The 72089-nt window shown below is 31.3% G+C and overlaps 4 protein-coding genes, 1 long non-coding RNA gene and 2 other non-coding genes across 11 annotated transcripts; 1 reads left to right on the plus strand and 6 right to left on the minus strand.

Annotated features, from left to right (window-relative positions):
• Positions 1 to 19963: 19963 nt before the first annotated feature.
• On the minus strand, positions 19964 to 23363 carry LOC114192530 (protein CNGC15a-like). Its single transcript, XM_028082278.1, has 7 exons — positions 23022 to 23363; positions 22295 to 22823; positions 21997 to 22209; positions 21601 to 21893; positions 21379 to 21490; positions 21021 to 21257; positions 19964 to 20865 (listed from the first exon to the last, which is right to left on the minus strand). The coding sequence occupies exons 1-7, from the start codon at positions 23048 to 23050 to the stop codon at positions 20161 to 20163; spliced, it is 2118 nt and encodes a 705-aa protein (XP_027938079.1). The 5' UTR covers positions 23051 to 23363; the 3' UTR covers positions 19964 to 20160.
• A 7263-nt stretch (positions 23364 to 30626) lies between these two features.
• Positions 30627 to 34018, minus strand: LOC114190507. The gene is made up of 4 exons (XM_028079420.1): positions 33846 to 34018; positions 33691 to 33768; positions 33479 to 33574; positions 30627 to 30924 (listed from the first exon to the last, which is right to left on the minus strand). Exons 1-4 carry the CDS (start codon positions 33846 to 33848, stop codon positions 30853 to 30855), a joined length of 249 nt encoding a protein of 82 aa, XP_027935221.1. The 5' UTR covers positions 33849 to 34018; the 3' UTR covers positions 30627 to 30852.
• Positions 34019 to 35656: 1638 nt separating this feature from the next.
• LOC114192648 lies at positions 35657 to 37848 on the minus strand. 2 transcript variants are annotated; one of them, XR_003606135.1, is made up of 6 exons: positions 37615 to 37848; positions 36320 to 37533; positions 36143 to 36234; positions 35994 to 36069; positions 35814 to 35908; positions 35657 to 35735 (listed from the first exon to the last, which is right to left on the minus strand). It is a non-coding gene; the product is annotated as an uncharacterized LOC114192648 (long non-coding RNA). The 2 variants fall into 2 exon arrangements; XR_003606134.1 differs by having other exon boundaries at positions 36143 to 36247.
• Positions 37849 to 41665: 3817 nt separating this feature from the next.
• TRNAY-GUA lies at positions 41666 to 41756 on the minus strand. The gene is given in 2 exon segments: positions 41666 to 41701; positions 41720 to 41756. It is a non-coding gene; the product is annotated as a tRNA-Tyr (tRNA).
• A 71-nt stretch (positions 41757 to 41827) lies between these two features.
• On the minus strand, positions 41828 to 41918 carry TRNAY-GUA. The gene is given in 2 exon segments: positions 41828 to 41863; positions 41882 to 41918. It is a non-coding gene; the product is annotated as a tRNA-Tyr (tRNA).
• A 1900-nt stretch (positions 41919 to 43818) lies between these two features.
• LOC114190706 (probable xyloglucan endotransglucosylase/hydrolase protein 32) lies at positions 43819 to 45874 on the minus strand. Its single transcript, XM_028079687.1, has 4 exons — positions 45467 to 45874; positions 45275 to 45375; positions 44939 to 45156; positions 43819 to 44438 (listed from the first exon to the last, which is right to left on the minus strand). The coding sequence occupies exons 1-4, from the start codon at positions 45663 to 45665 to the stop codon at positions 44072 to 44074; spliced, it is 885 nt and encodes a 294-aa protein (XP_027935488.1). The 5' UTR covers positions 45666 to 45874; the 3' UTR covers positions 43819 to 44071.
• Positions 45875 to 61019: 15145 nt separating this feature from the next.
• Positions 61020 to 64885, plus strand: LOC114190468. 4 transcript variants are annotated; one of them, XM_028079363.1, is made up of 5 exons: positions 61020 to 61131; positions 62031 to 62170; positions 62821 to 62908; positions 64492 to 64558; positions 64647 to 64885. In XM_028079363.1, the coding sequence occupies exons 2-5, from the start codon at positions 62065 to 62067 to the stop codon at positions 64698 to 64700; spliced, it is 315 nt and encodes a 104-aa protein (XP_027935164.1). In that variant the 5' UTR covers positions 61020 to 61131; positions 62031 to 62064; the 3' UTR covers positions 64701 to 64885. The 4 variants fall into 4 exon arrangements, with proteins under 4 accessions (XP_027935164.1, XP_027935165.1, XP_027935166.1 ...); XM_028079364.1 differs by having other exon boundaries at positions 62034 to 62170; XM_028079365.1 differs by having other exon boundaries at positions 61030 to 61127.
• The last annotated feature ends 7204 nt before the right edge of the window (positions 64886 to 72089 follow it).

A 72089-nucleotide genomic window follows, 5' to 3' on the forward strand; every position in this document is an offset into this window, starting at 1 on the left:
AAATATCATCTTGTATTCGTTATAAAAATGGGATTGACTCATTTCTAATTTTTTTATGATGGTCTTATTATCAACTTTCCTTTGGGAATGTGGAGTACATGATAAATCATTGGACTCAAGAAGTTTTTGACTCTTAAGTAGGTGTCCACATGAGTTTTTCAACTATTTTTCACACCATAATAGATCCAAGATGACTCAACTGATCATGCCAAACAAGGAACTCATTTTTATTCGTAAGCTTTTGGCTTACAATGACATGTATTTCGAATTGTGTAATACAAGCCAAAAGGCTGGTACTTTCTCCAATACACATTTTTTATTCAACTCAATTCTCTCATACACATTTTTTAACTTAATTCTAGTAATATAAAGATATTTCATATCCTTCATAATATTTTTAAGGGTTAAATATGTTTTTGGTCCCTCAAGATTCAGCGAAATTTAGAATTAGTCCATCATCAAAACTTTTAACCAATTTAGTCCTTCATCTTTAAAAATGCGTGAATTTAGTCATTTTTACCAAATTTTGTTAAGTTTATCTGACGTTTCAAGCGCATTTCATGATAGTATTTGAAAATAATTAACTAAATCACTTAAATTTTAATATTTTGTAAAATAATTTATTTTAGTATTTTATTATAGATTTTATTTATGTATTATCATTTATAATAATTTTTTATATTAATATTGCTATTATAAAATATAATTTTTTTACTTACTAAAATTTGGGGTAATCTTTTAAATTTCAGAACTAAATTACTTTTTGTTTAAAGTTTAATTTTATTTTATAACAAAATTTAATCAAAAAATTTCCACAAATTAATTTTTTAAAATTATTTCTTATTTATATGCTAATTTTAATTTATAATTTTTTATTTTATTATTCAATTACTTTAATTTTTTATTTTATCAAAACATATTAACAGCAATTCTGTCAATCACTTCTCTTTTATTTTTATTTTTTAATATCAACAACCACACTTTTCAAAAGTAGCATCGACTCTTTGGGACATAATCATGTTTACCATTGTTAACTTTCTCAAAATCATTTAAAAATACTACATGAACATTTTTATATATATATATATATATATATATATATATATATATATATATATATATATATATATATATATATATATATATATATATATATATATATATATATATAAAAGTATATATAAAGTGTATATTACTTTGTATAATTATTTTTGAATTCCACATTTTTTATATAATGTGACGTTTATTAATGCTTCTTTAATTATTTTTTTAATAATATTATTTTAGAATTAAATATGTTTCTTTGTTTTAAATTTTGATATATTTTAATTTTAAAATAAAATAAATATAATTTTTTAATTATATTAAATTTTTTTAGATCTTAAATATGTTTTATATTAATATTTAAATTATTTATATCGTTTAACGTATTTTATTGCAATGTTTATTGAATAATGTATTTGACATATAAAAATATTAAAAAAGTTAAATTAAAAAAGTTATATCTATTTATTTTTTAAATTTAAAATTAAAATATATTAAAAATTTAAAAATTTATTGATATTAATTTAAAGTAAAATTTGAGAGAATAAAAAATATTTTAATTTTTTTTATTAAATCTTTTTATACTTCTTGCCAATCAAAATTTTATAAACATTAAAAAAGTTTGGGAGAAAGCTAGTGGTGATTTGACTCAACTGTTCATCTCGACATAATATCATTGGGTTTGGGTGTGACACATGTGGAATGACCTCTGAGTAGAATGCTTGACATTGCAAAGCCTAATTTCAAGGACATCGCTTGTAACACCCCCGGATCCTCTTGGGCTTACCAGGCATCCCACCTGTCACCCTCAAACCGGTTGTGTTAGGTCTGCAGCCCAATACACCCCAACCCATCACCCTTCTCCGTCCATTCATACTGGGTAGGTTGTTGCCAGTGGGAATCGAACCCCCAACCTGACCTTTAACACCTCTGGCTCACTGGTTGGGGGTTAAAGGTCAGGTTGGGGGTTCGATTCCCACTGACAACAACCTACCCAGTATGAATGGACGGAGAAGGGTGATGGGTTGGGGTGTATTGGGCTGCAGACCTAACACAACCGGTTTGAGGGTGGCAGGTGGGATGCCTGGTAAGCCCAAGAGGATCCGGGGGTGTTACATCGCTTCTCTTCATTTTTGGTCAATTTTGTCTTCATCTTCAATTTTATCATTTTTAAATCACAAAAAACAATGACTTTTACTACATAATTTTCATGTCAACCAAAAGCATTGCAATGTATTTGCAATGCCTTTAAGGGCAGTTTTTTTTCCCAAACTCTCTATCCTTCTTTTGGAAAAAAAGAGTAACTAATGTTATAATTCTCATTTTGAATGATATGGAACAATCACTTTTTTGACTGTGTTTTTGGGAAATTAACATAGTTACACAAGACAATTAGAAAGCTTCTTTAAATCGTGGAAAGTTTAAGTGGGGACAAACGCTTTTTTACCCTATTCAACATATTAACCATTTTATTTAAGAAAAGATGATTGTAAAAAGGGTTCATAAATTTTCTTATAAGAAGGTGCCAGATTGTGAAGTGTGGTCAAAAAACTGAATTGGGCAGCATGTGCTGTGGATTGCTTTGTGAAGAGAACATTTGAACATATAGAATATTCCATACACACTCACATTTTTGGATTGAAGTATGTATGACCCACGAAAACTAAGTTTAAGGCTACGGTTCCATATTCCATAACCATTGTGTCCTTCGCTTCTTTTATTTGTAAGCTTTCAATAAACATGAAACATTCGAAGTTTAGGACTAAATAAAATCTTTTCTTCAAGATTTGGAGTACCTTTATATCTTCACCATTTTAATGCAATCCAGATTTGGACTACCATTAGAAGTTGCAATATGGTTCTATTCAAAGGAGACATGCAGATTTTACAAAGCTATAACATATGTTGGCAGAAGAATTTCCAGACATTTGTTAAATCATAAAACAAACAATAATCAGAACTAAACTAAAACATCCATTCATATTTTTGGATATGGTTCACCATAATTATAAAGGTTCATAAATTTTGATTGTGCTGTAGGAAAATATTATTTTAATAATTAAACTTTTACAAATTTTTTGATATGGTATTTTTTAAATGATTTTGAAATATAACGAAATTCAAAAATTAAAAAAATATAAAATTATTTAGAATATGTCATCTAAGATTATAAGAAAAAATTGTTAAAATTTAATTATTAAAATATAATTTTCCTTGTACTGTATTATCATTTGATCTACAACTTTTGTTATATAGTAAATGGTCTTACTAAATGAGTTATAAATGAGTGAGAGTTTGACAGTGAAAGAAATTATAAAGAAGTATTATCACATTATAGCAAATTTATATATATATATATATATCGAAATTTCTTAATATTATTGAACCCATTTAGTTTTGTGTGTGATTATTTTTTGTTTCTCCTCATTATATTATTGAAAATTTAATATAATTACAGAAACCAGAGCATAGAATTACAGTTATTTCATGGACAAAAATGGAAAATATCCTTTCAAGAAAGAAGACATTGATATTTTTCGTAAACGTAGATAATAAAAGGGGAGTTACGATTGTAATTGTTCTTAAATCAGACACAAAACTCATATATTGTTCTTTATGGGATATTTTTCTTCTATTGATACTGAAGCGAGATGGAGTAAACATAAAGACATTTTAACATTCTAAGTTTAAAAAAAGGTGTTTTAGAGGAAATATATACATATAAAATTTCAAGTAAATAATGACTTTAATATTTGTTGATCAAATATTTTATTCTTTATATAATAAGAAAAAAATATTAATCCTATATATTTAAACTTTACTAATATTTTAGTTAAACAAGTGTATGTTTAATATAATTGATGATTTTCTAAGGTTTTACACAACATTTTTTTTATCTATTTTAATAAATATATCTAACAATTAATAAATTAAATACGTCTTTAGTTACTTTAAAATTATTATACTAAAGTGGTTTTTTTTTTTTATCTTATTTTACTAAAAACGAAATATATGAATATGTTACTTAACTTTGACCTTTTTGTATACCGATTGAAACAAAATTTATTTCATTATGATAATACTATGTTTTCTATGTTAGTCATTTGCATTTAAAACCAAACCAATAGATATTAAGTTTCAGATTTCTCTCATAACAATGTTATGTAACCTTTTTTATAATATATAAATATGTTCTTAATTTAGATTTGCAGAATTTCAATATTGTTTATATTAATAAACTACCTACATACTTCGTGTATTATATTATGTAGTACTTATTATATTTACATAGCATTATATTGAATACTTATTATATTGACATATCGTAACTATACTTCATATCATTTATATTTTGACTTACCCACTTGCTTGTAAGGAAAGAAAAGTGTGAAGATATCACCACTAAAAACACACTCATTTTTTGTCAATTTTTTTTGAAATTTTTTTCTTAAATAACGCTTATAAATTTTGTTATGAATAATAATTTATAAAAATTTATTACCACTTTTTTTTTAAAAAATTATTACCAATTTTTTGTAAAAATATTTTACACAAACTAATTTTTAGAGTAAATTTTGTAAAAAATACTTATGAATTTTATAATTTTGTAAAAAATAATTATTTATCAATTAAAATTCCTAAGAAAAATATAAAAAAAAGTATTTTTTTCACAAAATTTTATAATAAATTTACAAGAAAAATTCAATGAAATATAAGAGGCTTTAGTAGTGTATCACGTGTATATATATGCATGAAAAAAAAAAAGTTCATTCCCCGAAGAAAGGACAAAAGGCAAAGGGTAATTAGCATTTGTCACATTTTTTTGAAACAACGTGAGACATTCTCTGCCTGTTTTCGGGAACTTTCATTCATTTTTGTTGTCTCTACCTTTCGTATACATTTTGATGTTTCTTGCAAATGATTTTTCTCCATTTTTCTTGTTTGATATAGTAGTATCAATCATAGCATTGTATTGAATATTAGTATTGAACTATTGACCATGATGCATGAGTTTTATTTTATAATGTGAATAGATACATATAGTAATTAGGGTAAGCATGCAAGCATTATGACATCAAAGTGTAAGCATCGATTTGGGTGTTTAGAATTATTTTTCATATTTCAATTTTGGGTTGGCTTGCAAAACAAAATTCCAAAGGTGTATGAGATAGAATGTACCTTGTCTCTAACATGCACTCTCTAATCATTACCTTTAATCTATTTATTCAAAACTTACGGCTATGGCCACTTTGATTACCACAACAGAAAAAAATTGCATGATAAGCACTCATGGGAACTTGGAATTAGGTATTACTTCAATCAAGATAATACTTAAACTAATCAAAATTGAATTATTGATTATATGCTAAACATGCTTATTGGTTTTTCTACAACTAGTGCTTTTCACTTTTGAGCTTTCATTCACAAAAACCAAACTTCCTAGTTATGGCAATGACATTAGATAGTTGAAAAGTGTAATTAAAAAGAAAATAAAATAAAATAAAAAGGAGTGGTGAGCAGAAAAACAGCATGCCAAGTGGACATGTTGACTCTTAACTTGGACATAAAGATGAAAAGGACTTTTTCATGTTTTTTTCTTCTTTGAAAATACGTGTTTCGTAACATGTTTCTGAGTTACTTTATTTTAAAGAAATTAAAATGTTTTTTTTTTGTTTTGTTTTAAATTCTGCGAAGATGTTGGTGAGAACTGACAAGATTATTTGTTCAAAAGAAAGTGAGCCAATAGTTTTTGATTTGGTAAATGAGTTTTGGAATATTCTGTGTCGTCCATTAAACTTTGAGTAATGTTGGTCAAAAAATATGCTGATTTCCATGAATTGGTGATTTCAGTGTTTGTGGCTTGTCGAACTTCTTGTCTCAAATATTCTTTGGGACCCTTTGCCTCTTTCTCAAAATTTTCATCATATGTCACAGTTTTAAGACCATGCACTTGAATATGCCCAAACACTGGGCTTTTATCCCATCAAAAAAACTGAGAAATATCTCAGGTTCTCTTCTTCATAACTTATGCATACAATAATCAATACAAAAAAAGTTTTTTTTTTAATAAATAGTAAATAGCTCTCTTAATATAGTGACAAATTTTGAATTTAACCCTGGCATGTTAATTATAATTTAAGGTGCATATCAGTTCCTTATTGAGAATAAGTGAATAGTCCAAATTCTCTACTAGTTGTTTTGGTGTTGTCTTCTATTGAATATTAAAAATACACTATATAGACATTTTAAATATTTTTTTAATATATTTTAAAATATTGAAATTAGTGATAATCAGTGTATTATGAAAGCAGAATAAAGAAACATCACATAAAAAACAACAGAAAATCCAAATTCGACAAGTGACACTCAAATGTAGATGTAGAATGACTCAAGCAATAGCCATATATTTTGCTATACTCTTCCGAAATTAAAAATAATTTAAATATATGTTTTTTTTAATCTTTGAAATATTTTTTAAAAACAAAACTGTAACTAGAATTTTAGTGATTAATTCTAATAATATTATCTTAATGAACTCGAATATTGATGACTAATCTTAAGAATGTTGTTTTAATAAATTTGATAAGAGAAAATTGAATTTTTTTTATTTCTTGAAAAATTATTTATTGGCTACATGGACAAAAATTAAATTAACTAAGTCATGTTATTCGACAACTAAAACATCATCTTCAATTTGCCATCATATAATATATAAAGTTGGTTAAACTCAAAACAAAGAGTTTGCTTGTAATGTTAGTCAAGGCTGAACGAGTTTTAGATGAAGGGTAATTGCTAACTCTGATGGGCTTATGAAGAAAGGCGGAACATTGGAACAACAAACGATCTGTGCACCCTGAATATTTCTTTCTGCACCTAATCATATTTTTAGCTAATTAGAAAGTCACTAATTAAAAAAAATTGCACCTAATCACTTTTTTAAGCTAATCAGAATCACAATAATTCTTGAATGCAATTAAATTTACATGGATTGTCAATCCAAAACCTAAAAATGGAGCAGAAAGAAATTGGTAAGGTTTACGAAGTAACTGCCCATTGGAGGATCATGCAACTGATTGGGAGTCCCCTTAATTACATGCTCAAGTGCCCAAATTTCCACACATTATGGGATATTTCTTCCTACACCATAATAATTTCATTCTGCACCCAAATATTTTTAAAATTTCAAATTTGCTCTTCAATTTACAATTTTTAGATTAATTTAGGTTGTATAATCTGAAATATTTTAGGATTATATCATCCAAAACATCAAAAAATTATTAATTATATTTTAAAATATATAATTCAAAATACAAATATTATATTTTGAAAAATTTAATCTAAAATATAAAATTTTATATATCAAAACGTGTAATTCAAAATATAAAATTTTATAAACATGTTTGAATAGAAATTTTGTCTTCAAGTTAATGATTGTGCGGTCTCTATATATTTAGTATAATACATATTTTCGTCCTTATACTGAACTTAAACCTTTGTACGTGATACAATCAAAGTGATCACACAATTATATCATCTAAAACCCTTTAAGAAAACAAATTGTGACACCACTATGTACTTTTTTTTTCTTTTTTCATGGTTACACCATATGTTATGGAGCCACATCCATATTGTATTTCACATTCAATTGCTCTCTTCTTTGTTTCTCAATGGAAAATGTTTGGTAGCTTTTCCTCTCCCTTTCTCTACTAACAGAGGGTTTGACCATCGTGTTCAAGACTCAAGTAGTAAAGTTAGGGATGTCAAATCAGGTCTGGTCCCACGGTCTAGTCCGTAAGCTTGACTTCAAAATAGTGGGTCGGGTTAGGTCATTCAACACACAAACTCGTTGTAGCCCAGCCTAACAGAACTAACAATCTGATAAGTCGATGGGTTGCACAGCGGGTTTGTATGAGCCAACCCACAACCTGTTTCTACTTAAGCATAACCAGAACCCTTTCCTTTTCTCTCGTTCATTTACTTCATCTCATTCATCGGCAACACTTCATCTCCCTTATCCACTCTCAGCACTTCATCTTTCTCTCCCACTCTCAACACTTCAACATTCTCATCACCCATCCATTAAAGATAAATTCACCCACAAACAACGCAAAGAGACGAAATACTTGCCCTACCACCACCACGACTTGTGAGCCACCACTACCATACACAAAATATTGTTAATGACCACCACCACACAAGCCCTCACTACCACGTGAGCCCCCACCACCACGTGAGCCACTTTCACGCGAGCCACCTTCACGCAAGCCACCACCACTTGAGCCTCCACACTCACATCACATATTTAAGGCAAGCTACAACAATGTCGTGATGTCACACTCACATCCCTTGATTTTGTCCCAATTTCTATAATTTTCGTTGTGATTGTTCTAATTATGTTTAGGATTGTACCCATTTTGGTTTAATTTCCTAGATCTTGTCTTGATTTACTTTGATTTCCATATATCTTGCCTTGATTGCTTTGATTTCCCCAAATCTTGCTTTGATTTCCCCATATTAGGCTTTGATTTTCTTGACTTTGCCCTTTTCAAATTAGGATTTTTGGTAGTTTCTTTGAAGATGGCGAGTCAGCCCGTTAACTCGCAAACCCGTCCAATTGCGGGTTAGATTTGGTTTTCTACCCGTTTTTATTACACGGGTTAACCCGACTTGACCTGTTTTTTTTTGGGCCACTAACGGGTCAGGCTGAAGCAAGCCATGTTAGCTTGTTTTTACATCCCTTAGTAAAGTCATTGCTTTAAGTTTAGAAAGAAAAATCTTAGAAAGTTTTATTTAGTACTGATTGTTTTAGACTTTCAAGAAAAAAAGTTTATAAAGTTTTATTTAGTATTAACTCTTTTAGGTCTCTAAGAAAAAAATGTCTAATTTTGTATAGTAATAATTATTTAGGTCTCCAAGAAGAAAAACCTCAAAAAAATTCAAAATTTAAATTTTAAATAAAATTATAATACATTTTAACATAAATTTTTTATTAATAAATAAAAAGATATTATTATTAAGTTTGTTTTAAGTTTTCTAAAAAGTCGCTTTTGGATGTGACCTTGTTGAATTCCAACAATACCATGTCAAGTTCACTCTCCTTGATATATCTCATCCCCTCCAAAGAGTGAACCATTCTTTGAATCGGTTCGCAAGTTATAGTCACCAGAGAGACTCAAACAACTCTATAAGGCATCCATGGGCACTTCCAGAATGTACAATTCATAATAAGTTGTGATTGTGCAATCATTTTTTTGCTTTAGGATTGAGCAATCTAGAAAAGTTATTTTTTATTTTGGTGTATAATTCGAAAGTACTTTGGTTTTCAAATTGTAAAATTTGGAAGTCCTTCCAAATTATGCAATTTAGTAATATTTTCAAGGTTGCTTTTAGTTTCAGATTGTACAATTCGAAAGCTTTTTTTTTTTTAAATTTTCAAATTGTATAATCATGTTGAGTTGATGAAATAATACATCTTGGAAAGTCTCATATCACCTAGCATAAGCTATGGAGTGAGTGTTAGTGACAATATAATGAATTCTAAGTTCACGGATTTAGATGCCTCAGTCAAAAACCCTTTAAGCTTGTATTTGACTATTCTTGTAGTAGAGTGTTGTGAGGTTTGGGTTAAATTCTTGCTTTGGAGAGTGTGAGTGTACTTGGGGTCAAAGGACATGGGACATTTGTCTATGTGTTGTAAAAGTTCAAAAACTAATCCAAAAAAAATTAAAAAAAAACACAAATTGACACATGACACTAACTTTAACACCATTTGTGAAAAAACTAATGGCAATGACCAAATTGAATCACTTTTAAAAAACCAGGACCAAATTGAGAGAAAAAAAAACTAGAGGACCAACTTGACACTTCTTGACAAAAGCAAGGATCAAAAGAGTAATTTAGCCAATATTTTATTTACCAACAAACAATATGGGTTTAACCAATATAATTTTGTCTTAATTTAAAAAAAAAAATATTTACTACTTACTTAATCAATGTAACATATGACATAAATCTTTTTACTTATTTAAATAAAATTGTCAAAAGTATTTTGTGTCCATATAGAATTAGTTTAAATTAACACTAATTCTTTTTTTAGTATTGGGACAACTAATAATCGTATTATCATAGTGACATAAAAATTAAGTGATAAAATTTTATGTATATAAAAGAGTATTGATTCACATTTAGAATTAGAGTAAAGTTATTTTAACAAATATAGTCTCTTACTCCAATCTAACAAACTTTATGTGGCTTTTCTCATTGTAGCGGCTATTCTCATTGTAGCGGCTAAAGGTTTTACTGTAACAAAAATGACATGGTGACAAGTGTTCTTTTATAAAATGGCATCTAGCATATACATTTTACTCATAATGGTCAATTGTGGCACCTGGTGAAACCCACACACAAAATACCACGTCAACTACACTTTATCCAACCACAACTTTGTACTAGGTTTATGTATGTGATAACTACCTTTTGACTAAGTTGAATAGGTGGTTAGTTGGGCACAAATATTCGATCACCAATGCTATTTTGTTGCAATGGGTAAATGTTTCTCCACAATAAAGAATGAAAGAACACTTGCTACTATGTCATTTTCGTTACAACGAAATATTTAGTCGTTGAAGCAAGAAAAGCCACATGAAGTTTTTCAAATGGGAGTAAGAGACTATGTTTGTTAAAATATTAACACCATTACAATTATTATTCAATTTTATATGACATTTGATTTAAGTGTATGTTAGGAACCCAAAATATGTATGAGAAAATAAGACAAAAAAGAACTAGAGATAAACTCCCAAGAATATTATATGTAAAAGCCAAAGATTACAAAGGAAAAATATCCTTTCATTTAGGGCATTCCCTATCACAACAGGAAAAGACTATCAATACAAAAACATATCCCCTAACTCTCCCTGACATGACAATATATAAAATTTTTCAAAAAGTCTTTGCCTCATATTAGATAACAACTAACTGTTAACCAGTTAACTACGTATGCTTTTATTTTTATCCTTATAGTATACTTTCTGTTAATGTATATAAATTTCTTTAATTAGGAATCCTGATAATTACTCCCAAAATATCTCCTATAATCCTTCTCTTTATTGTATATCTCCTTCAATCTCTCATATTTATATAAAAGATGTGCTATGTTGCCTATTTAAGAAAGGGAGGTTGAAGAATGCAAAATCAAGCTTTAAGCTCTTCTAAACACAAAACGTGTGTCATATAGTATGCTCTATTTTGTCTTAATATTCTAACATGGTAACAGAGCTTGGTCTCTGAATCGTTTTCTTCTCATAGGTTATAGTCTTGTATTCTTGTGGTTGTCTTTAATAGTCTTGTATTCTTGTGGGTGTCTTAGAGTGATTGACATTTTGTACGTTATCTTCTTCGTGAGTTTCGTCTTATTCAAAAAGTTTTGTGAGTTCGCTAACCCGTCCTCCTTCTCCTTGGTGTTGTCTTGGTTCTCTCTAAGATGCTATAGAAGGTGTGATGACCTCCACACACAAAATGTGTGGCATCATCTTCTTCGTGAGTTCGCTACGTAGAAGATTGCAAGTACTGGAACCCGCCCTCCTTCTCCTTGGTGCTACCTTGGTTCTTTCTTTGAAGTCGTCATAGAAGGTGCGATGACCACAACACAAAGCGTATGAGTCTTGTTTTGAAACTCCTTGTTTTTTTTTCTCCATCCTAGCAGCAATTGAAAAGCCCTAATTGGAGGTTTTTTCTTCATCATGTCTTATGATTAATCTGAATTGTATCTTGCTCGGTTTAATGGCGAATATTATTCTGTTTGGAAATTCCAATTTAAACTATTTGCCAAAGGCAAAGAATTATGGGGTCATATTGAAGGAAAACTTCTAACACCTACCAGTGCAGTAGATTTGGCAAAATGGGAAACCAAAGATGCCCAAATCATGACCTGGATACTTAGCTTTGTTAAGCGTTATTTTATTATTAATATGTGGCCTTATAAGACTACTAAGGACATGTGAGATTATTTGAAAAATATTTATCATCTTGAAGGTCTCAATTGGAGTATGAGATGGCTAATTTCACAAAAGGGAGTTTATCAATTTAGGAATATTTTTTTGGTTTTCAAAATCTTTGGGATGAATATTTCAATGTTATTTATGATGGTATTTTTGGTGCAACCCTTTTTGTTATTCAAATTGTGCACAAGACTAGCAAAAGAGATCAATTTTTAATGAAGTTGCGATTTGACTTTGAAGCCACTAGCTGTAATTTTATGAATCGCAACCCAGTGCCAACTTTGGATGCTTGCTTGAGTGAACTTCTTTGCGAGAAACAACGTATAGCAACTCACGTAGCCATGGAACATAACACTAGTTCTACTGCTCGTACAATGTGGCCTATGTAGCACAAGGAAAGAATAAAACCAGATATATGTGTTTTGTCCAATGCTATAGTTGTAAAGGATTTGGTCATATTGCAAAGGCTTTCACACAAAAGTTTTGTAACTACTGCAAGTAGCGAAGGCATACTATTACAGAAGCAAGGAACTACTCATCATGCCTTTGTTGGTGCTTCAAGTGTTGCTATATTGCCTGCTTTTGCTTTTGTTCCTACACCTCCTACAAACACATTTACCCTTGAAATGGTACAACAGATGATTATGTATGCATTTTCAACTTTTGGCCTCTCAAGTAATTCACAATTTTCCTCAAAACCTTGGTACTTTGATTTTGCGGCATCTAACCGTATGACAAATTCTTCGGTGTCTCTATCTAATGTGAAAAATTATGATGGTCATCAGAAAATTCATACAGTAGATGACACTTTTTTATATATTAATGTTATTGGTGATAATTCCCCTTCTTTGCCTAATGTTTTTTTGTCACCCGGTCTTCCCACAAATCTTATTTCTATTGGTCAATTAGTTGATCATGGTTATAATGTTCAATTTTCTCGTTTTGGTTGCATTGTACAGGATCAATTGTCAGAGAAGATCATCCTGAAGGGACCTAAAGTGGGACGACTCTTTCTGATATGTTTATCTTCCTTCCTAAATTATCCTAATTTTCCTTTGCTTCCCCTATTTTTAATTGATGATAGAAAGGTCAGTAAAATGTGGCATAATCGTTTTAGTTATCCAAATTTTCAGGTACTGAGTACCTTGTTCAAATCTAGTTCTTTGGGTAATAAAGTTTCTTCATTTTCTTTTGATTGTACTACATGCAAACTTGACAAAAGTAAAATTTTACGTTTTCCACATAATGCAGTTTGTGCCCATCATTGTTTTGACATTATTTATAGTGATGTTTGGGGGATTTCACATGTTGTTTCTCATGCAATTTATAAGTATTTTGTTACTTTCATAAATGACTATAGTAGATTTACTTGGGTATATTTTCTTCGAGCTAAACCAAAGCTTTTTCTGCTTTTCAATGTTTTGTCTAATTTCTTAAGACCCAATTCTCTACTCACATAAAAATCTTAAGATCGAATTCTAGAGATGAATATATGTGTAATGACTTTCATAGTTTTCTTCAAAATGAGGGAATTATATCACAATGTTCTTGTCCTTCCACACCACAACAAAATGGTGTTGTCGAAAGAAAGAACCGTCACTTTCTTGATGTTGTTCATATTCTTATTATTGAATCCTATGTTCCTCCTCGTTTTTTGTGCGAAGCACTTTCTATGATTGTTCATTTGATAAATATGTTACTTTTTCCTACTCTACATAATGTTTCTCCTTTCTTTAAGTTGTTTAGGCATTTTCCTTCCTACTCTGATATTCATACTTTTTGCTAGTGTTAGTTTTGCACATCTTCCTACTCATGACATAACAAACTAACTATCCAACCTATTAAGTGTGCTTTTCTTGGCTATGCTCTTACTAAAAAAGGGTATGTTTGTTATGATCCTTAGTCTTGTCCATTGGAGTTTCAAGGAATGTAATTTTCTTTGAAACACATTACTTCTTTCCTTCATATCTTGTCCCCTCATCTTCTTCTTTATCTCTCATGCTCCATTTTTTCAGATTCTTCCAAAAACTATAGGGTAATTCAAGCCTGGATTTGTATATGAAAGACATTGTTACCAACCTACTGATGCCCTTCATGATTTTGCCTTGACACTTGATCTTGTCACTACTCCTACATTAGATCTTGTCTTGTCTATCTGACCTCTTCGTAGGTCCACTCGTTGCTTTAACCTCTTAATTGATATGGTTTCTTTACACATGTCCCTTTATCCACTACCTTGTCTTTTATTTCTATTCCTTCTAGTTATACACAAGCTATGGAACATGAATGTTGGAAAAAGATAATGCAAGAAGAACTACAAGCAATTCAAGAAAATCACACTTGAGACATTGTGTCTTATCCTCCCATGGTCAAACCTATTGGAAGTAAATGGGTGTTCCCAATCAAGCTTTGTTCTGATAGCTCTTTGGATCACAAAAAAGCTCGATCAGTGGCTCTTGGTAATAGAAAGGAGTATGAGATTGGTTATGATAGGACATTTGCTCATGTTGCTAAGATGACTATAATTCAGACCATTCTCGCTATTATTGTTTCTCAATCTTGGCCACTGCATCAAATGGATGCTAAGAATTCTTTTCTTCATGATGATCTAAAAGAAGAAATTTACATGAGACTTCCTTCTGGTCCTTCTGCTTCTATTGATGTTTGTAAACTACGACAATCTTTGTATGGCCTTAAACAGTCCCCTCAAGCTTGGTTTGAGAAGTTTTGTACTACATTACTCAAGTTATGCTTCACATTGAGTCAATATGATTATTCTCTCATTTTTCACAAGTCTCCTATGGGTATCGTTCTCATTTTGTTTTATGTGGATTATCTCATCATTACGAGTACTGATCATGGGTTAATTACTAAGTTGCAAGTTGAGCTCCATGTAACATTTCACATTGAAAGATCTTGTTCAACTCGCATACTTTTTAGGATTGGAGGTACATCATCGATCCAATAGCATTTTTTAAAATCAACAAAAATACATTTAAGATTTGATCAATTTGGTGGATCTAGATGGAAAGACTTCAGTTCATACTCCTATGGAAGTAAATGTTAAATACATGAAGGATGAAGGAGATTTTTTTCCTAATCCCACTCTCTATCAGTGTTTGGTAGGAAGCCTTATCTACCTAACAACTATTAGACCTGAAATTTTGTATGTTGTTCATCAAGTTAGCTAGTTTATGTCGGCTCCTTGACATCTTGTTTTTTCTGTTGTTCGACACATTATTCGTTATCTTATAAGATCACTTACATGTGAGTTATTCTTTCCCAAAGACTCCACTTTACAACTTATGGCGTAAAGCGATGTTGATTGGGTAGGATGCCCATATACTCGTAGGTCTACTAAAAGTTAGTGTATGTTTCTTGGCGGTGCCTTAATTTCTTGGAAATGTAAGAAACAAGATCGTGTTTCTAAATCTTCTACTAAGGCGGAATATCGTTCAATGTCGTTTGTTGTTGCTGATGTTGTGTAGTTATGTCGTCTTTTGGAGTAGCTTGGTTTTTCATAATCTATTCCTATAACTCTCCATACTAATAATACAAGTACTATTCAAATTGCTACAAATCATGTGTTCCATAAACGTACAAAGCATATTGAAGTGGATTGTCATTATATCGTGAAGCCTTGAACAACAATGTCATCTCTTTACATACAAACAAAACATCGTGGTCATAAAGAGTATCCTTTGATGCTTTTGAAATAGTGTCTGGCCTTAAGATCAACTTTAACAAAAGTAAACTAGGAAGCATGGGCGTTCAGGATAACATGGTTTAAAGATTCTCAAACATTTTGAATTGTAGTGTTATGAAGGTGCCTTTTAAATATTTGGGCATACCCATAGGGGCAAACCATAGGGGAAAAGATTTTTGGCAAGATATGATCACAAAAAGAAGAAAACGACTAACTATTTGGAAAGGAAAGTATATATCTTATACTGGTAGAGTAATACTCATAAATTTGGTATTATCTTCTATAACTCTATATTACTTATCATTGTTTAAAATTCCTGTTAGTTTGGAGAAAACAATTAAAGAAATACAAATTGACTTCCTATGAGGGTGGGGGTCAGGAAGGAAGGAAGATTACATGGGTAAAGAGGAATTCCATTAGTAAATCTAAAGAAGAGGGTGTTCTTGGAGTAAAGGATTTAAAATGTTTTAACATGGCTTTATTGGGAAAATGGAAGTGGATACTTAGAAAGGATCATACAAGGATATGGAAAGACATTTTAGAATCTAAGTATGGATCATGGAGAACTTTAGATGATGGTAAGGATTCAAATCACGAGTCTTAATGGTGGAGAGATATTAGGAGAATAACTGGTGGTAGACAAAGAGATAATGGTTCACCATAAACATAAAATGGAGCATAGGTGAAGGTAATAAAATAAAGTTTTGGTAGAATATTTGGATTGGGAAGAAACCGCTAAAGGAAATGTATCCAAGACTATATACAAATACAATCTTGAAGCAAGGCACTTTAGGGGATTTTGGTTTTTGGGATGATACTCAAACTGCTAAAACAAATGACTCAATGTCTCATTAGTAACATCACACAAAACACATGTATTGCTTCCTAACCGTACTCCCCTATTATTCAGATTATCACATGTCGACACTTTATTAATAAGCACTCTCCATGCAAAAAATTAAGTTGATGGCAAACCTTTAGTTTTCCAGAACACATCATATCTAAATCCTGGGTGAGCATTATTTTTGAACATTAACATTCTATAAGCTAATTTGACTGTGTATTCTTGTGTTTCGTGGTCCCTCATCATCCTTTGATTTATATAGATTTGTCCCTTCTATTTGTTTGGCCAAGTCAGAAATCATAGTTTTCTCCCACTAAAACCAATTTTAGCAGTTTGAGCTTATTGGACTTAGCAATAAACGTAATCAGGTGTGTCGATGCTTGTGGTTGGCTATTGTCTGAGACATTTGGATCATAGAAATAATGTCATTTTTAGAAATGCAAAAGTAGATGATGAGGAAGTTTTTATATTAACACAAACTAGAGTTTAGGCATGGATCACGAATAAGTATTCAATGACTACTTTCTCTTATTTTGATTGGTATTTATGCCCAATCACATGCCTATTCATTCTTTAAATGTATACTCCTCCTTTAATTAAGCAGAACAACAACAAGGTGAATGATGATTTGAGTTTCATGGTTTGTTTAACACATAAGGGTTGATACAAAACAACACCCTTTTTCCTGTGTTTTCGGGTTTTCTAATGCAGATTCATTAGTAAAATTGGAAGGAAGGATGTTATGCTACCTATTGAAGGAATATGCTCAGGATTAGGATGTATTACCAAGGTTTCACGCAGATGCCAATAGTCATGTTTTTAAGGTTTTAACCTCGAATGCTGATATAGTGAAAGCTTTGATGTAAAAGGTCCTTGTTATTCTATTGGGATTTTCGTGGGCCTTTATCTTTTCTTCTATGTTTTGTTTTACAAGTAGTTGATTGGGTTTACTCTTGTAAATGAAAGTATCTTTCTCCTTCTTCTTTCTTTCTTTTTTTCTTTTTTTTAAAGGTTAGGGCATCCTTATTGTCCCTTTTCAATTCATATTTATCATTGCTGATTAAAAAAAAAATCTTTCTCCCTTACATCTCTAATGATCTTCAAGTTGTTGATATATTTACCAAAGCTATGACTAGACAATGTCACCAGTTTCTTGTTGACAAATTGTTGCAGGTTAACTTACCAACATCCATTTGAAGGGGGGATATTAATGTGTATAAATGTCTTTAATTAGGAATCTCAATAATTACTCCCAGGATATCTCCTTTAATCCGTCTCTTTATTGTATATTTCCTTCCATCTCTCATATTTATGTAAAAGATATGTTATACGGCCCGACAAGGAGGTTGAAGAGTGCAAAGTCAAGCTTCAAGCTCTTCTAAACACAAAAATTATGTCATATAGTATACTCTATTTTGTCTCGATATTCTGACACTTTCAAGTACCCCTTCTTTTTCCCTAACTTTGTCTTCAATGTTGAATTCAGGAATCTAGTCGTGTATTGTTGAAATATCTTCCTACATGGATGCTTCGGACTTGCCCTTTGGCCATTGCACCAACCCTTGTGGTGGCTCTAGTGCTTGTGCTTCCACAACCTTCTCCCACTATGCACATCTTCTAAAACAAATAGTTGAGCAAGATGAAGCTCATCATAATCATCATCATGATTCATTGCTTTGGTCAGGAGTACACTTTTTATACCTTTTGAACCTCCAAAACCCACAAACAAATTGGAAAAGTTGCCTCCAAATCTCTATTCAATGTTGTTGCAAATTCTTCCCAAGATGGGTTCTTGGACTTTTGTCTCCAAAAATTCAAGCAATGGCTTCCCTTCCCCTCCGTGTTGATGAAAGCCAAGCAAAGTTTTTTTGTTAAATTACTCTTTTAGTCCCTCTATTTGTCATGAAATTTCAGTTTGGTCTTCAAGTTTTTCGTTGTCTCAATTTGGTCCTCATTTTCTTAAAAATGACTCAATTTGGTTCTCACCGTTAAATTTGACCAGATGGTATTAAGTCAACGCTACGTGTCAATTTCTGGTTTTTTTGAATTTTTTAATATATATTTTTTAATTTTTTTGATTTTTATTTTTGACACGTGTCACTTCACAGTTGTACCACGTGTCAAAGTGACTCAATTTGGTCCTATATTTGTTTTTAGTTTCAATTTAGTCCTAATTTTTGTAAAAATGAAGCAATATTGTCCTCCTTAGATTGAGACTCAATTTAATCTTTATATACAACTTATGATGATATTCTTAATAAAATTGACATTTTTATTAAATATTTGTAGAAATATTTTTAAATAAGTTTTATTTTTAGTTTTATTATTAAACAAAGTTATACCCCAAACTTAATTTCAAAAGTTAACAATTTTGTCATCATATATAAAGGCATCAAGTGTATCATATTATACAAACTTAATAAAAATTAAAAATCAAATAACTTGCCACACATAAGTTTAGGAACTAAATTTGAAGTTCAAAACAAAATCAAAGTCTAATGTTTTGTGTAGAATTTAAAGTTAATTTAAAATATTTATAGAAATATTTACTAAAAACATTAATTTTAGTAAGAATATCATCATAAAATTTATAAAAAAGTAAATTTAGTGTCAATTTAAGGAAGGACAATATTACTTCATTTTTCCAAAAATTGGGACTAAATTGAAACTAAAAACAAATATAGGGACCAAATTGAGTCACTTTGACACGTGGCACAACTGTGAAGTGACACATGTCAAAAATTAAAAAAATATTAAAAAATATTAAAAAATATTAAAAATAAATAAAAGAAAAGAAAAAAACAGAAATTGACATGTAACGTTGACTTTAATACCGTTTGGTCAAAGTTAATGGTGAGGACCAAATTAAGTCATTTTTAAGAAAATGAGGACCAAATTGAGACAACGAAAAATTTGAGGACCAAACTGAAATTTCATGACAAATAGAGGAACCAAAAGACTAATTTAACCAAGTTTTTTCCTTGAAGTGATATTTTGAATCTCAAAATTTTTCTCTACTCAAATGTGGGCAAGTCCACCCTTGTAGTCTAGGGCCCTTGCACTTCTTCTCCTTCCTCATTTGACATACTACCATGTACAGATCTTTCTTTTTTCTTCAATATTAACTAAGTTTCTCCCCTTCAGAAAATTTCTTGCTTTTCTTGATATCTTATAGCAGTTCTCATACTAAAAATATGTCATATGTTTATTTATGTAGATAAATAATAATACTTGTCATATGCCAAACATTGAGAAGCCATTTTTTTTTATTTAACAAAGGTCTATTACCTGTGTGAGGGAAGGTAAACTATAGGCCAAACTAAACTACAAATAGACTATACTAGAATTAGAGTATAGAACCATGTACAAAGGTGAACTCGTTTATTCATACAAAAAATTTGCCTCATATCGACTTTATTTCCATCCTTTTGTCCTATTCTAAAACATAAGGACTCCTTCACAGTTACAAAGTCTACTAGAACTAACAAGAACCACATACTCATTTCCTATCATACACACTAATGAACATGCCCCCAAATGAACAACTTTTTCAATGCTTTCATGTTTCAACCATCATCATCATCATCAGTGAAGTCTGGTTCAAGGGGCTTCCTCAGTGAGCCAAGAATGTCAAGTTCAGGCCCATATCTCAGGCTTCTACCTTTCCTTGGGCTGGATGCTAGTTTTGCAGCATACATAGTGCCCATTGGAGCCTGCAGAGGTGCAGAGAAATGTTCAGTACCATTTCCAGGCACAAAAGCCATCATCATAATCTCCTTTCTCTTCAGCTCACTCGTCTCCTTTATTCTCTTATACCTGAACCATGCTGCTTGTATGAAGCATGCAGCCCAAGTCCTCCACTGATGGGAGTGGAACCTAAAAGTATACCTCAGTTGCTTGCTGTGCAACCTTCTGAACTGTGCTGCCACAAACTTCAAGTCCCCAGCAATGAGTGCAAAGGCTTCCACTTCAGTGATGGCTTTCACCGTGCGAGTTGAGGAAGGAAGTACAACCGTTGGACGAGGGTCCAAGGCCCATGGCAGAAGCTCTTCACCGCAGAAGTCACCGGAGCCAAGCCTGCATGAGTTGAAGAAACCTGTTCTGCCACCATTCGTGGTGCAAGAATCTAGGCGTCCTCTAACAATGAAAATCATCTCATTCACAAGATCACCTTCGCGAACCACACAAGCCCCTGGAGTGAAAAGAGAAGGTTTCAGCCTTTCACATATTGCATCTAGCATCCTCTCATCCATTTGATCAAACAATGGTACCTGCCATGAACCAAAAAATAGTTCATTCTCAGTTCCTTGTTTCCCAAGAAACGCAACAATACTCTTGCAGGAGATGTCATGAAGCGATTGTTTGAAACTTTTACAATTCACAAAACTGTTTAGGAGAAAGCAAAGAGGTAGACAAAATAACATACTTGTCGAACTAGATTGAGGCAAAGGTGGCGTTTGATGTCACGTCTTAGATCTGTGGGAAGGTCTCTGAGAATAGTTTCCTCATCAACTCCTCTTGTAGCAACCCATCTGAATTGTTCATGACGTCTTACATTTTGCTTCAGATAACGAGGGAGCTGCCTGTGACGCATCCATCTTTCCGTATCTGTTCTTCTTATTCTCCATTCTTCGAGCCGCGTGGTGGTGGATTGCAAGTATGTCTGTTAGTTGGTGAGAATTTCAGTTATATCAAAAGGATGATACTACAATGAGTGTTTTAAGCTAAAAACTTCCAAGTTCTTAGGCTTGCGGCACATTGGAACACTGACAACATAGACTTACTTGCATATTTCCAATGAGTAATGCAAAAAGCACCAATCCAAGAACTGCAATGATCACAGCAAAATTGATCTCTGCAACACGTGTGCCTGTCAAGAGATTTTGTCCCACGGAGCTGCAAATTTGACATAGTATTAATGGTTAGAATATCACAATTCACAAACTTTAGATAAACCAAGATACAAAAAAATTGTTGTGTGTTCTGATAAAAGAAAACTAAGTTACCTTAGATTCCTTAGTCCCCACCAAAGACAGTAATAGTACTTGTTGAAGAATTTTGAGGCAGTAATTTCCAAATCTAGAGCATCAGTAAAAATTCCAAATTGAAAGAAATCACTGTTCTGATCACATAGGCTTGAGAGATTGCTTGATCTTAACCAAGCAATCCTATCTGGGTCAGCCATGCTTTGGCAATCAAGATAATGATACTGGCACTGTGGGTACTGCAGTGTACAAGCTTTCTTCCAACATTCATTCTGGCGTTCAATTGACAACAGGTACCAAGAGGATCCTAAAACCTTTGTAAAATAGAGGAAGAGTTAATTTGGAAGCTATAGAACAGACAAAGTCCAACGTAAGTTCTTGTTCTTATGCAGAGAATTATTTGGAACAGTAACTTACATGACTAGCCAGCATATAGAGCATGAGATTATATGCTGCCCCAGCCCATGCTTTTTCCATCATCACCCCATTTGCCTTGACGATTTCAGATGACAGAGGATAAATAAGATACAACCTCAAGAGGTACTGGAAAATGGAAACAAGGCGCAAAACATGCCTTGAAGCAATCATTTGAGACCCTTTTAGATTTGGAATTACGGCCCAAATTAATACCTAAAATGTGTATATGAATTACAAATTTCAGAAATTTTTGAATGAGAGGAAAAATGAATGCAAATTTTGTATGAGGAAGAGATACCTGTGGAAGTGGTTGAGCAGCCACAAGATCAAGCCAGAAGTCTTTTCGCATGTAGTTTGATGCAATTTTTGAAGAGTCTATGATAAGCTCTCCTCTACCAGAAACACGAGAGGAAGGAGCAATATAAGCTGTTTGAAACCGAAAATAAATCTGAATAATGTAAAATGCATCTATCAGAGACCGGATTATGGTGAGGAACACTTCAAGACCAGTTGACATATCAATGCACTTCTCTTTCTTAGCCACTGGCAAGTAAAAGAAAAGGGGATCCACAAACAGTGAAAGCAAACATGCTGCTAAGAAAATTTTATTCCATGTATTTATTGTAGGTCCCCTTGGATCCAATATCAAAATCTGTGTTGAATCATAGTCCTCTGAGAAGACTCTGGAAAGTTCTCTTCCATCACCTGATTTTCCTATAGCATCCTTCTCAACCTTGTGTTTCTCACTCATCTCCTCATAGGCCACCAATGACAAGTGCTTTTCTTTGTTCTCCATTAACTTGTTTGTCTCAAGTTCATCTTGAAATCTGGTTACACACACACACACACACAACTGAATTTCAGCCCCAAAATGAAATGAAAAAACAATGATGAAAATAACCAAGTCCTGCAAAATTATAATCACAGAGACTTATACACCAGCATGTTACATTAAATTCTAACTATATGAGCAAGTTATATGAACAAGTTTTCAGGTTAATGTCAAAAGGAAAAAGCTTGCAAACCTCACGGATCTTGATCTATCTGAACCCATAGTTGTTGGCTAGAAGTAAAACTATTTAGTTTCACTCCTCTAGTAGACAAAGAGAACATATACATATATATACAGGCTATGGCTATTAGGTACACGAAAAGATTTGACAATTACATGCTCAACCACAAAATATTGAAACTAGTTTTCAGTGTAGTCTTTCCCAAAAATCATGTGACACAAAAGTAGTACTATGTTGTACAGTAATCTTTTTCGGGTTTTTTTCATCAAAGTACAGGTAAAACATGTGAATTTGACACTTCTAAAGCTTGTGGAGGATTCAAAGTCGTCGTTCCTTGGACTTAATGGTGAACTTGACTTAGTTTTTTTCTGATATACAAAGATGAAACCTGCTCAAAGAATATGAAATGAAACATACATATGAGGTCCATGTACGTTGAGCCACAAAAACTGTCTTCATTTTTTTTTTTTCAAATCAATTTTAATATCCATGGGAAATTTTAAGGTGCAGTTAGGGGAAACGTATCATTGAAAAGCATCACATTCAAGTTCAATTATGTTGTTAAATAATACAAGTAGAAAGGGAAATACCATAGCCAGAAAAATGAAAAAGATGAAAAGAATACAGGGGAAGAGAAATTTAACCAGGAAATCCTTGCTGTCAAAATCCCCTTTAAAAGCTATTTTTGGATTTAGTATTTGACTTCATGAACTTTCATTCCAATCTCTTGATTTGTCCTAATCAGTGAACAAAACAGTAGTCCCATTCTATTCTGAAACACTTTGTTTAATGTTTTTTTATTCATGTCATTGCATCGAAAACATTTTTCTCTTTATATTCTAAATTTTTTTATGAAGAGATTTTGACAACAGAACCTTAACCAACGTCACAGCAGAGACTGACAATTGATGTCAACCTTTCCCTCAACTGCATGCGTTGTCTGGGGACAGCCATGCATTGATATTGGAAACGTGTGTAGAATTATGCCACTATAAACTAAAGAAATGTTGCACGACACATATTTTCAATATATTCAACCAAGTTCATGTAAGTGAAGAGTTTCATTTTCTATTTGATGCATGTCATGTATAAACTAATGAGTCTGGTATAAATTTCAACTAATAGAGTTAACACATTAGAAAATGGTCATTCATTCTTCTTTAGAAATTAATTTTGGATTATTATTATGGTTGTTTATAATACATTTATGGTTCCTAGTAATTTCAATTTTTTTTTTCTTTTAGTTATATGATTTTCTAAAGTATTTTTGAGTAAATTTTTTCATACATGTTGTAGAAGTTAAAAATGTGAATAGAAAAAATAAATAAATTGTTATGTAAAACAAGTTTGTGTACAAATTGAGAATTTGGTTTTGAACAATTTATAAAAATAAAAATAAGTAATATTATATTATATTATTTGAGTTTATCTGAATCAGAAATTTTGTGTGAAATTATTAGGTTGAATAGGGCATGGCAGAATAACCGTGACTTTTGGGGTGTGAGTAAATGAATACATATTGGCAACGAAAAGCTGATAGCATTAAAGCTGAAGATGGTTTTGCATCGATCACAATCATATATTTCAACCACCCAATCCAAACGAAATATTAGGAACGAATAAATGCATCAAACATATTAATAATCATAATAATAATAATAATAATATTATTATTTTGTTTATATTACTACCTTTTTATCTTCTAAATTTTATATATCTAACTTAATTCAGTAAATAACCTTTGAATTTGTCTTCCTCCAAATAAAGAAACATGAAATTTGTCTTTATAGTAATATTTTGAAAATTATCCTTAAATAATTTATATTTAGAGGAAGATAATAATGGTAAAAAAAATTATTTTTAAATCTGAACTCCTCAATTTTACAATAGGGATAGGAAGGATAAAGAGACCATTGATGACACCTTATAAACCAAAATAAATTATCAATGTGCTGAGATTTGAGAAAAATAACTAATATAATGGATCAATAGAAAAAAAAAAGTCTTACAATAAGAACTAGTAAATAATTATAATAATAAGTTATAAAAAATTTGTAAAAAATAATAAACAATTATCATTGGTAAGTTAACTTCTAACTCAGTTTAAATTCGTTTAACTATCGAGTTAAGTAAGTCATGTTGAGTTTCATTCACATTGAAAACATTTAAAAAAAATTTTCAACTCAACTAAATTCAAACCCATGGTGAGTCGTTTTGAAAGCACCACCAAAACTTTGAATTGGATGTACAATGCAATACAATTAATTGTGTTCCCTACTTGTTTATTCATTGTAATTATGCCAAATTAAAGGCTCATATCAATCAATCAAGCATATGATACTTGAATATATTTTATATTCTATGCATGTTATATATTAGGTTTTCATAACTATTCCATACAATATGTTCAACAAGTTTAAAAGAGCATTCATTTCAAAAACTTCACCTTAGTGAACAACCATCTTCCTTCTCTTAATATTCAAGAGGTATGTGTTTTTCCAACTTAAGAGTACATTACTAATACACATACAAAGACTATTTTAATTTTGTTTGTCTACATGGTGAATGGATACAAAGTATGTCGGTGGAAGTTCTATAACTACCATGGAAAAACCTATCATCATAGATATGGTTAATGACTAATGAGCACGAGACGAGTTCATGTCGCAAAAACATGTTTTCGACATCATCTACCCAACAAGTTGAATCGTTTAGTCACTACTAGAAAAATGATAAATATTGACCAAATTTAGTGACCAAAAATTTTAGTTACTGCTAGTCAATAAATTATGACTAAAAATTTTAGTCACTACTAGTCACTAAATTAGTGACCGAACTTATTTTTCTAAATTAGTGACTAATTTAGTGACTGAATTATCAGTTACAAAAAATTAGTGGCTAAATCATAGACTATTATTAAAAAAGTAATAAATAATTACTGAATTTAATAACCAAAAAATACTAAATACTTGCGTTGGGCGCCACTAAGATCACACTCAGTGCTTCAAATACATAATGTTGTCAAACTGCCTGGGGTTGAACGCCAACATTTATGAGGCTGAGCACCCCAGGGATGAGTGGTGGAAAAGTGGTGTTGAGCTCCAGTTAATGAGAAATAATTGTGCTGAGTGATGGAAATTCGGGTTGAATAGTGGCAATGCTAATATGTCAAAAATGCGTATTTAATCATGTTTTCTTTGAGAGTTTTGTTGGATTCCTCATTTTGCATGATAGAGAAGCACTTTTTGGTGCTTGGAGAGCCTCTTGAAAGATGCTAGGGGTGTTGGAAAGCTCTCCCACACCACCTTGGGTCTTCTCCTCCATTCATGGTTGTTTTCCCCCTTTTGGGGTTGGAGAGGATGATGGGTTGCGATTTGGAGATGGAGACGCAAATGGGAGGTGCAAGTGGAGCATGGAATGGCTGCCAAAAACCTTGGGAGAGGGCTTGCATCTTCTCTTTGGTTTCCATTTCTTCCTTATCTATTCTATTTCTATACCCTAGGTTCTCCACCATGGAGAATTAACCCTATTTGTTGAGATTAAATGTAATTCTTGTATAACTTGTGTTATTAATATATATTAATATATATATATATATATATATATATATATATATATATATATGTATATACATATACACACACACACCAACAACAACAACAACATCACTACCACAACCACAACCACCACCACTAGAACCACTACCATCACCATCACCACCACCATTAGCACCATATCCACCAGCACCACCTTCATCACTAGCACCACCACGATCACAACCACCAGCACCACCTTCATCACTAGCACCACCACGATCACAACCACAACCAACACCACCATCATCACCACAACCACATCCACCACCACCATAACCAACATCACCACCACCACCATAACCAACATCATCACCACCACTACTACCACTAGCACCACTGTTTTCACGACCTTTATCACTAACATCACCACCACCACCACCAATGCCACTGTTTTCACTACCTTCATCACTAACATCACCATCACCACCAATTAGGAGAAGTTTATAATTTGGTGAAAAATATATTTTAAATTTAAATATTATAAAAAATATACTGAAACTCTATTTATTTGTGTTAACAAATTTAAGATGAGTTTAATATATTTAATTTTTTTTCATCTAAGTCATTATCATCCATCTAAGTCTAATATAAACTAATTTAATGACCATTAAAAAGGTTTACATTCTTTCATAAACATGTATTTATTATATTATGATTTTTTTTTAATTTCTCACTGATTTATTTTAAATTTTATTATTTGACTAATGACATTAAATGAACAGGTGATTTTTTATTTAAAAAGAAAAAAATTAATATCTAATCAGATTAAATTCATGAGAAGTAAATTTTATATCAATACATTGTGGTTAACTAAATTATTTAGTTTCACAAATTTAAATTTCTACTAAAAATTTTAAAATTTTTGTCTTACGTTCTTGGCGGTTCATTGTGTGCTCCAAATTTTGAGTTTTATTGTTTGCTCGAAACTCATTCTTTTCTTCCTCTATTTTCTATTCATCTTCCAACTATATGTCTCGTTCACTAGCGTTCTCCCAGTCGTGTGGCTTTCTCTCTAGCCGCGACTCTCTTCTCTGGTCTCAATCGCTCTAGTAGGTGGAGCTCTGGTAAGTCGCAAGTCCCTTTTCTGGTCTTTGACACTCATCGTTATCTACATTCTAATTTTGACATCTCCAGGGTTGGGGTCCACTCATTCTACATTGCTTCCAATCTCTTCGCAACGATTCAATCAAAGTTAGATTATCTCACTTTCTGACCTATGTAAATTAGGGTTTAGTTCCTGTTTGATTAATCTTTTTGAAATTGGTTTAATTATTTTTCCTTTTGTGTATAATTAAGGGTTATTGTCAGTTTGAGGATTTTGGTTTTGATGGTCTCCTATATGTATTTGGGTTTTAAAAGGCATAAGTAGCATTCTTTGATATATTTGTTTTCCAAGAGCAATGGTGCTAGGTAAGGAAATAGTTTTGGGGTATGTATCTCCATGTTCAATTTTTTTTTCTTTATTTAGTGCTATATATTACTTGTTTAGTTTTTGTGGATAAGGTCTTTATTTATGTTTTTTTGGATTTTTTTAGTTCTTAGCCTGATTAAAAATAGTTTTGTCTAAATACTTTTATAAGCTTTGAATTTATTTAACCATGCTTGAAAATTTTGGATCATTTATTGTATCCTTTCCTTTGATCTTCCATCTCTATGGTTTGGTTTAATTAGATAAATAAAATGAAAAGTGAAGTTGAGGTAACAATCAGAGAGCTTCTTGGCTTTAGATATTATAAATAAATGTTATGTGGAAAGGAGTGTGTGTGAGAGGTGTGAAGATTTTGAGAGAGACATGGAGTGAGCATGACGAGAATTAGAGAGGAAGAAGGATGGAGAAGGGGACCTGGGCATCCCCAATGAGAAATTTTACCGCTTATATGTGACAAAATCTAAAGAAATCAAATCATATTGACCAAAGAAGAGGTTAGACAGGTAGCTTCGGTCACAACATCAGTGTGCAAATTAATGCCTCTTACCAATACATCTAATAACAACATTAATTCTCATTTTCTCGACAAAAATAATGTTGTCATAGGAATAAAATTTGAAACATTTGTTCAACGCCGAGAAGAAGCCCAACTACATCAAAGTAATGAAAGATCTTCAGAAAACTCTTCTATTACTTCCATTGATGATAATGAAATATATAGTGTTGTTTTTGGAGGAGGAAATAAGGGGAATGTATATGGACTTGGTGTATTGAACAAAAATTTTACTCCTACATGTGCTCACTCTAGTGCCAGCCAAGCTCCAATGGTTCATCAAATACAAGAAATGCGTGAAACTATTCAGAAATTAAATGGTGAACTGAAAGCTAAGGACAAGACATTTGAAGAAAAGATGGCGCAGTTGATGCAAGATAATGAGCAATAGAAGGAACACATACGCAACAAGAAGAGCATAAGAAACTTGTTTTACAACACATCTAGTTGAAGAATATTATGCCAGACGCTTCTCCTCCTAACAATGGAGATGATGTAGTAGACCATTGTATTGATGGTAGTCCACATGAATATTAGTTAGGCTGAATTGTATGATGACTTTTAAAACTTGTAGATGTATTTAGAACTAATTTCATTTTGGTTTTATGTTGGATCATGTATTAAACTACTTTTTACTATATTATATGTTGGAGTTTATTATTATTTAGTAATTAAATATTTTGCATTTATATGCAGGTATAAAATTGAATATAAGCAGGTTGATTTAGCCACCAATTTAGCCACTGTTTTAGCCATTGATTTAACCACCAATACTATTTTAATTAAATTAAAAAAAAACATACCTATTTGTGATTGAATAAGCAACTGAAAATCATTTTGTTAAATTAAAATTTGTTCCTATTAGCCACCAAATTAGTGACCAAAAGTTCAGTTGCAAAATTGGTCTCCAATGCTTACCAAATTTTTAATGACTGAATAGAATTATAATTTCAGTGGCTATTTAGTCATCGATTTTAAAATCACTAGCTAACTGCTTTGCGACTAAAATTTTCGCTACTATTTATTTTGAGTGGCTAATTCGATGACTAAGGATGTTAGCCACCAATTTCATAACCGGCTAAAATGCTTTCTTCTAGTAATGTATAGTGATTAAACATTTTCGTTTCTTTGGTGTTGTAAGCTTTATCATTTTGAATATGAAGTACTATAATTCTTCATTTATGAAGCCTGTAACAACTTAGCTTTTTTTTTTTTGATGTGACAACTCAATTTATGAATTTTGTTAAATTGTAAATATAATTAAACTTAATTTCTATTTATATTCTTAAATCACAAGAATTGGAATTCTCTAACATATATTAATTCATAATATTAAATTTACCATTGATGATGTCTCGTTTGTGTTTCAGTAAGTTGAACTATTTCACTCAAATTTCATGTACTAATGCAGTTAGTATCTCCAAAAGATTGGGCATAACATTTCAAAATTATTAGATGAAAATTACGATGTCTCTATTTCGATAAACTGAAGTTAAAATAGAGATTCACGATCTGATTTATCAGATTTTCTTCCAATTATTACAAATGTATTGTGTGAATAAATAGAGAAGCAACCACCAATTCTGTTTCGTTGAACATGGAGTTGACCGAAGATAGTTTGGGGTCATAATAACAAACTAACAATGTATCAGTTTGTGATTTTAATAGTTTAACCAGAATATTATCCAATGGTAATTAATTTAAAAAAAAATTAAAGTATTAACATCTCATTAAAACTTTTAAATTATAAAAATTAAGGAAATTAATAAAACAATAGAATTGTAAAAATAACTCAAATGATAAAAAATCATAAATCATTTTCAAATGCAATTTGTTAGCAACTATTTGCTTAAATGTCCCTCCTTAGCTTTGCCTCATCAAATTAACCATAAAAACGACACAATAGTCCATTAGACATCAAGGAGAAGGGAAAGTGTAGGAGAGTTCTTAAATGTATTTTTTAAGCTGTAAAATTGCTTTTAATTGAAAATAAGTACAAGAGAAAATATTTAATACTTAAAACTTATCTAAAAAGAAAATTCAAAATAAAACTTAGTACGAGATTCTTAACGTCGTCATCCATAAATTACATTTTTTTTTTTACATTCAGTGAAACTAACTTTTTGTTTAAAATTAAGTAGCCAGACATCTTTTTTTCACACCATCACCATGACAAGATATTTGACAAAAGTTACAGACATGAACCATAAGGTGTTATCATAGTTTTTAATCTTGTCAAACCTTACAGATCGTTAGCTACCCACATTAATCCTTTTTGACATCTACATTTCCAGGTTTAACAGGATCTGCTGGATTAGGTTCAGCATCTGCCTCAGCCTGCCAATAACAGCAATTTTGTAATGTCAGCTCACATTTGAATTCATGGAAGCTTCATATGCTAAATCATCAAAACAAAATTGAAAGCATGCGCAAACGTCAACACAAGCATTATGCACTGGATGCATGAGGCAAGCACAAACTAAAAAGAAAAAAACAGAATCTATCATGTCATGAAAGCACCAACACACAACACAACTAGAATGGTCACTACCTCTTATAATATTGCATGTTTGAGAAAAACAAATAATTGACAACAGAATAGATTATTTCTCAATTGGGAGATGCATATCATCATCAATAACAATAACCCTCGTCAGGTAAGCCAAATATTATACTGGAGCAGACAATTGAACATCACCCTAAAATTGTTCCGGACATAATAGTATCTTTGCAAATGACTAACCCCCAGCATCATGCATGAAGTAACATAAGATAAAAGATAGTAGAACAGACATCAATTCACTCAAAATTATCATTGATTTGACCAATTATACTTTCATTACCCGTCAAAACAAATTATGTAGTACCAAATATAATAAAGTTGAAAATAATACAACCAAATCTTTTTTCATTCAAATTTGCAAGAATATTCTCATAGGCCTGGGCACAAAATTCTACTGTTAATCCAGGAATTCCACATCAACCACCCTATTCATTAATTAGGATTAGGTTTTCCTCTTTCCCAACTCTTTTAGGCACAATGTTCAACTTCTTTAACTCTGAGCCATCTATTTTCACTTGGAACTGGATAAGAATGATAAAGGAAGGCATATCAATATTCAAATTTTACAGAATTCAAGTTCTAAATCCCATTGCCGGCGACAGCTTTCAGAACAAATCACCAAGAAAAAGAAAATTTGGAACATTATGCGCAGTGAATACTTCTTCACATGCATGTCCGTGTCGGACACGTGTACAACAGGTGTCTGATATCCTGCTAAGTATCGAATTCAAAAAATGTCTAAATAGCACTAATGAGAGTAGATATGGTGATCCTTTTTTAAAAGTTGGAAAGTCAAACATTTTCTCTTTAACAAACAAACCATTTATTAGATTTGTCTTTAAACCTAAATTAATGGTATTTTATTACAACCATGATGATTAATAAGAGCATAAAATTTCATGACTTAAATTCTCTTTTTATTATTTTGAATTCCATCTCTCTTTTCTTTACAATTACAAAAGTTTTATTTGTTCTGATTACTAGGTTACATTTGAAAATAGATTTTCAAGTGGTTGCATGAAATTCCAAAAGATTTTTCCTAATTATATTTGACTATCTAATTCTATAGATGACTTTAAGGATATAAATCTTGATTGTCTGCCAATTTAAATTGTTTATAATAATATTCAATATATATAGTCATGTCTTACATTTTGAGAATTCTTGTTGTCACAGTGTGTGTCCAGTGTCTATATAAGTGCTTCATAGCAACAAAGAGTTAATAAAATTATAAATTCCCGTGGTTTGTGGTTCTTTCAATAACTCTAATAAATTGAAAAACAATGCTCCATAATCCATATTTCTGGCATGAATTCCCATGACCCCTCTTATACTTTATTTAAAAAAATTCTACACATAAAAACCTAGAGTACTGAAAAAACCTTGAGCTTTAAGTTCAATGAATTGGTTATTCCAAATCATTTAGGAAGGCATTAGTTGAACTAATGGATTTGTAATGTGTTTCTAGTTACTCTAAAAACATCTCAATTCCCTGCCCCATATGTTCCATAAATTTTAGTCATATGTATCTATCCATGATTCACACACAATATTCAGAATGTTCTACATAGCGACATAGTTGTCAGTCATTGCGCCACGCAATACAACCACACTCTTTAATCATGGGATGGCTGATGTTCCTAAGAGGTAACCCCACCCAGAGAATGACACATTGTGATGCCAACACTCCAAAATGAAAGCTCAACTTCTCACCACATAAGCGGTAGCTGACATCAGCGTTAAATAGCCACTATAGCAGACGGCGACACCTTCAACTGTTGGATGACTTCAACTAAATGTCCGCTATGCTACTATAAGCTTTCCTCCATTCTCAGCTATCCACAACTGATAAGACTAGCTGAAAGGAGACTCACATTCCCCAATCCTCAAAGGTTGTATAAACTATGCATAAGGCCAATGAGGAATTCAAAACACAGCATCACATTGATTATTTCTGCTTCCTATAGACTAAAAGACAATAATCATCCTTATTATTCAGGATGAAATCATATATTACTCCACCCTACCATTAAACAACAAAATCTCCCTTCCAAACCTCCAAATTGAGCCATTCCGGCAAAATCTTGTCATTGTTACTAGCACAAGAAGAACTATTTCAAAGCCATATACATCATGGTTTCTGATTGTCTTTTACATGCAAAGGTTAATTATCAACATCTTAACATGTTAGTATAGAATTTAAAACCTGCTATGCCCTTTTACTACCAAATTACCAATCAACCGTATATCTCCTTATTGGTTGGTAAAATACAAATGAACAATGCATAGAAATTAAATTTTGCTATAAACAATCCTCTCACCACTTACCTTACTAACAGGAGCGGTTGGAGGTTTGTATGGACATGCAGCAGGAGCCCTCTCTGGTTTTCTGTACTCCCAACCAAAAACCCGATAGATCTTACCCTGGAAAGAGAATTACAGATCAACAACTACCCAAACATATCCTAAACTATAAATTTCATTAATCACTGTCATTGCATGTAAAGTAACAAAAGCATAATATGGAAAATTGCACTTACCATGATAAAATCGAATAGAAGAGGGAGAATGTTAATTATCGGAACCAGAAAGAGGGGCAACAAACAAGCCAAGCAAACCTGCACCATGACAAATTCAATTTTGCTTAAAATTAGAAGAAAACACAAAAGAACAAGACAATCAAAGATAATTCTACCATGTTGAGATGAACGAGTCTGAGAGTACACAATAAACAAGAACAATTGATTCAACTCCACAATTCCCAACAGCAGCAAGGTTTGTTTAGAAAAGCAAGACAATTTGGACATTAACTAAGCACGTCCAAGATTATATACGCGTTCGTTCGAATTCACACGATTCGGCCCATTCATTATAGTCCATGGGCTGCAATAGGGATTCAAAGCCCATCCAATAATCAACCCGTTTATTTGATAGACATTCCAATGTAAAGTTGTTGGTTGATATGAAACTCTTGAATATCATATATTAATATACTTATATCTTATCCTATTCAAAGGTAATGTATACTCATCTATCTTATATTGTATATTTCTGTGATCAAGAATTGAATCAGTTAAGTTTAACATAAAAGCATGAACAAATCTCTTCACTTCCTTCTTAATATATAATGCTTACAAATAAGTTTAAATTATATAATAATTAAAACATTAAATTTTTGTTATTATTCAAATATGTTTTGAAATAAAATATTTACATCATAATATTAATTTTACAAAATTTATATGCTTTATGTATAGATTTAAGAGAAAGTAACTATAAAAGTTAAATAAAATTTTGTACAATTTTGTTAATATTAATTTATATAATATTTTTTAACATTACCTTAAACATAAATTTAAATCAAATTATTTATTGAAATATTATATTAAAAAATAATTATGAAAATATTTTATAGAAATCTAGTAAATTTTTAATAATTTTCATATTTTATAAAAGAATTGAATTAAATTTTAGTTTTTAGAAAATTATATATAACTTTATTAGACAAATTATTATTAAAAGATTATATTATATCTTAATATCATTTAATGTGTTATGTTGTGTGAATCACATGATTATACAGTATAATATTTTTATCTTATTAAATTCTTATTTCATTATATTATATTATCATATCATTATATAATCATTATATAATGTCTAATAAATAAGTCCTTATAGTTTAGTCAGAAAATATTTATTTTTATAACAAAACTGTTTTAATTATATTTACCCAAATTTATTATTTACTTAATATATAAAAATATTATTTAAAAGTTGAATATTAATATTATTTATTATTATTATGGACTAATATGTTTTATAGGATGTTGCAGTATTTTTTAAACTTTTGAGAACCAATGTAAATACATTAAAGGTGTACAAGAAAAACTTCTTTCAAGAATGAATGAAATGCTTCTAAAAAGTTGTCTTACAAAGGAAAATTAAAATAGCTAAATATTTGGCGGGGTTTTTTAGTACCATCATATTGAAGTTTTAAAGTTTAGAAGAGCAAACCTTCTTATTTTAGTAGATTGTGAAATTAGAAGATTATTCAAGAGCACTAGAATAGAAAAGTGATACTACATCGATTATTTGAAACCTATATTACATCAATTTTTTCACTGATGTTGTATCAGGTGAAGTAGAAAGTATGTGATAAACCAATGTTATAGCATTAACATATAACTTCGTTTAAATTAGAATTGTTTTAAAATTGAAAAAAAAAGTCAAAAGGAGGGAAGATATTACATTGGTTAGTATAAGAATCGATGTTATATCTTTTTGAAATGTGTAAAATGTGTTTTTTTTTAATACTAATTTGGATTTTGGACCTATCCAATAACCTGCAAAAGGAACACATTCTAAATTCTAGACAATTCAAATTGTACTATCCTATGGTACAATAAAGTACTAAAGTCTATCAAAACTATTAGGCTAAATGTTAAGGCTACAACTTAAACATCCAAATAAAACATTCCTAATGATTATGAAAATTAATTTTTTGCCTCAAAAAATATCTTACCAATTTCATACGAATTTCTTCAAGTTTATCTTTTCCCAATGGTTCGACAGCCTCAAAAACCTGAAATATGGAATATATATTAATTATGGTATATCATAGGAAGCAAAGTTAAACATCAATAATTGAAGAAACTCTTACATTGGCTCATGAATCAACAATAGTAGCACGAGCTATAGTCCACATCCAATACATAACGTAATATCCACACTCAAAGCTTCCACGTGCCTATTGCACTAATATATGAAATTTATGTAATTAATATATGAAGAATTAAGAGAGTTTAGTTCATAATATATAGATTCAATGCAAACTACATACCTTAGGACAAATCCAATCAAGATGGGATGAAGATGTAGTGGATTTACCATCAAAGACATCATTGACGTTAACAACACTAAAAAGAAAAGTCATTAGTAATTTACAATATAATCATGATAAAACACATTACTATTGTAATTAACACATACCTTTGTATTAAAGTTTTCATTTATTTGCTTGGCTTGTTGTGCAATGAACAAAACCATACAACAATACGATCTATCGGGCAAATAATAATCAACTGCCAATGAGACCTATTAAATAAGAATTTTAGTTACTGATATGAAATTAGTTAGATAATAACAAAGTGAGAGAGTTCAACTTACCCATGAATATAAGGGACGATGTAAATTCTTTTCTTGGATGCATGTATCCACCGTTGAATACAAGTTTGAGTGTGCATTGATCTATTCCCAGACTTTTCTATAATTTGAGGCTCAAGGAAACCATAAATATTATTGTTCCCCGCTTTGACAAATAATTCATTTAGATACATGCATTCATAAAATTCACAAGGTTTAGGTTGATTTCACAAAATATAATTTAATGCAAAATCTACATTTAAAGTGTACTCACATCATCCAAAGTTTAATGACTGCAATGTTCAACATCTAATTACCTTGGAATATTTCAAACAAATCGAACATGTTAATATACAAAGGTATATCACCATTGTCAACTCCAAAGATTATTGCATCCTAAGGAATGGCACAAGGTGATTGATACAAATCAGACGAAGCCACAATCAACCCCTGAATTGGATTAACATTCAGGTTAGGTTGTGGTTCGTGCTCCGACTCATCCTCGAGCTCAAGGCTTGAATGAGATGCAACTGGGGACTTTTTCCTAATCCTAAGGTCTTACAAAACATACTAACAAACTTAAATATGATGTGAGTTAAAAGTTATGTAATAATGTAATTAAGAAAAGCATACCTTCTTTGTTGAAATAGACTTAATTAATTATTTCGGCCATGAGATAAATGTTCTAAGTGCGTCTCCCACTACTGGTATTGGAGTAGTGGCATCTCTAATTTCTTCAACCACCACTCTAACCAAATCATCAGACATTGGCACAGTGTGCATGGTGGACCCACCTGGATAAACTCTCCCAATGGCTAGAAAATGAGGAACACCTCCAACAAACAATTTAGAGCGATAGGAGATATCAGTCTCTATGTCATCACCTTCATCCGCTACATCATAACTATCTTTGGTGCTACGAGGATTCATTTGATCTGGATGTATCACATTATGGTGGGGGGACATGGACTCCCATCATTGCTCCCACTTGCGCCTTAAATCTTCGATAACTTGTCTCCTTATTTGCCGAACAAATAAGCGAATTGCTCCATCATCTCCTAAGTCATAGGTGTCCTAGAAGTGTTGGGTTGCGGACATGATCCAAAATATTGTCTCATGCCCACACCAAAAGTAGTGGTACGCACAGGGTGCTCTTCGGTATCAATAGTAGTGGTCAATATGTCACGAAGACCCTAAGAGACAAAACTACATTGTGAACTTTGTTCTACAAGTTCATCCTGTAAGAAAGAATACATTGTTACTCATGATACAAATTGGAATAAATAATTAATTGCTCCATCATCTCTATAGTAACTTACATTTCGTTAAGCAATCATCGGTGATTTCTCAAATGTCATTTGTCCTCCTACTTTTGTAGAAACCATATTCCATTTCTCATGTCAGCTAGGAGGAGATGGAGGAGAAAGAACTTCTTCACCAAAAGATATCTCCATTTGTTTCTTTAACTTTTCTTTTCCAATAAGTCATACCCTCCTCGAGAAAGTTTGTGGGGAGTAGCATTCTTTTATTGGATAACTTGAGCTTTCTTTCTCTTTTTCTGTTAAAGAATAATATTCATAAACATTAAATGGCACTATGAGTTTAGCAAAGTGTAATGTCAACAAAAAATAAACTTGCCAAGAAGGATCCAATCGACTCTGAACAAATAATTGTCATGTCTCCTCGTCTATGTCATATTTTTCACAAGGGTTTTTGTCTTTATATTTTCCAAAGATGTAAAAGCCAATCAAATTTGTTTTGAATTGTCTCCATTTTAAGGCTACTGATGACATGATCTTACTCCTTATGAAATTGGAAGTCTCAAACTGAAAGTTTGTCTACAAAATTAAAGATTGGTCATAACTAATTAATATTCAAATCATAATTAATATATATATATATATATATATATATATATATATATATATATTATAAGTTGTTGTACAAGTTCAACATTTATTTAATCAATCATAATAAGTCACCCTCGAAATCATCCTCCTAATTATTTTCCTAATTATTTAAAATATTTCTCAGATTACGAGTTGGGACTAATATACCTATCTACTTCCTTTAAATCAAGACTAACACATACAACAATTTTTACAAATATTTAAAATTGAATATTGTTTTCATTTATTAACTTAGTCGGTCGAGTGTTGAACTAACAGTTGAAAGTCAATACTAAAGTGCTTATTTATAACTGAATATATATATATTTTTTAATTAACCTTTGTAACGTCCCATTTAATTAATAAACATAATTAAAGGAAACGTTACACACAGATAGTACAGTAGCGCAGTCCTAGGGTCTTAAACACAACCCCTACAAAATCCTAGGCACACCACGATGCCAAAATTAAACCAGTTACAGCATTCAACAGTAACTAAAAGGAAATTAAAAAGCAAACTAATACATGGGCCATAGCCTAGAAAGAAAGCCCAAAAAGAATATATCCAATCCAAGCAGACTATGCAGCGGAACCTCCATCACCCTGATGATTACGGGGAGTTCTCACCTCTGCTCACATCAACAAGTTGATGATCATTGCAAAGGAAAAGACCACACCACAGAACATACAACAACAAATAGTAGGGTAAGCTAGAGCACAAAATAATTTCATCAGGCAATTAGATACACTTTCGCAATCAACTATACATACAACATCCAAGCATGTTATGACTTTCAACCTAATACACTAAGACTCGACTCGACTCATCCAGATACATATAATCTGGTCGGATTCAGCGGATGCTTGCACTTGTGGTGGATACCTCTGCTCACCCCCAAGCTATGTGTTACAAGTGTTACAATGAATCAATCCCCCACACACAAGATTAGCCCTTAATGAGTTTCAGGCTTTCTGTTATTCTCACCACAAGAGTCAATCCGCTCTAAGTGAGACTAACTAACTCCTTAGAGTGTCAGGATACAATCCTTACCTTGAATCCTTACCAAATTATATAGATGGGGAACTACCATAGACACCCACTAACAGGGGCCATGGAATTACGTCCCGACCACTGAAGCACGACCCTGAAATCTCACCTAGAGATCTCAAGGATTTACGCACTGACCATCGACCAATCATGTTCAATCAATCAAGAAAGACCTATCGTGCATATATATATATATATATATATATATATATATATATATATATACACATTATATCAACCTTTATAACCAATCCCTTTCATGTTCCAGATCAACCCATACCAATTCATCATACTCCATCCATGAATATAGAATTCCAACTCATCTCATTACCATGCCACTTTAATACCAACCATCTCATTAAAATCACATGCTAAGTTCATACTAAACCCATCATTCACAAATCATGAATCACATTACTCATGCATAATCATTTGTCTCATGCTTTTAACACAATACTTAAATCCAAGCAAGTATTAACCATTCAAGATTCAAGGAAACGATCAAACATCACACTGCTCTCGTCCAATTCCTCGCTCAGGCTGAAGGGTCTCGCTCAGGCGAGCCCCCTTCGCCTAGGCAAGGGCTCAAAAAGGGGAACAGTAAACTTACGCGGGATCTCGCTTAGGCGAGACCCCTCTCGCCTGAGCGAGACCCCTCTCGCCTGAGCGAGACCCCTCTCGCCTGAGCGAGACACATGCTCACTCAAAATAGCGTAGGTTACCTGAGCGACTACGCGCGTAAAGTAACTTGGGTGAGCCTCTGTTGATCTCGCCTAGGCGAGACATGCTCGCTTGGGTGAGAAAACCAGTGCCCACCACTGTCTCTCGTGCAACAGTCCAACAATACCACCAAACCAACGCAATAACATCTCATAAACTCACAATAGCATGTCATCCAATCAAATCATGCAATATCATCAAGCAATCACGAAAAATCACAGATTTAGAAAAAATCCTAACTTCCTTACCTGGAAATAAGCTAGTAGACTATTCTGACGCGACCTCGACACCGAACAAAAGAGCACAACAGCTCTAGGAACAAAGATAAGTAGTTGGAAGGAAACAGTGGGACAAAGCAGAACAAGTCATTGGGATGAGCCTCAAGGAAATGCTGAAAATAAAGCTAGAGGAAGACCACTATGAGTTCAGAAGCAACTTACATGGAGAGGAAGAGCTTGAGTTCGCTTGGGGAAGTTGACGGCTAACCCTAGCAGAGCGTTCTGAAAAGGAAGAGGGGCAACATTTTAGGTTCTATTTTGCAAGAATGAGGCTGAAAGGGAAACCCTAGCAACTTTAGGGGCCTTAGCACCCTATGGACCAGCCCTTAGGCCCAACAGATTAAGGTCAGTCCTTACACATGAGGGCAAAAAATAAAACTGAACCTTACAACCTTATTATCCAAGGCACAAAAGCATATATATATCAATATTAAAAAAATGTACTCACTCAATCTTAGGTTATTCTTTCACTACAAATTATTTTTAATTTGAGAATCGCAAAGTCTTTATACAAATAAATCTCAATTTTCATCAAGTTGGAATTCGTTCACAAATTTTGAAAAACAATAATTCACACCTTCCCACCTAAAAAAAACAATTCAATCAAAGGAGAACATGCATCTTTTTTGAAACACAAATCTATAATTTTTTTTATTTTTTTCATCTTTATCCTTGTAATACTATCAAATATTACTTTTGTATTTTTTTTTTAAAAAGAGACCAACTTTATTATATTTTTTTAAAAAAGAGACCAACTTTATTATATTTTAAGATACATAAATCAACATAATAAATTATGATATTTATTTAATTATATTATTTTATTTTAAATTTAATTAAAAATATTTTATGAAATTATATCGTATTAAAAGAAAAATACTAAAATATAAAACAAATATAATAATTAAAAACAAATAAAAAACCAAAATAATTGTTTTTTTAAAAAAATTGGGTTGAAAAATAATTATAAATAAATTATAAATACTGTAAGATATATTTTTGTCAATTAAAATAAATTGAATGTGAAATTATATCATATTAAAACAAAAATGCTAAAATATAAAAAATATAATAATTAAAAACCAATAAAACACCGAAATAATTGTTTTTTTTTAAATTGGGTTGAAAACTAATTAAAAGGTAAATTATAAATACTGTAAGATATATTTTTGTCAATTAAAAAAAATTGAATGTGAAATTATGTTTAAATATTTCCTTTTTTATCATTTCATATTTACCATATAATTCTATTTATTAATTTCAGAAATTTTAGTTGTTAGTTACTTACCTTTTTTCAACAACAAGATATAAAGTGTGACCGAAATATTAAATTTGAAAAAGCTTGAAATGTATCATGTATGTAGTCATTCTTCTAAGTTTGTAAAATTTCTCGAAATTAATTTAAAAAAAAAAAAAAACTAAAAAATATGAAAATTCCGACCTGCCGGATTCGAACCAGCGACCTAAGGATAATCTGTTGGATCTACCACTACAGTCCTCCGCTCTACCAACTGAGCTAAGGTCGGTTCATTTATTCTTTTAATTATATAACTTTTAGAATATAAATTTGAAGAAAAACATAAAAAAGAGTTAAAATTCCGACCTGCCGGATTCGAACCAGCGACCTAAGGATTATCTGCTAGATTGCCGACTACAGTCCTCCGCTCTACCAACTGAGCTAAGGTCGGATCTGACAATAATGTCATTTTAATATTTTGTATTAATTTCAGGTTACTACGATGCGACACATTTAATTATTTATTTCATTTCAAATCTCGAGGAATGTTTTTCTCTGTCAAAAAAACGTATATATCTAGGGAATTAAATAAGAAGAAGTAGGTTAATTGTTATCAGAATAATCCTTAAAAAAATACCAAGTTAATTGTTATCAGAGTATTTATGTATAAGCCTTTTACTCTCAAGATTTTGATTATACAATAAAAGTATTGAAAAATATTCTATTAAGTAAAGCTGGTAGCTTTTTTAATAAAAAATAAAACTAGTAATCATTTTGGGATGGAAAATTCTGTGCAAAGAAATTTCTTTATTTTTATTATTACTATCATCATCAGTTTAAAGATGTCCCTTGTTTGGGTAATTCTAAAACTATAATCTCTGAAGTTAAATGTTTACTATATATATATATATATATATATATATATATATATATATATATATATATATATATATATATATATATATATATATATATATATTGGTAAATCTGTTTAAAAGCAGTTTTTTTAAAAAAAAAACCACGCTTTCAATTTCAATAAGAAGATATTTTTTCTTAAAAAACAACTTTCAAAGTGGAAATTATCATGTGAAATGAAAAAAAATGAAAAATATTGGGTATTGTTATAGGTTGTCGGTTCTTTGAGGTTTGGTAAGTGTGAAGCTTCTTATGAAGATTTGCATCTAGTGTGGGTGATGGTTGCCTTGCCTTATATTTATTTGATACGGTTTTTTCTATTTCACTTCCTTTATCAAATGATTTATCCCATAAATGTTTCTTTACTAAGTATATATTACTGTTTTTAATGTTCATAATTTTATATTTAATATTACTTGGAATCATGTTATACAAGTGCATCACACCTTGTCTTGAACCGAATTAGTTTGGTATTCTTGTGTTCCTCCTCCTCGTTTCTTTTAATTTCTTTTATTGTTAAAGGGATTTTGATGAACACGTGCCAACATAAAAGAACTTAAGAAAAGAGGAAATGCATCATTGTACATGTTTATATTTTGTGCGTAGTAAAGAAATTATACAATTAAAATTATTTGAATGCTCTTTGAGAAATCATTTTTTTTTCTAAAAGCACAAGATCAATGTTGTTTGTGTGAAATTGTTTTCAAATAAATTAGGGTAAAAACAATTCACTCTTCCATAACTTAAATGTTTATTACACTTTTTTTGTCATTATTATCATCATTATTATTATTATTATTATTATTATTATTATTATTATTATTATTATGAGTTTTGCAATGTGCATAAAGAATGAAAAAACTAATAATTTGCTAAACATTTATGCGTACTTGATAATTAGATGGAAGAACCAATCTGAAAGTACTATTGCTAATATATTCTATCAAATCATGCAAAAACCCTATAAGAGAATCTCCTGAAACCGTGTAGAAGATTCCTTGCAATAAATTGAAGGACCCATTGGAGTTACAGAACTGCCGACATCTTAGTTTATTGGATTAAATGACATTGTAATTGTTTTCGTACCACTCTAACACAAGAACACACTTTAACAAAAAGAAATTTCTCATTTTCATCATTAAAATGACAACAACATTATTATAGAATGCAGAGTATGCTTATAATATTACATTTCTGTCTCCTTTTTCCGTTGTTCTAACCCCAAAGAGAAATATTACAAAACGAAAAATTCATACAATTTTACAAAATTTCTTCTGTCTAGGAGGGCCCTTGAACTTTCGATCCGTATACTTGTATCATTGTTGTTGTCAAGGAATAGCCCCATCTCATGTCATCATTTAAAAATTAACTTTCTAAGAGATACAACAACATATAGAAGAGATAAAGTTTAGTTCTTCAACTGTAAAATTATACAGTATTCGCAGTGATAAATGACTTACTTCCATATAAGTAAAATATATTATGCACCTGTTACACCAAATCTGAACTTACTTCGAAATTTCCTTTACCACATCAAGCACATCACAGTGATTCGATTTGGTGTAACATAATGTTGGATACCAGTAAACACATAATATTATTTTATTTATATGAACCATTCCATGATTAAGCACACCAAACATTGCAAAAGTTTATTATAGAAGAGTCAATTATTCAGTTCTGAAAGTGTTACCCCCAACACTCAGGTGTTAGTCTGTGGTCTCTTTTGGGATCTTGGCAATAGTTATAGACCATGTGGTATTTCTGCACCGATCTCATGGTCCAATATTGGCGTCTGGTCAAGCCACCAGATCGATATGGTGAGGCTGAAGCCAAACGGCACCAACGAGAGGCATAGGCTGAGCAACCACCAACCTTGAAGTTAGTGTACTTTGCAACAAAAGGTTGGTATCTGTAATCAGCTTTATATTTTCCATCTTCTGTTGCCCATGATGAGGCATCCCATATTGAACCATAAAGCCACATTGGTCGTAGTGGAAATGTTTCTGCACTCTTTCTTGGGTACCTCCTTATGGGAATATCATCCACAAGGAATCTGATATGTAACTTCATAATGTCAGTAAAAGCAGTTAATTTATATATATATATATATACAAACACACACACAAGTATAAAGTGGCAGTGATTGTATAATATCATACACAACTTTGTATAATGTTATATGCAATATGGTTTCTGATTATTGTATATAAATTGAATTTGATGTCAGTTATTACAATGTAAAGAATGTGTGTTGTCAACAATTTCTGATTAGTTTTCATATTACTGTGCTAATTCATGAACAGTAAACTTTAAAGTTATGGGGAAAGTGGGAAAGTGTGAAAGTAATGTTATAATAACTTCAGAGGCCATAAAGTGTATTAGAGTGGATAGATTTTTACTTTACCCCACACTTGTAATAGTTCCAAGTTTATAGTGTTGATTCCTTTTTTCTTTTCTCTATCTGCTTCAGTGGAAAATGAAATGTTTCCTTCCCTATCTTCTCTAACTAGGAAGGAAATATAGGTATGCATTGTAAAATGTAAAGTGACTTACATTATTTCCTTAGGCCTCCAAAGTATAGCATAGTGATGAAAATTTTGTGTAGGATCAAACCAAAGGTGGAACTTCATTTCTCTGCCAATGATGGTGCCATCACCACTTCCTCTTATATAAACATTGGTCTGTAAAGTGTAAGGCTTTCCGAATGTCGTCCCAAGAAACTCAATGTCCACTTCATCATGGAAGCCAGGATGTGCCTCATTGTTAGAAAGCTGTCATTTATCAAATCATTTGTAAACTTGAACTAAAAATGAATGTAATGTGAAAGCTACAAACTTTCCATCAATCAACTTATACTTTTGTAAAAAAAATCCTTTGATCATAACTTACATAGAAAGCTGTAATAACTCCTGCTGTATAGCCAGGATGGAGCTTAATGGAAGCACCAAAGTACCCGGATCGAAATGGACGAACTGACTTGAAGCCACTTCCTGTTAACCAGAAGATGGGTCACGTTTCAATCACATAAATACTTGTTTGATGACTATGAATTGAAAGCGAGTTTAAGCTAAAGACTCAAACCTGAGGTTCTATCAAGCCATATTGTTAATGCATTTTGGTCAATGCTTTGGTGCTGAGGACCCCAAAGATTTCTGAACCCTTTGTAGAAGTTCACAGGCCTGAATTTGGAACTTGGCCTGTAACTAGGTGAAGGTGGCCAGTAAGCATTGCTTGGGGAAGCCACAAAGAATAAAATAGCAAAGAGAGGTATCAGAGCCATGAAGGAAACGGTGAGTAAGTGAGGTAAAGTGTAAGCAGGAAGCAGAATGATGCTGCTATTATAAATGCAGTGTGAGAGAGTGAAAATGAGAGGGACTGTTCAAAGAAAGTGCATCTGAGAGTATGGCAGTACAATTTGATGAAAATAAGAAAATCAGTGGGTCCCTCCATGAAGAATTAACTGTGACACTGAGGAGAATTGGGTAGGGATTAGAAAATTAAGAATAGCAACAATTAATTATAGATTATAGATCATTACAGACAGAATGGATGGGGTTTAATAGTTGGATTACATTCAATTACACTTTGCTGGCTCACTTAAATTGTCATTCTCTTTTTCCCAACGCAACTACTTTCCTTCTCACTATTAATGTCAGAAAACCTTTTAGTGAGAGCATAGAAAAGCTGATGGTATGCAGAAGAGGGTAGATGGGGTGCCTTAAATGTTGTGTTTGCATGGTTCTTTAAATAAATAGTTCTAAATACAATGCAATGATGTTATTTACGAACAATATTCCTTGCACTGTTTTAATATCAGTGCCTTTTTAAGTAATAACTAATAAAAGAAGAAAAATACATGTCTCAATACTCACACTTGATCTTTATTTCTCTGAACTGAAAAATTGTGAAAATGAGGGGTCTGAAATTTGGAGCACAAATAGCACAAGCCTTTCTGATGGATGTGTCAGAGCTCTGAAAGCACTCGCTGGATTAACCCAATTTTTTGCACTTTTCACCATGCCATTTCCCTCTTCATTGTGTCTGTTACTGTTCAGTGAAGCATAACTGTAAGTGGAGGCCAGAACTAAACAAATAAATGAACGCACAAATAATAACTTGAGGTGAAAGAGGTGTGGGCCAAGTGAGTAATGGTGCGTTTTAACCTATGAAAATTTCATGAATGAGGTGGGTCAGGAACTATCCATCAATAATGGTCCCAAATCTTCGTATCAGGGGGGCACACGCATAATTGGACTCGCAAAAATAACCCTCTGATGTATGATTCATAAGCTTAGCCTCAAGAGTTGATATAAACAATAAAGAAAAGGAATTGAAACATCAAATTACTGTTGAAATTTAAATGGGAGTCTATGAATAGAAATCAGAAAGTTAAGTAATATAAAAGGAAAAAATCCATAAACATGTTATCTTAAAATTTTTGTTGTTGAATTTTTCCGATAATTGGACACTGGCTGAATTGTAAGGTGAGTATTACTTTATAAATGCGTGAAGGTTGAAAATCAGATGCAGAACAATCACAGTGGATTAGTTGATCAGAGTTTTTCTCTATGAAAGTGTGTGTTTACCATATTTGGCTACATTTAACAATATACAAACTGTCCAAGTCAAAAGTGGTATATAATCCCCAAATAAACAAATAACTAAGTTTTATGAAAGATTGTGAGCAATTTTAGAGACAAAAATGCAGAGAACCAGAAAGATTAGTGCTCCCTTCAAATATTTGGTATCGTGGACCCCTGACCAATGTCCCATGAATCTAACAAAATTTAGAGTCTAGGGTACCAAATAGTACTGAAAATTAAAGCATGGTTTCCCATTTGCAAACCACAAAATCAGAAGACATGTATCTGGTATAGAGTAGAAGGCACTACCAAGTTTCCAACTGTAACCACCGCTGCACATAAACACAATGTATAAAATTAATAACCACAGAAAAATAGAGTTGCAAGGAATACGTGTACAACAACAATAATACAACCCCAAATTACAGAAACAATAAATGTGACAAGAAAAAAAAAATGTATAATGGGGATTTGTGTGCTGTGGATTTTCATTTACAACTTGCAAGAGCTTCTTTTCTTGACCTATACATGCAGACAAATTCACACGATTGGAAGCACACACTACTCTGTCGGTAACACAGAGAAAGGGCGTGATGAGAATGGCAGTAGGGTCACCTTGCCTTAGCCGACACTAATCACAAAGCTCATATTCATATATCATATATGATGAGGCTTGATTTGGTTCTTCTCCTATTTCAAAGAACTTGTCCATAGGAACACGTAAAACTAAAGTTGCTGCTATGATCCTGAATTAGTAAGACCCTTAAAAGGGGATGCATAAACTTTGTTACAATCATCGATTTTTTTTATTTTACGATATTGAGAATATGGTCCCTAATCCCAATTTTGTTGCTAACTTGGCATGAAAGATGCACCTTGTTCTTTCTGTTGGAAAATAGTATAATAGTTGATGTAGCTTCGTTTTTGGGATTGTGTCCTCTACTTGATTTGGTGAAATTGATTCCACCGTCCCCTTGACTTTGTCACCTCCAAAAGATTGCGTAGAACACTGATTGTGACTGTAGCATTTACGAATTACTTCGCGATTTTCAAGCATAAAGGCTAAGTTGTTTCGTCGGGAGGGTGAGTGTCAATGACATAACAAATAAATGAGAAATGGTGTTTTTGTTAACGTATATTATTAGCGGAGATGCAACATATATGGGTCTCCGTTTCAGCAGGCAGTCTCGTTTCTAATATGAAATTATTTAATTGAAACTGTAAAAATATACATAGGCCATATGTTCATATATATATATATATATATATATATATATATATATATATATATATATATATATATATATATATATTATGGTTACTATTATTATTATAATCATAAAATTAAAATAATTTTCAAAATTTTATTGGAAATAGTTTTTATTTATTTTGTAATTAAATAATTTAATTAGAAAATATATCAAAACGAAAAGAAAAAAAAAAACTGTTAAATTTAAAGGAACTATGTGTTGGAAGTCTTACGTTGATTAAAGATAAAAACATTTCATAGTATATAAGTGGGGTGTAAACCCCACCTTACAAATCGATTTTGTGGGGTTGAATTAGGTTTAAACTTCACTTCTAACATGTTATCAGAGTCAAGGTAGAACCTATTCTAACAATTTGTTCCGCTCGATATCAACAGACCACCCATTTATAGACTCGCACACGAGATGTATATACTCATTCTTACTACTTACAAAATTTTTGTCCGCTTGTAATTGGAAATAATTAAAGTTTTTATGAATTTAATTATGATATACGAAATAAATTTCAAAAAATAATCACCTATTATGAATTTAATTATTGATATTTAAATTTAGGTTTAATAACACAAAAAGTCTCTGTTTTCGATAAAAAATCTCAATTGGGTTCTCAACTTTTAAGTCGTCCCAATTAGATCTTATTTTTTAAAATTTGTTTCAATTTGGTCATTTCCGTTAGGGCATCATTGACAACGTTAATTGGATGTCAAGTGTTAGTTCGTGTTTTTTTTTAAATTTTAAATTTTTTTTTTAAATTTTTTTATAATTTATATTTTTTTTCTTTTTTTTTCTTAATAAAACAATTGACACATGTCAAATTAGGATTTTGTCACGTGTCAATTTGTGGTTTTTTTTATTATTTAATTTTCTTAAAAAAAATTAATTTAAAAAAAATTGTCACATATCAAATTAAGATTCTGTCACGTTTCAATTGTTTATGTGAAAAATCTCGATTTGATCTTGTATTTGTTATTTTGTCTCAATCTAGTCCTAATTTCTTTTTAAACTGGAGTAATTTCATCTCTTTCAAATTGAGACCAAGTTTAACCTGCATATAAATATTATAATTATATTTTTATTATAATAGATATTTTTAACTAAATTAAGTTTATTTAAATTTAAAATTTGCATTGAACTTGTAATGTCCCAATTTAGTAGGATAATTCTGATAAATAAAACGTTGCAGGGTTATAGTATAAAATGGAGCACCAACAAAAAACATATAAGAATTAACCTTCTATAATTATCCATAATATTATTAGAGGAAAAGTACTAAGGCACAAAACATTGACCATAATCTTAACATAGAGTGCTCACAGTAAGGAGTTGCAAAAAAATAAAAATAAAATGGTATGACAAAAGTTGCTCAAAAGAGCATAGCTATCATGCCCAAAACAAGACAACAACATCACTATCACCCGAACAATCCTCAGGAATCTCCACGTCTGCTCACACCAAGGATTTGGTGATCATCGCAAAAAGAAACACCACACAAGAAAACAAACACAAGCAAAAGGGTAAGCTAGAGATAAAATATTTAACATGTTTATTAAGCAAGCAGATTATAAAAGAGGTTATAGACAAGCAAAGCAATAAACACCCAAAACATGTGAAAGCAAACAATTGAAGGACTCTCTAACTCAATATCCGGATCATACTCTTGATATAAAATTCTAAAGGAAGTATGCACCTGTGCTGGTTTCTAAACTCTGCAGAGTCTAGACGCAAGGGGTTATCACCCAACCACACACAGGGTTAATCCTCTAATGTCTTGGGCCCAATATGTCCCAAGACTAGGACCTTCTGCCACTCTCACCACATAAATTATTCTACTCTATGTGAGCGTGAATAATTATTAGAGTTCAGGATACATTCCTTTATCTAAACATCTCCTATATCAAGGTATACACTAACCACCATCACCAAGAGTTTCCCTTGAAACTTTTTTACCAACAAAATCCACATGCCATATCAAGCATTCAATTCTCATGCCAAACCACCACCAACCATACAATCATGTTTTCCATTTCATACACAACATAACAAGATCCCATTCAATCTCATGCTTTATAAATGCATACCAATGTCCAACCCAACCAAGTCATGGCTCATTACATAACCACACATTATGCAAATGATTTGGGATTTTAGAAATAAAACTACAGCTTGTGTAAAGCTCCAAAAATTTTGTATTTATATTCAAATTAAAGATGATTGAATCAAGAACCAAATGCAACAAGAACCAACTTAATTGAATAACTATAGAGAAAGTTATTCACCAAACAAGCAACGAAGGTCAATGTTGTCAACAACCAAACTATAGGAACCTTGCGATAAATACCGCTCTCACTACAGAGCTCTGATTCAAGATCCGACCGGTCAAAGTCAAGAAATAGTTGTTAAGGATCATCTGTTAAAATTTCAGCTCGATCCAACGGTTAATGAAGTAGGAACCCTTATTTTACGAAAAGTGTACAATGTAGGAAAACAGGTAATGCCACACCATATGCTTCTTAGTTGTGAGATTTTGACTTGTTCCACTGCAGAATTTGGTATCTTGCACTTTTATCTTCTCAAAATCATTTCAAAGTGGTTTATAGATGATACCAAACTGAACAATTGCAACAATCAATATCTCTCATTCCAATTGCAATCCAAACTACATAAAATTCTCTAACCCATAAATACCCAAACATGAAATTCATCCCAATTCAATGCAATCATCAATCAAACATACTTAGCACATTCTAGAACGAAAATAAGTACGCACTATTTCAAAGAAAAAGAAGAAGTTCTAGCTTCCCTTACCTGAAAAAAGAGGACTGTAGTGTAAGAGAGCTCTAAGAAGGCTCACTATAGCACAACAATAGTGTAAGAAGTTGAAAAAGAAGGACGTACAAGTATGAAAACGAGACCTTGACAAAGACTTCATGAGACTAGGACTTAGGAACAAAGACAAGTGGAAAGGAAACGAGGTTTTAATGTAACTTACATGGAGATATGAGCTCAGACAGCTCCGAACAAGGACAGTTTACTGGCTCAAGATGCAAAGGTTAGTGCCCTAGCAGAGCTCTTGCAGCACTACAAGGGAGGGGGAGAGACTGTTTTCTGTAAAAAGTGACAGAATGAAGAGTGAGTGACTGTGAGGGGGTCTTGAGGGGTCCAAAGTGGGCTGAACATGGGCCCTTGAAAAGACTAGGTCCCAACCCCTCTGTGGAGTAAAGTGTAAAAATAAAAGAGGTCTCACATAACTTTATTTAAAATTTTGTTTTAATAATTTCTAGACAATTTTATAAATTCAAATGTAAAATTTTTGAACAATTTTATAACAATTACAAACATTTAAATTTTACATTTGAATTTTGTAATTGTAATAAAACTATTTTAAAATTTATATTTGAATTTATAAAGTTGTTTAGAAATTATTAAAACAAATTTTTTAAATAAAGTTCAATGCAAAATTTAAATATAAATAAAGTTAATTTGGTTAAAATATCTATTATAATAAAAATATCATTATAATATTTATATAAAAGTTAAATTTGGTCTCAATTTGAAAGGGATGAAATTACTCCAATTTACAAAGAAATTATGACTAAATTGAGACAAAATAACAAATACAAGGACCAAATCCTGATTTTTCACATAAATAATTGACATGTCGCAAAACCATAATTTGACATTTGGCAATTTTTTTTAAATTAAAAAATATGTTTAAAACAAATTTAAAAATCAAAAAAATCACAAGCTGACATGTGGCAAAATCCTAATTTGACACGTGCTAGTTGTTTTTTTTTAAAGTAAAAGAAAATAAAAAAAAACACGAGCTGTGACACACAGTTAACATCGTCAATGATGTCCTAATGGAAAGGACCAAATTGGAACAAATTTTCAAAAATAGAACCCAATCAGGATGACTTAAAAGTTGAGGACCCAATTGAGATTTTTTGATGAAAACGAGAACCTTCTGTGTGATTAAACCTTAAATTTATATCACATTTTCTATCAAGGGTAAAATAGTAATCACATAATATCATCCATTAAAATATTTTTTAATCTATTATAATCATCACATCATATAGTTTCATCTCAAACTCACTCAAATCACACCATACTTTACTTAACCCAAACAAACCCACCTTCACCTCTATTTCCTCTCAAATCCACTTAAATTCACTCCATCAAATCCATCTTTCAATCCAAACATGAGTTAAATATATAAAAGTTTTTACTTAGTTAGTAATTTAGTCATAATATTTGTCAAATTTATTTAATGTGATCTTCTTCTTTTTTTGTCATCAACTTAATTTTTATTTTATTTAAAATGGTTTAATGTCGTCTCTTTGGTTAATGTGTTTTAGAAGGTGATCACGTATTAGTGTACTATCACCTCCATCCCTCTATCTCCTTCCTCTGCCTCCCCCACATTCCACTTGTTGCCACCTTTACCTTTACCAATCGTGTCGCCATAAACAACCTCCACAACACCACCAACTCCAACATCATGCAACCCACACATTTGAGTGCCACTTTGATGTCATGGGTGAGCATGATGACATTTCGTGAATAGATGCCATGAAATGAAAGGCATCACACTCATGGGGTTCTAGCCATAATGCATCAATAACCTAACAATTGAGGGATGGGCCAAAATTAAAGGTTGAGGAGCTTAAGAGGAAACCAAAAAGCTCATGCCTTCCATTCTCTTTAGAAACCGTTTGGGTAAAAAGTGAAACGAATCTATCGTAGTCTCTACATTGGAATAAGAAGCATTGGTGATTTTGTCATTTGGGCTCTTCACCACCCACATAAATCATTGCTCACTCGTTTCTAGCTTGTAAGCTCATTAATATGAGCATTGTAGAGGGTCCCACTACTTCCAAATGACATACACAACATGCTCCTATATGACTGCTCGTCTAACCACCTTAAACACTCTGACTCCACACGACTCATTTCCATTCCAACTAAAGGTCTCCCCGTGTATAAGGACGCAAAGCAACACTTAAGTGTGGGGTTGCACGGTGTTAGGGTTGGTGGTGGCGTAGAGGTTTCTAATAGCAATAAGGTTGTGAAGGTTGATACTGCGTATAATGAGATGTGGGGGGAGATGGATGTCGCAACCAAAATTGCGACGAGGCAACAAACAAAAAAGAAACGAGTTTAAAAGATATTTTGTAGTCGCCACCATAGTTTATTATGGATAAACTATGGAAAATCATAAAATAAGACATGGTATGGGTCCAAGAGTCCATTACACATAGGGAAGATGTTAGCCCGAGGGCGGTACCTCTAATTAAGTATGTAAAATTGATGTATTTTTCATAATTATTTTTTCCCCCGAAAATAGTAAGAATAGAATATACAAATGAAACAAAATATTTTTTTGGTTTTTGGGGTTTGAAAAGGATTAACCTTGCTCCTACGTATTATTATTCAAAATGAGAAATTAGGGTTACGTAGTCCTTTAAAAGACTATTTGAAAAATACTTTTGGAATATTTTGGATTTTTGGGAAGTGAACCCATTAAGGATTGACCTTGGTCTTATGTATCTTGATTCGTAATGGAGAATCATGGATAATGTAGTTCTTAAAAACTGTTTGTTTGAAGGAGTTAATGTTTTTAATTTTTGAAATTTTACATATTTTTGGTATTTTTGAAATATTTGAAAATTAATGTTACACGATGCGAGTAACCGGAAAAATACCAAAAGAAAAAGGAAAGAAAACATTTTTTTATTTTTTCTATTTTTTGTAATATTTTATAATTTCCAAATATTTTTTGATTTTTTAGAAAAATAACATGTGTATAGAAAAGACAAGGTTTAATAAAAAAAACAAAAGTGAAAATGGAATAAGATGCATGGGAGAGTGCAAGAATAAACCAATGGGGTGCAATGAGTAAAAGCTGAAAAGTGTGTACAATAAATGTAGGGGTGCAATGAGGAAACTCAAAAATAGAAAACAATCCAAACACAAGAAACAAAAACAAGAGCGGTGCAAGGTTAACAAACATTGGAGGTGCACAAAGCAGTTACTAAAGCAAATCAGCATGTGGGAAAGTAAGTTGAAGTCCCACTGCGTTCTCTGTTCAAAGCTCTGACTTGTCAGCGACATCCCTTTCTTCTCTTTGTTTTAAATTTTTTCTTATTTTTATGAGTGAATGATGGTGCTGAAAATTGAAAATGCAGAAATTTGTGGAGAAGGGGTATGGAGAGGGATTGAAGTTGTGCCTTTGAAAGTTAAAAGGTGATGGTGACGATGGTTATGGTCGTGTGTGGTAGTTGAAAGGGTGGGGATGTGGTTTTGTTGTTGGAAGGTGATGAAGTGGTTGGTGTAGGTTTTGGGTTCTTTAAATGTAAAGAAAAAAAACAATAGTGGCTATGAATGGAGAGAATCAGTGGAGTAAAAGTGAAAACGTGTGTGGAGTAAATCTTTGAATGTGCTGTGATAGGGAGGAATGGAGAAGGGTTGAAGATGAAAACCTAATAGTGATGGTAGTAAGCGAGGCTTGATAATGGGAGAGTTGAATGATGTCCCTGGGAATGGAACATGATGGTTGTGAAGAGAATTAGAGATGAATGCACGATGATGGCTGTGGCTTTCGATTAAAGAAGTATTTTTTTGTTGCGAAAAGTGAAACTACCAGTTAAAGCATATTTTGTTGCCCCGCACTTAAGCAACCACAAAATATTTCAATCATGTCTCTAATAAATGAGACACAACAAGCCAACATACAGTTATATGATGTTCAAATATTAAGGATGAAACACATTAAGCCTTACACACGTATAAATCATGTTCACTCAAATATTGAATTGTTCAATTGCAGATCCTTTCACTTGTGATGGCGGGCTTGTCTCGCTGTTAATTATTCCCCTAACTCCTTTCCCTTTTTTTTTCTTGTTTGATTTTCGTTGCTTATGTTCCTTTCCTTTCGTTGGATGTGTATTCAGAATCTGTAATTTTTTTGTAAGATTGGCAATGTCCGTGACTAGGGAGAAACCCCAGATTCAAAATTAAAGAAGACCTTGATGCTTACAACTGATAGGTTATATAAATTCTTCACATATATGGTTTTTAGTTATAGTCATTGTCATGGTCATTGGGAGATTGTGGTTCTATATGGTTATATGACACTAGTCTTACACATATAAGATCTTATACACCACTTTTACACCAAAACCTTAAGGCAATGTTGTTATGGGTCTTTATTCTTATATAGTGTTTAACTTTGTCTTTTCTATCCAATGTGGGACTTTTTGACTCACACTTGGACTATTTCCAACATCTCCCCTCAATGGTGAGTCCCTTGTTTTTTTTTTCTTTTTTCATATGATATATTTCCCTTCAGGTGTATGAGTGACCCCTTTGGTTATGGTTATGCGGTCAGTCACTTAGGTGACCCCTTTTGGTTATGGTTATGCGGTTAGTCACTCCGAACCATCAGCTCTGATACCACTGATAGGTTATATATATATATATATATATATATATATATATATATATATATATTCTTCACATATATGGTTTTTAGTTATAGTCATTGTTATGGTCATTGAGAGATTGTGGTTCTATATGGTTATATGACATTAGTCTTACACATATAAGACCTTAGACACCACTTTTACACCAAAACCTTAAGGCAATGTTGTTATGGGTCTTTATTCTTATATAGTGTTTAACTTTGTCTTTTCTATCCAATATGGAACTTTTTGACTCACACTTGGACTATTCCCACACATCATCAGCTATGTTACGGGGGAAAGTGGTTGTTGCTTCCTACAACTCAGCCACCCTACCTCGCGTCCATCACTACAAGCATATGCAGTTTCCATTCTTGTACACAAATTTACAAAAGTGTAGACATGTGCATGCTGGCATTCACCCAAAGAAAAGGCATAAACTTGCTGAGAGAAAATTACTAGTGGCGTGTGCAGGAACATGTCTTTCCATTTCATTTCAATCATGAGTTTCACCCTCTCTTTTTTTCATTATTTTTCTTTTAAAAATCAAATTAAAATAAGAACAAAATAAGATAAAATAAAATAAACAAAAAATAAAATACAATACAATACTACAAAATACATTAGACTGAAATAAAATAAAATAAAATAAAACAAAATGAAACAAAATAATAAAAATAAAATAAAATAAAAGTATAAATGCTTATATTCCTTCTCAAATTTTTATTATATTTTTTTCCTTTTTTCAAGCTAGTTCTACTCCTTATTTTTTTTTATCATTGCTACCCGAAAGAAATTGAGTGTTGACAATGGAGAAAAGAGATGGAGAATGGATGTCACAATGCATTTGGAGAAGAAGAGGAAGAAGAAAAAAAAACTCAAAAAAAGAAACTAAGAAAACAAAGAAAATTAAAAAAAAAGCAACACACTGACAAATGTGGTCACCTTCCAAATGATGTTAACATTGATTTAACGAGAATGATCACATTGAATCATTTTAAATAAAATAGGGACTAAATTGAGGATATAAACAATAGAGGGATCATATTGAATAAATCCAACGAATATTATGACTTTTTAACATCAAATTTTATGATTTTTTTATATGTCATTCAACCTTCTCATTTCTTACTTATGTATGAATTCTTAATAGATGTATATACATATTGTTCCATCTTATTGAAACTAAACATATAAGTAAATACATTAGATTTGTTACACTCTTAAATAGAAAAAGTTGCATAAAGGTTATGAGCTTAACTTTTTACCTAATGGTAAGCATTTGATCAACAATAATTATTTTATTTGTTTATGTTATTGATGTTATAATTATAGGAGTTGACACATTGCTTATTTCACTTCTCAAAAGAAGCTTTTGCCATTAATTAAACTTCAAAGATTTGGATGCTTCAAAATATTTTTTAGGAATAAAAGTGACACCTTTCACATTTTATAATTTTATAATTTGTTCGGGTGAAATATGTTTTTGATCTCAATATTATTATGCAAAATTAGAAATGGTTTCTGTGCAGAACTCTAAACTATTTTGGTCCTCGTGCTTTCAAAAGTGATGGTTTTGGTCCCTGAATTTGGACAACGTTAAAATTTTGCCAACGTGGCAAACGACGTTCTACTTAGACACTTCTCTCGCTGACACGTAAGCGTACACGTTGCTGACACATGTTTAATAAAATTTTATTCAATGAAAACTATTTATTTTTTATTGCTTTAAATTACTTCAATTATTTTCATTTTTAAAATTGAAATATAAATAATTTTTTGCCTTCATGAAAGAATCCCAAACCACCAAAAATACTGTTCTTATTCCTCTAACCAACAGACAATTCTTCATCCCTTCCAACACATATTCATCTCCATTGGAGCCTATCCACTACAAAATTATCAATTTCATCTTCAACCACGGGATCCAAATAAAACATAGCACAACCACACTACAAAAAAAAAAAAAACCCTTTCACAGTCCTTTTTCATCCTCCATCATCACAACACCCACACTCATCATTTCCAAAACTAATACATCAAACAAATAAAAAATCAACAAGGACAAGACATCCAAAATCAGTTTCATCCTCATTCTCGACCCATCCTTCTTTGTTGCCAATAATTATCTTTCCAACGACTATAACTCTAACGACATCTTCAGTTTGTAGATGGGAGTTGTTGGCAATACTTGGAGTGTCCTCGTGGTGAAACCATGGTTGCTCAAAGAATAAAGAAAGAGAAAGGAATAGTGGGTCGACGCTACCTGTCACGATAGCGAGGGTGAACAATTTCAATGGCAGCTTTATCCAAACGAGCAGCAAGCACCAACAATACCCTTGATGGCCTAGGATGGACAAAGGTGGAGCTTTTGATCCCAAATGCGAAGATCCCTAAAACCCTAATACAAAAATGTGACCAGCTTATTTTTATCCACGAAACACTTCATACCACTACGTTCTTTTGTGTTGCCACCAACATTTTGTGTTGTATATCCCTCTACTATGCGCTTTGGAGAGATGATGGGTGACTATGAAGATAATGAATGTGAGGAATGAAAAAGATAAAGAAGTGATGGAATGTGTGAAATGGTGAGATAAATTAGGGAATGGAAGATGGTGTCCCTGTTAAGGATATGAAAATGTTTGGAAAAATTAAGAATGTGGAGAAGAAGTATGGTGAATGATGGAAAAGGAGTAAAGAACCCTAATCAATCCTTGAGGAAAACAAAAGTTTCCAATTTTTTAAAAGATTTAAAAAGTTGTTGGGTTTTTTAAAAATCAATAAAATTAAATTTTTCACATGGCAATTCACTGTGTCTAAGTGGAATGTCGTTCGCCATGTGGACAAAACTAATGTATGGTCCTAATCTTTAAACTCTTGTAACTTCACATTATGTTTTTTTTTTTTTTTTTGTCTTTGGATGGTAAAATTTATTTAGAAGGGTAATTCATTTATTAAGAAAATTCAAAATCTCATATTAAAATGACTTTTTTTGGATAAAGTAATTAGATTGAAATTGAAGAAATTCAAACAAGTCATTCTAATGTAAAGAAATTAAAGTTCTTAAATAAATGAATTACTCTTCTAAATTATGTCATCAAAACACAAAATTAAAGATTTAAGTAATTTGAAATTTTACTCCTTTCCACTTCATTCTCATTCCACTTACAAAAGCCAAGCTGAGTCGACTTAAGTTGAAGGTTTAGTTGAGTGAACTTGAACTGAAGTTTCAACCGAAGGTATAGACAAGTTGGTCAGGTCAGAAACCTGGATGAAACGGTCCACGTAAAAGGTCGATACAAATAGAGCATAGCTTAAGATTGCGATAAGTATACCAAATCGTTGTTATAATTGAATTTAGGTTGTATGCTGTTTTTGAAAAATAAAATTTTTTGTATCGGTGAAGGTTACAACTTGAAGCAATGATGCAAAGGATAAAGTGACGTACACTAATAATTATTTATTGTTTTGATTACAAATGTTAAATGCGTTTGGTAATGGAATTTAAATGTCTTAATTTTTGTAAAAGATAATCTTAATTTTACTACTATTATTATTAAAAGAAATTTAAAAAATTGTTATTAAAATGATTTACCATAATTATAAAATGTCCATAAAATTTAGAATTGATTTTAATATTATATAAAATCACACTCTATTTGACATTCAAATTGATTTAAATAGACTTTTTACTTATTACAATTAAATATTAAATTCTTCTTATTATTATCGGAAACTATGTGTATCCGTTTTTTATAATGATAATAAAAATTATTTATTTCTTACTATTATTATAAAAATAAATATACATAATTTTTATAATTTTATTATAAATATTTTTTATTTATTTTCTGGATATTTTGTTATTATAATATTTATTTGTAGTTTAAAGTACAATTTAAATTTTAAAAGAATAATAAAATTCAAAAAAGTTAAATTTAAAAAAAGTACCACTTAAAAAATAAATTTGGTAAGGACTTGTGTACAATAATACATTTTATTAATTACTACAAGGTTTTTCACTTTTATTTTTAATAATAATAATAAAATTATAATTATAAAATAAATGTAAATAATTTTTATGATTTTATTATAAATATTTATATTTAACTTTTAGGTAACTTTTTATTATAAGTAATTATTTTAATTAAAAATATAGCTAAATTTGAAAAAAATGTTAAATTTTAATATTATAGTCGTGTAAAAGATAAACTTGATAAAGTGCAGAATAATGGTAATTTATTGAAATTTATTAAATACTAAATTGAAAGCAATGTGTAATCTCCTTCGCATAAAAAAGATATAAAATTATAATGTAAAAGAAAATATAAATAAATAATTTTTACAATTTTATTACGGATAGTTTTACTTAATTTTGTGAATAAATTTTTTTATTATAAATCGCTATTTTAAAGTACCAAAATGGCTAAATTTAAAATAGATGATATTTAAATGATAAAATTAATAAAATCATTATTTTAATTTTAAAAGAGCATTTACTTATTAAAGGTAAGAAAATGTGTAATGATGATATAAATTAATGTTATAGATTATTTGAAGATACTAATTATTAATTACATTAATATTTAAGATAATATAAAAATTTAACTTATCATTAAACAAACGTTACCAAAACTAAAAAATATCAATAATTTTAAATACCATAAATATAAAAATTAATTTTTTCATAAAGAAAATCAGAATCTATTTAAGATTTAACTGATTAATTTCAATAGTTATCAAATTTAAATTTCAAATTAATTATAATACTATAATTAAAAAATAAATGAGATATAAGGTGTAATCAGGTGACAACATCCTTTTGATGATACATAATAAATATTGAAATATTTTCTCTTTTTTCCTTCCCCTAACAAGAATAACAACAAATCAAATCTTGTATTTAGTTTTAGAAACTGTTACTAACAATTTATTGTTTGATTCAGTTACCTATTTTTTTTTTTGTATTTTTATTTTATTTTGATCTAAGCCCTAGACAAATAGCTTTATCAATAAAATTATTTGTGAGTTCTTTCGATTACCAAAATTTCATCATATTTTTGAAAGAAAGTTTAATTAATTTGTACATGAAAATATATTTGGCTCGAATAAAACAAAAACGTCAAATTAATTTTTGTAACTATATTGAAAGAATAAATTAACAAACAAGTTAATCACTTAAAAAATTAAGTCATTTACAACTATTAAATCATATATTAATCTTCGAAAAAAAAATAAATCAAAGGAAACTTTGCTTAAAAAAATTATATTAACTCTTTGACGAAATAAATAAAATTAAACTTTACATAGAAATAAGAACAAAAATTTGAAAGAAAGACAATAGGGTTTCAGTTCAACTTATTTATTTTCTCCCTCTTTTCTCTCCTAGTACAGGAATCTTCGGAAGGATCATCGTTCGTTCATCGTAGGTAAACGCCAAACGCTGTAAAAAATTGAAGATCAAATGCACTGTGAATCTTAATTCGAATTGGTTTTGTTTTTTATTTTTCTGCCCAGTTGCTTCAGCTTTGTATTCAATTGTCCGTTAATTACTTTTGTTCATTGCATTAATCCGATATTGAACATGGAGTCTGAATTGATTATCTTTTGCTATAGCTGTGTGTGCTTACTGAAAAGAGTAACAGACAGATTGCTTGCAACTGAGAATTGATTAAATGAATCAATGATAGTACTTTTTATAATTTAATGAATAGGTTTTGGGTGTGTATGTGTTGGTATGTGACTTTGTGTGAATACGAGTTGAAAACTGAGATTTGTGAGAGCAAGGAGAAGGTGGTTGTTATCTGTTTCTTTGATTATTTTCTTTTGTTCTTCAAGGTGTGTGTTTTTAGTGTGTATTAGTCAAACAGATGTTTTATAATATAAAAGGAGGAGTTGTAACTATGCATTGTTCTGTTCCAAATAGTGTTTCATTTTCTTGTTTGGATTTGGTTATGCTTTTTATCTTAGAGAGAAGTGGCGTCTTTCATGAATCCTAAATAATCTAAACAGCTATTTTGGTCAGTTTTCTTGAATATGCTAATTGTTTGGTTGTGAGTCTCACACTGCAGTCTTTGAAAATAACTTATTTTCCCCGGTGGTGATTTCTTGTTGTGCTTCAAAAGTGAATAGCAGAGAAATAGAAACTTCAAATTAGATGAATTAATTCTTAGTTTTGAATGTGGAATATTTTCCATTTTATTTTAAATTACTGTCATCAACTGACATGCTTTTCAGTTCCCAAATATTGAATTGCCCACATTTTTCAATAGTGAAAGGATTTATCTGACAGCGTGCCTTCTACTTAATTTCTTTGTTTGTGGATTAGTAGCCTAGAAGGCATGTTGATTGTCCCATAGAAGATGGAACTCAATGGTAGCAGTTCAAGTGCCCACCAGACATGTTCTTCGGAGGGATCACGAGATGCCAGCAAAAAGTCCACTGAGAAAGAAGTATTTGTTAACCATGGTATGCTCGTTTCTTACACTTTTTTTTTTTATAATTTAGAAGACAAAAGAAGAGTTTACATGTGTTAGCATGCAAAATCTGTCGTGGTTTCAGCTATTCTTGTACCTTATAAGTGTATATATAATACTGGTTTTATTACTAATATTCATAATTAGTGTTGAAACATTTCTTTCTGGACTTTGTATTATTTTGTAACTTTAAATTAAAATATGTAGCATAGTATGAATGTTTTATTGGAATAATTTTACAGAGTCCCCAAGAGCTGCTCTGTTTACCCTGATTTTTATCATTTTATACTTTCTTAGTATGACATTACTTTTTTGAGGTTTGATTTCATTTTCCCATGTAGTTGAAAATAAAAAATGTGAAAATTCATTGTGGTAAATAATTGCTAGTGTTTTTAATTTAACTGTATGGATTATTCACAATTACAAACATGGTAGTACATGCATGTAAAGTTTATATAAAATTGACGTATGTAACCAAAGATCGTGGGAACCTATTTGGGATATTCTTACGGGTTCTAAAATCTTCAGAAAATTGTTCTTGAATGTTGACCTTATGACTTGTGAGACTCTGTTTAGGGATTGTTTTTTTAACTTTAGTATCACTTGTTCAAAGTTCTCAAGTACATTTATGTTTTCTTGCAGCTGAGATAGCTTGGCATCAAATGAGAAAAGAATGGGTTGGTAATCGATCTACAAAATTGGAAAGACCTCCTAAAGAATCAATTGTGAGGTATATGCATACTTCTGATTTCATCTGTTATAAAAGGGGAGAGGAATGCTATATTAATGGTATAATAATGGTTTTTAGGATTGAAGTTGTATCCCGCACTATAAAGAGTTTTACACTATCAATATACCAAGTGATATGTTTAAAACTGTAATTAAACAGGGAGAGGAATGCTAGTTTAATGGTATAATAATGTTTGTTAGGATTTAACTTGGATCCACAATATAAAGAGTTTTACACTATCAATACCATGTGATGCCACTTGACATGGTTAAAAACTTTGGGAAACATTTACTGAAAGTTAAGTGTTCTACTTAATTCAATGATATGATACTTTGTTTACTAATAGTGTAAGGTTATGCACTGATGGTGCATCAGATGATTTTTTTTTTATTTGGACAAGCAATGCATGTATTTGATTAAGAAGGATCTTTTACACTTGATTTTATCTGCTTATATGTGGGAAAGATCGTATCATCCATGTTGAATCTGTAAAGATGAGGTGGTTACACTATTGACATCACTGAAGTTAAATGAGTAGAGAAGGCCGAAGGAAGGGGGAGAACTGCATTTTAAATTAGATTAGAGATGGGTAGAGCTTTATTTTTAATTTTTTTGGGGTTTCCTTTTTCTCTTTGTTGGTTGAAGTCTTCAATAAATGGTGAGATATACAAGAATGTTGAATTAAGGTTTTGGACAACCGTGTACTAAAAATATTTGATCTGAAAATGGAGTGGAACACAGGCATTATCATGGATATTATTCCTCCTCCTGAAATATAAAGTTCTTATAGTGGTTTTCTAAATAACTATTCTCATTGCCAAGTTACACAAATTATGGAGATGCTTCAGTATTCCGTACAGTAGCATCTGCTTGAAAGTGTGGTCACCAATGTAGGCAAAAGTATATATATGTTATTTGTGCTCTATTTAGGTTATAACTAGTTCATTTAGACTGCTAATATTTACAGTATGTGCTTTACAAATTTATTTGTATTTCATGTAAAAAATTAATTTGAGATGATCAACCCCAAATTGCATTATCAAGGATTATTGGGAAACAACTTAATGATTGGGCTAAAACACAGGGAATGGGCATTTTCGCTAGCCAGAAACTTTTGAACTCATAATAGGTGGATAAGTAATTATTATAATTTGAGGGAGAGTGACAACAGCCTTCTTTTCTCTGTTGAATTTTATTATGCAACAGAGATGCAGACACTAAATTGATAAAACTACTGTCAAGATGAAGTTTTGCAGCAAATTTATTGACCCCTTTGTTATTTTCATTACATGTTTTGACAAATGAAACACTAGTTTTTACCATCTTAATATATAATACAGGTGAAAATATTGTATTCAACTGTGAACTGTTATATTATAGTCTATGTGTACCTGTAATTCCTATTTCATTTCAATAAATTTAACCAATAATTGGTCTTGTGGCCTTTCGTACGAGCTTCTGCTTTTTGTAAAGTTGAGGTCTTGATGCACTTTTGTAGTTTCTGCCTTCTCGTGTCTGTGAAACCCTATGTACCCATGTACACATGTTGTGTTTTCCAACAGTAACCTGGATATCTCTTGCAGCTTAACAACAAGTTATGAGGATCTACTTTTATCCGCAGCCCCTTTTCAACAGCCAATATCATTAACTGTAAGTTCTTAAGAGATATACAATTTTTGTTATCAAATTTGGGGATAACTTCGGTGAAAAAATGATAGAATGTTATATCCTTGTGCAGGAGATGGTTGATTTTTTAGTGGACTTTTGGCATGAAGAAGGTCTCTATGATTAAATTTCATATTATTGTAAGCTTCAGTAAGAATCTTGCTCTTGCACGGTTTTGTTTGTAATTGTGCTGATTGTTGCTGAGGCAAACAAGTTTTGGACAAGTTGGTGGATGATCCCTATACCATTGGATTGATTATTATATGATAGTAAAGTTTATTCTCTTGGTATAAAAAACTAGCTTCTTCGTAATTTAAATCTGAAATACCTTTAGATTTTTTAATCATTGTTGTGGCTTCTCGTACAAAGAAATCTTCCACATAATCAATTCTTTTTGTAGAATGTTTTTTTTTTTTTTATTGTGGACAATCTCAATGTCTGAATCCTTTACATTGAATTGTATTTTTAAATTTTTGTAGTTTTTATCTTGTATCGGTTGAAGATGCACGGTCAAATGATATGGAAATGAATATAAGATGATAAATAAAATATTTTCGCATGTTCAATTTTAATTTTTACTCTTTTTTGTTGGATATAAAAGGATTAAGGGAAGAAAAAACACTCTACGTTTTTAGAAGGGAAGAAAAAATACAACGAAGTATTTTTGTGGTTCTAGTCACTTAACTCTTCTCTAACCCAGTTTAGGTATTCTTTAAATAAGTTATACGTGGTCAAACAAATTATTCTTTCAAAAAGTCAAGTTGTCTAAGGTGAGCTAACTTGGTTACAGAGGTTAACTCATTATTGATTGAGTTAAAAAGGGATTAATTCAAAATGAGTCAAAATTTTTGTAACTCGACTCTCCCACTACAAATTGGTGGGTTAGTAAAAATTGACTCAAAAATGTTGTTCTTTTAATTTATTTTATATAGTTGTTCTAGTACATTTAAAGTAGATTGACTCAACTCATTATTTTATAGCTGTACAAACTAATTATTCACTTATTGTACCAAATATTATTATAAAGATAATATTTAAAAATAAAAGCATCAACGTAATTTGTCAAACAAATAATTTAGCATTCATATTATTCAAATTACTTAACAATTATTTGTTTTAAAAAGAAGAAATATTCAACCTACGTAACTAGAAGTAGTTTATAGTTATAATAAAAAAACTTGTGTAAAATGGTAAAAAATTAATAAAGGATTGTTGTTGGTGTGTTAGGGATTGGCTCGAACTCGTTTAGCATGCTGAGCAGTTCTTTTTGCACCCTCTTATTTTCTTCCTACACCTTCCCAAAGGCGTGAAATCCTACATATGCCATTCTTCTTAAATGTTATTATTAAAAAAAATGAAATTATTCATTGCTTTGCTTTCCGGAATTGCCCACTTCTTGTTGTCCATTGCATCTCAACACTTCATCTTCATGTTAATGATTTTAGTTGGTGTTTCCCTCTTTCTGCATATAACACCTCGTAATCAACCAATACCTTGTTCATTTTAGCAACAAAGAAGAGGTATGATTGTTTTAGTAGTTTAGTAGTTTCTCTGGTAGGGTTTTGTAGGATTCTGGTAGGGTGTCGTAGAGGTGCGACATTGATAGGTGAGGTTTTTCAAATATTTCGTATTAGGTAGTCCAATATTCATAACCGGATCTGAAAAGTGAATCAGATTACAAAATCCAAAAGTGTGAAGTTGACAATATTATGGATAATCTGGTATGCAATACGAGATCCAGGAGATCATACTGGATTAGATAGTCTAGTATGATTTCTTGGATCCAGTAATGCATACCAGATTACTCGATCTTTTATAGTGTAGTACATACCGGATTGGTTAATCTAGTATACATTACCATATCAGGGAAACTATACCAAATTATTTGATCCAGTATAGGTCATTCCAAACCAGATTGGGTAGTCTGGTATGATTTTCCAGAATTGACATTTGCATACTAGATTGCCCAATCTGGTATTTTTTGATGTTTTCTACATAATATGCTTAAAACTAATTCTAATATGTTTGTTCCTTTTAAAGGTGTTTAACGTGTTCGACATGGATGATTTTTTTTAGTGAAGTATTAAAAGAAGTTGACCAAAGTTTGTGCATTGGAAGAATTAGAAATGTTAATGAGTGAAGATGATGTTGGAGGAGGAGATTAAAATGGGCATTTCACGATATATGATATATTTGCAACACATGATTATCTACTTGAGTGGGTGTCAGGAATTCCTTTTGGTCTTAGTTTTGTGGTTGTTATTCTCAGATCTAACAAAGCTAATGGACAATCTGGAAGAAAAACATACATTTTGTTAGGATGTGAAAGAGGTGGTAAGTATAGAAAATACAAATTTGATTTGAAACCAAGTATAACTGGGACATGGAAATGTGATTGTTCGTCTAATTTATATGGTAAACAAGTTAGGATGGAAGAGGGTTGTCAACTGAAGGTGAAATGTGGCACTCATAATCATGATTTGTCGAAAACTTTAGTTAGTCACCCCTATGCTGGAAGATTGAAGATGTATGAGCAATTTGTACTTGTTGACATGACTAAGTGTTTATTGAAGCCTTCAAACATATTGCTTAGTCTAAAGGAAAATAATGAAGACAATGTGACTACAATAAAGCAATTGTATAATGCAATGTATGCAGTAGCGGACCTACGTTAGAACTAAGGGGGCCACCCCCCAACCCCCTCCCCCCCCCCCCCCCCCCCCCCATTTTTTCTTTATATTTATATATTTTAATATTCAATTTTAAATATTTATTTTCAAAAAATTAATATTTATAACATTATATATATATATATATATATAATATTTTAGTAAATTTGTATGAATTTATATTTATATATAAGAAAAAAATTAGGTTGTCTATATTTATTTTTTAATTTTATATTTTAAATATTTTTGAAAAAAAAAATTATTTTATTAATATTATCTTTTAAATAATTATTTGTATAATTTAACTATTTTTTTATTTGATTATTTTTCTTAAACTTAATTATGATAAATGAAAATTAATTATAGTAAAATTATAAAAAGTATTTATATTTAATTTTATAATTATAATAATAATAATCATTATAATTTTATTATATTTTATTATCATGTTTTTACTAGTTTATATAACAAATTTGAGATTACTCTTTTGGTTCCTATTTTCATTCAAAAATATCAAATTGGTCATTCAGTTTTTTTTTTGTTTTATGATTTCGATTTTTGCAAAAATGATGCAATTTTGTCATTTTCGTTAAATTTTTTGAATTAGATTTTTTATCAAAATTGGAATTATGAATAAGAATGATTGTTTGATTTGTTGGTTTAATTGACATAATCCTAATGTCAATTTTTTATTACAATTTTTTCTTCCGCTTCAAAATATTTAATGAAAAATATCAAAGTACATCAATTTTTTAAACTTCGGGATCAAATTGAGATTTTAAAAAATTAGAGGAACAACTTAAAATTTTTAAACAAAAAATATGATCAGAAAAGTAATTTAACCAAAATTTTGGTACCCTCAAAATTTTGGCTGAAGATCCGCCACTGAATGTATGCTTATAAAAGATCTTTGAGATGATGCATAACTGAAATGCAACAAGTGATGATGTTGCTAGAGCGTGATAAATATGTTGTTCACTAGAGTAGATACGCAGAGTCTTCAGATGTTGTAAGCCTCCCATTTTGGACACACCCTGATGCAATTAAGTTGTTGAATGCATTTTGCATTGTGTTGTTGATGGATAACATATACAAGACCAGCAAATATAGCTTGTCGTTGCTTGACATTGTTCATGTGACATCAATCAGGTTGAATTTCAATGCAGGTTTTGTGTTGTTGTCAAGTGAACGAGAGAACAACTTCATATTGGCTTTTTGGAGACTACGAGGGTTGTTGTTGAAGAGTGATGCCTTGCCAAAAGTCATTGCTAGTGATATAGACTTGGCTATAGGTAATGCTATAAACTTTGTCTTTCTTGAAGCTTACCATATTCTTTATTGATTCCACATCAATAAAAATGTCAAAGCAAAGTGCAAGATGTTAGTGGATTCATGTGAGGCATGGGATGTTATGATGGATGCATGGGCCATTGTCATGGATTGTGCAGAAGAGTTATTTGATGGATTTGTTTCTCGATTTGTAGCACTTTGTGCTCCATGGCCATTATTCTTTGAGTATGTCAATATTACACGGATCATTCCTCACATGGAGAAGTTTGTAAAGTTATGAATTAGAAAAGTTATGAATTTAGGGAATATAATGTCAAATTGGTTTGTGATATTTCTTTGTTGGTTAGGTGCAATATTTTTGTATTCATTTGACTTGTTATGAATTTTTTTTTTTGTAATTGTATAAGGTGGAGTTTGCCCACTAGAATCAGAAGCAAGTATTGCAAAATATTATGGAGACTTGTGCTCACGTTGGGATGTAGTACACAAGGTTATTGTACTACAGATTATATCAATGCCTCATTTGAGCAAAGTCTACATGTAATGAGTCATTCCTTTAAGGTGAATATGTATAAAAGACTTGTCGGGTATGAGTCTAAACATGCCTTGCTTCAAATATCCGAAGAATACAATTGTTTGAAGCATGTTGGGTTTGACAATGAACGGTGTGGATGCATGTTAAGCAAGGTTATCAAACTCGAGAGTTTACATAAACTCGTGGGAGGCCAGTAAACTCGAATCATAAACTCATAAGAGTTTACTTTAAATAAAAAAAATTAAAATATATATAAATAATATAATACTTTATTGTTATGTATTTCTATAAATAATTTTTTAATTTTCTTTAATAAAATATTATTATTATTATTATTATTACAATTAAATTATTATATTATATTAAGTACTTTTTTTATAATTTTCTAATATTATCATTATTTCGTAATAACTTTAAACAGTTACATTATGTTTTATGTAAAACAAAATTGATTGAGGTCCAAAAGCCAAAAACCCATAACATAATAAAGAATGGAACTACGGCGAAAAGGTTAAACTTTAAATGTCATTCCTAACCAAAAGCCAAAAGCCAAAAGCCCAAAAGGTCCTAAACCCTAAATTTCACTAAGTAAACTTTACTCCTCCCCTTTAACAACACAATAACAACGCTGCAACACCAACATAGGAAGACCGTGATAGTAGGCCACCAATGAGACAACAACGAAGCGAACGACCATAACAGAATTATGCTGCATCAACGATCGTGTTTCAAGGGTGGCAAGACGGAGATCAGGGAACACTAATTGTAAGTAACAATGGTGGAGGAGAAGAACGAATCGAGCTGATTTTGAAGAAGAAACGATACTCTGTGGTGTCTTTTCGTGTTTGAAGAAAGGTCACATGGACTCGCCAACTCGATTGCTAAATCGTGAGTTTAGTCGAGTTCACCTAGTTCACGATGGGTTTAGCGAGTTTACCAAAAAACGAGTTTATTGTTCCTACCGCACCCAATTGTCTCACATCGCTTAGAAGTCGAGGCCTAAAGCGATTTAAATACCCTTTTCTCCTTCCACCCTCTAAGGTGCCTTTTAAAGACAAAATCGTAATGGAACACATGCTCCAAAGTGAACAATACCTCATATGCATGGTGATTGACCCTAACGATGCCAACTCGGTTGCTGGATTGCAAGTTTAGTCGAGTTCACCTAGTTCACAACGAGTTTAGCGAGTCTACTCAAAAAATGAGTTTCCTACCGAGTTAACTCAGAAAATAGGTGTGGGAACATAAAATTGGAGGTTCTACGAGTTGAATCGCGAGTTGGATAACCATGGTGTTAAGGCGAACACATGGTCTATAATGCACTTGTGCATTAGCCAAATATGACCGAAGTGTTATCCCTTTAGATGAAGTTCACATAATGTGGACTCGATTGAGCTTTTTTTGTATTTTGTCACCTAAGTCCACATATCCATAATTAATTTAGGGTTAAAATACCTTTTTGGTCTCCATTTTTGTCGAGTTTTGTTAAATAAGTCCTAATTTTGGTTTTGTGTTCAAATAAGTTCCAATTTTCGTCAACTTTGTTCAATTGGGTCTTTTTTTGCTAACACCGTTTAAATCATTAACTGCCATGAACAGTGACTGCCACGTGTCACTTCGTGGTTTTTTGAATTTTTTTGAATATTTATGATTTTTTTTGAATATTTTAAATGTCCACGTGTCAACACAGTATCGTGCCACGTGTCAAAGTCAATGTTCTATATTTAATTTGGTCCCTATATTTGTTATTTTTGTTCAATTTAGTCCCAATTTTTGTTAACATAAACCAATTTGGTCCCTCTCCAAATTGAAACCAAATTTAATTTTTATATTAAAATTCACATTTTTTATTAAATATTTTTATATAATATATTAAAATTCACATCATTATAACTTTAATGTAAAAATTAAATTTGGCACATCTTCGATAGAGACAAAATTAGTCAATTTGAAACAAAATTGGGACTAAATTGAAAAAAATAACAAATATAGGGACCAAATTGGATATAGAACATTGACTTTGACACGTGATACGCTACTAGGTTGACACGTGGACATTTAAAAAAATTTAAAAAATAAATATAAATAAATAAATAAAAATGATGATAAAAAATTCAAAAAAACCACAAATTAACACGTGGCAGTCACTGTTCATGACCGTTAATGATTTAAACGGTGTTAGCAAAAAAGGACCCAATTGAACAAAATTGATGAAAATTGGGACCTATTTGAACATAAAACCAAAATTATGACTTATTTGACAAAACTTGACAAAAATTGGGATCAAAAAGATATTTTAACCTTAATTTAACATGATATTGATATAATACAAAAATGCTTCAAATAAGTTGACATTGTAGGGAAGGTGACAATCCAACAAAAGCTACGCGAAATTGCTTGTCTATATATGACATCTATGATGCCACCAATCCATAAAGTTAAGACAAAAGGCTCACAAAAGAATACTTGTGCAACTAGGTTTTAGAGATCAATCAAATGTGAATCATTATATTTTGAGCATGTTGATGCTTTCCAATATATTCATGGAAGTTGTTCTACACTCAAAGTGTCACAAGTGAACCAAAAATGCAAGCTCCTTATCGATGATCGTAGATACCCATGTTAGATAAATTCCATTTAAGTTGTCATCCCTATATTCTTGATGTGTATGATGGTCACTATGGCTATTGATGCATTACTACTTTTTTAGGGATGAGTGAGGAGTCATGGCCTTTAGTCCGATTGGATTTATTTAAAGAACTTAGCAAATGACGCGATAAGTATGCAACATTAATAGACACCATGATCGTGTTGAAGAGCTTAAAAGGTCTTTGGTAGTGGGTGGAAAGGCCATGGTCAGTTCATTAAATTATATAGTAGTTCAAATCTTTGATAATTAAATTTTCCTACATTCATAATTGGTCATGTGATTGCAGGCTAGTATGGACAAGTGGATGACTATACCCAACATGGGATGTGTTATTATTAGTCAATATAATGTGGTTTTAGTGTGTTTGTCAGT

The sequence above is a fragment of the Vigna unguiculata genome, chromosome 7 (genome assembly GCF_004118075.2).
Source record: "Vigna unguiculata cultivar IT97K-499-35 chromosome 7, ASM411807v1, whole genome shotgun sequence".
Classification (NCBI taxonomy): domain Eukaryota; kingdom Viridiplantae; phylum Streptophyta; class Magnoliopsida; order Fabales; family Fabaceae; genus Vigna; species Vigna unguiculata.

Excerpts from the sequence above, each read along its gene's own strand:
- LOC114192530 (XM_028082278.1), bottom strand. The coding sequence starts at position 23,050 with ATGGGTTCAGATAGATCAAGATCCGTGAG. Across the intron at positions 21,894-21,996 it reads TCTATATGCTGGCTAGTCAT|GTTTTAGGATCCTCTTGGTA; the intron begins GTAAGTTACTGT and ends TATTTTACAAAG. Across the intron at positions 20,866-21,020 it reads GCCTCAATCTAGTTCGACAA|GTACCATTGTTTGATCAAAT; the intron begins GTATGTTATTTT and ends GGTTCATGGCAG.
- LOC114190706 (XM_028079687.1), bottom strand. The coding sequence starts at position 45,665 with ATGGCTCTGATACCTCTCTTTGCTATTTTATTCTTTGTGGCTTCCCCA. Across the intron at positions 45,157-45,274 it reads GAGTTATTACAGCTTTCTAT|CTTTCTAACAATGAGGCACA; the intron begins GTAAGTTATGAT and ends GATAAATGACAG. Across the intron at positions 44,439-44,938 it reads TGGAGGCCTAAGGAAATAAT|ATTCCTTGTGGATGATATTC; the intron begins GTAAGTCACTTT and ends GTTACATATCAG.
- LOC114190507 (XM_028079420.1), bottom strand. Across the intron at positions 33,575-33,690 it reads TTCTATTCGATTTTATCATG|GGTAAGATCTATCGGGTTTT; the intron begins GTAAGTGCAATT and ends TTCTCTTTCCAG. Across the intron at positions 30,925-33,478 it reads CAACCGCTCCTGTTAGTAAG|GCTGAGGCAGATGCTGAACC; the intron begins GTAAGTGGTGAG and ends TGTTATTGGCAG.
- LOC114190468 (XM_028079363.1), top strand. The coding sequence starts at position 62,065 with ATGGAACTCAATGGTAGCAGTTCAAGTGCCCACCAGACATGTTCTTCG. Across the intron at positions 62,909-64,491 it reads CCTAAAGAATCAATTGTGAG|CTTAACAACAAGTTATGAGG; the intron begins GTATATGCATAC and ends TATCTCTTGCAG. Across the intron at positions 64,559-64,646 it reads AACAGCCAATATCATTAACT|GAGATGGTTGATTTTTTAGT; the intron begins GTAAGTTCTTAA and ends ATCCTTGTGCAG.